Source organism: Punica granatum, chromosome 3 (assembly GCF_007655135.1).
Source record: "Punica granatum isolate Tunisia-2019 chromosome 3, ASM765513v2, whole genome shotgun sequence".
NCBI lineage: Eukaryota > Viridiplantae > Streptophyta > Magnoliopsida > Myrtales > Lythraceae > Punica > Punica granatum.
In genome coordinates this window covers 29,398,257-29,470,345 of record NC_045129.1, presented here as the reverse complement: position 1 = coordinate 29,470,345, position 72,089 = coordinate 29,398,257, and the positions used below count along the sequence as shown (strand labels likewise).

The following is a 72,089-nucleotide window of genomic DNA, read 5'->3' as shown; positions in this document are numbered from 1 at the left end:
CTGTTTGTGCACAATACCACATGTGGTCTGAAAATAAGTTCAAATAAATATATATATATATATATATATTCTTTTTTCATATGGATTAGATCGATCATGGGAACAGGGAGATCGTGAGAACCGTCTGATGAGGTATGCAGACATCGTATCATGCGTTTGGCAATGGCTCGAACATGGCCAATCAAATATGTCTGCCCCTCCGATTATTATCAACTCCAACAAACTCATGGCACACGTCCAGCTGTTGTTTTAACACACGAATAAACTTCTGTTAGATTAGATGTCCGCTATAATAACATTATTACAAAATCAGAGCAATGTAATCCTTATCCGGAATTGTTTATCACAAAATAAAATTACTAAGGGTGTGTTTGGATTGAGAGTTGAGTTGAGTTGAGTTTTGATTTTAATTGGTTTGTAATGATTATATTGTTGAATTATGAGAAAAAATGTGAAAAAATAATAAATAATTAAGAGAAAATAATGATTAAATAATGATTGTGTTGTTGAATTGTGAAAAAGTAATGAATAATTGAGAGAATTTAATATTAAAAATTGAATTGAATGGTTAAAAATATTTAAAAAATAAAAAAAGTAATGATTGTGATGTTGAATTGAAGATAAGTGAAATTGAGTTGAGTTGAGTTGAAAAATATTGTGAATCCAAACATACTCTAATATACTACCAACAAGGTTTTGTACGAGTGATTTTAGTATTTGTTTCCCTTAAATAAAATTTTAAATTCGAGTCTTGTGAATTGAGGAAATCCTTGACTTGGAGAGTTTTACACGTTAGTGAGCCCTACTCGAACTGGATTAGTCGGTCCCCGTTAAATTTTCAGATACTATGATACATACTGAAAAATTACTAATGTACTAACCATTAAGTTATGGAAAGTTAACAAGATAATTTGATAAATTCATTCTATTATCACAAAAAACCTTTCCAGCTTCCCCATTAGTTTCTCTCTCCCCTCTCCATCTATCGCCTCTCTCTACCCCTCACCGTTCCCTGCATCTTTTCTCTTCCCTCCAGTCAGATTCCGACGATTCGGGAGCTAGGGCCGCCAATCGGCGATCCCGACCCGACCATCGAGGTTGCCGGCACCCATAGAGGATGCTAACAGGTCACCACTTGATATCCGAATGTCCTACGAGCCCGATTAATTTAGGTTCGAGTAGGATCAATTCTTATTTTTTAAAAAGTTTATTTCACGCACGAGATCCCACCATGTTTTTTAATTTCATTTTTTATTTATTATTTAATGGAAGTATACAAATTTATTTTGAGCAACACCACCTAATATTTGAACGTCGAACGAATCCGATTAATGTAGGCTCGAGTGAGGTTGGTTCACTAAGGGAAAAATCCCTCCCTCATAACATCAAATCACCTAAAACCAATGCACGTAGGTAAGGCCTATTTAAATATATCACCAATTTAAGTGGTATCTTTTTATTATGACTTTAAAATATCTTTTTATCGGTTGACATAAGTTTACGCTAATATTTTGACCTAGACTAATTCTTGCTTGATTGACTTGATTATAACGAAGAGATGCTTTTACTGAATATCAAAATTCTATTACGGGTAAAGTTGGTCCACTTATTCATTAAAAAAAAAGTTAGTCCACTTAAAACTAGCGGGCTACTTGGGTCCAATTAAATTGTGGTCATGATTTCTAATTATATTATTGAAAATTTAAATTAAAAATTAAAGAAAAACTATTTGACCCGCACCATTGCAGCGGGACTGCTACATAACTAATAAATATATAAAGTTGAAGACAAAATAATAAATGGGGGTATTATAGATATAGACAACTCAAAAAGAAGAGAAAAAATAAAATGAAGATATAAAAATCTTTAATATTAACTCAGCAAAAATACATGTTGGTGTGTTTGATTTTATAATTGAGTTGAATTGAGTTTTGATTTTAATTGAGTTGTAATGATTGTATTGTTGAATTATGAGAAAAAATGTGAAAAAGTAATGAATAGTTGAGATAATTTAGTATTAAAAATTGAATTGAGTATAATAGAGTTGTATGTGAGTTTATATATGGGGCCCACTATCAGCACCCCGTTTTGGCCCACCCGATCAAAGAATGGCAAAATCGTCTTTTTGGGGAGAAAATAATTCTGGTCATTCGCATGAGCATTTTTAACTTCTAAATAATAGATTTTCTTCTCTAGTCCTATTTTATTTTAATTTTTCGCGAAAATGCACTCTATAGAGCATCATCGAGTCTCGTGCATAAAATTTTAATCCGGAACAAAACTCGAGTCAAAAATGCACTTTCATGCACGATATAAATCGTTGAATTTTTATAAACATAACGGTGGTCCCATATTATTTTTCGGATATCTATTTGAAGAGATGAAAATTTTGGGATTAAGTGCGCACGATGTTTGATTTCAATTGAATATTCCACAAGTCGTGTTATTTTTTTTCTCAATTTCAAAATTTTCATTTCGAAATCTCGAGGAATTTGAAAAAAATTGAATTTTCACCCGAGGACGGGCGTACGAGTTAAAAAATAATTAAATAATTAAATAATTAAATAATAAAAAAACAAGAAGAAAAAGTCAAATCAGCGTCAGATCGGTCAGACCGCTCTGACGCCGATCAGAATTTCGGACCATCTCATTTCGCCCCTTATTCTTTCTTTCTTTCCACTTTCCTCCCTTTTTTTTCTTCTTTTTATTTTCCGCCCGCCGCCTTCTGTTCTTCTCTTCTTCTCTTCTCTTCTCCCCCTCTTCTTCTCTTCTTCTTTCACCAGCGTCCCTCTGCCACCTCCGACACGCCGCGGTTGCCCACCCACCGCGATCGCCTGCCACCGCTGACACGCTTTTCCGTCACGGCACCGCTCGCTTCCCCTTCATGCTCCCTTGCCCGCAGTCCCTCTCTCTCCCTCGGGGTTTTCTTCTACCCCGAGTCGGCTCCCCCCCAGGGAAGCGGAAATCGACGCCCGATCTCTCTCTCACTCTGGTTTTTCCTCCCCAACCGACTCGCGACACTTCCCCGCACAAAACCCCTCCATTTCCTCCTCTTAATACCTCTGATTTCCAACGGTTAAACTCGAAAATCCCTCGCTAGAAAAAACTCGAAATCCAGCCGGAAAAACACTCGAATTCCACCCGATCCCGATTGTTCCGAGCCTCGTGATGCCTGTCCCAAGCACGGCACAGCCCAGTCGGTGCTCGCTGTCGTCTCCCGCGCCCTCTCGTGCCGTCGCTGCGGCGCCTAGAGGAGGGAACCACTGTTCGTGGCCGCCGGAGTCCTCCCCTCCGCTCGTCTTTTGTCTTCTTCGATCGTCCTCTCTCTCACGGGCTCGGCCCATCTTTTTTGGTTTGCGCAAGTCTAGCCCAGCCGATCCAGCCCAACCAGTTCGGTCTAGTCTAGTCCGGTCGAGACGATCTGATCCAGGCTAATACCCGACCCGTTCCGTCTTACCCAAAATTCAGCTCGGAAAGCGCGGCCCAGCTGCTCCCTTTTGTGGCCCAGCTCTCCTCCGCGGCCTAGCTCGCCTTCGTGGCCCAGCACCCACGCGCTCAGCCTAGCTTGCCGACCGAGCACCCATCCAAACGGTCTGCACTGTTTAGACCGTCTCCAACCCGATCCGACCATCCTATTTCCGGTTTAAACCGAGACTAGGTATATTATTCCGACTTAGTGGCATGCGTATGACTCAATTTATGAATAAATTCGATAATTGCGATGATAATTTGTGATTGTTATGTTGAAAAAAATTGAAAAAAAAAATTGAAAAATGATGAAAAGAGGAACCAAAAAATAATAAATATTTGTTGTTTTAATTAAACTGACGAAAGCTCGAATTGGAATATTTTTAATTATTCGACATTAAAACTGGTTATTTAAAGCGAGAACGAACTTACATGAATCAATTTCATGTTCACTCGGCTTTAAAGGGATTAAATCGATTAAATACATCAAAACTGGTTTAATTAATTACTTGGACTTAAAAATTGACAAATTAAATTTCGTCGTGATTAATTTTGCTTATATGTGTGCGCATGTGAACAATTGAATATGTTTTTTTGATCGAAACCCCGCACGAACCGGATAAATCAAGTAAAGTCGGTTTAAAATTAAAGTTAATCTGCAAACGATCACGAATTAAAATTTGTGCTAAATGGTCCACCAATGATTGGTCCGACAACATTAAAAATCTTAATTCCTAGGCATTTGGCAAAAATCCTAATTTAACTCAGTAATTCCACATACGACAAAGGACGTGCAACTTGGCTAAATAAACACTTGGTTTAAGTAATGGTATGTATCGACGAATAATCGGTAATCGTGTCGATGAATTAAGAATCAGCGACCTAGCCCTTTTTCAAAAATCAAACTTTTATAAGTTAGTGGAATGCATGGTCTGATGTAGCATGGATATCTTGAGAAAACTCGAGTGTCTTCACCAGTGCTCGCCTGATTTTAGGCGGCTTGGGTCAGGATATAGGAGTTCTCTTCGGATCACTTCCGGACAGATCGACCGTACCCTTGGTTCCCTTGGGGTTCTCACGTAGTCCTAGGGGACCCATGGGATCGGTTGACATCGGCTACAGGCCAAGGTGGCCCGCATCACGTAGTTTCACATTTTCTCAAAAATCATTTTTCAACACAAGGGCAATATTGTATGTTCTCAATTCACCTACAAACCCTAGGGTTAGAATAATAGAAACACTACGAGCAACGGGCGAAAGCGGGCAACCTGTTCAGGTGTAGGTTCATCTGCTTGGCTTGCTTCATCCGACCAAAGCATTTTTGTTATTCTAGCATAGCGTCGGGTATATAGGATGGGTTCATTTCCCGTAAAATACGAAATTAGACTAATCACGCACTTGGCATAATTCAAACCGGGAATTGGGCAAGAAGGGAAGATTTTGGGTCACTAGACACGTCTCTGTCAAATTTGCTAAAGCCGCATTGTCACATCCATAGAACGAATTAAAATGCACCCACACATTCTCTAGAACCACCCGTGAATAAACTTCCCCATTAGTCGGTTAGGAAATAGCTTACCAAAACAAACCTGGTTTGTAACTGGTTAATCACGTAAACACGGTATTAAAAGACACAACTTGCCTGCATTCCTACGTTTCCATCCGATCTCATTTACTTTGTTTATTTTCGTTGTTTTATCTGTTTTTCTGATTGTTTATTGCGGTTGGAGCTCAAATCCCTAGGATATGATACACACGGGGTCCAACACCCTTCCCTATTGATCATGGGGTCCAATGCCCTCACACCTAGCCCGTGCAACTCGAGTGCGGAATCGGGTGTTGTTTTGACTTACTGCTTTGCTCCTAGTAGTGTCTATATGGAAGACAACTCGGATCAAGTAAGTAAGTCGTGGCCGAACATGACCCAGGAGCTCGACCGATCCCACGGCTATTGAGAGAGACACGCGACTCTTCTACTATCCGTCGATTCGGTTGAACCCGACCCTCCGGCTCTCTGAGCCCGTGTTGCTTTGATTTTGATTTCGGTTGTTTGAAACACACGATGAGCATAAGCGGAATATTGGCCGAACATGAGTCGACCGAGATCCATTTTATTGTAATTCATATTTGTTATTTGAGAGTACACCGTGAGATATTTATTTGTACATTCATTTATGTAATAATCCCAGTCGACGAGCGTAGAGTCTGAGAGTCGGGATCGATCGACTCGGTTTATGAGTCCTTAGACGGGCGGAACCACACGATTCACAGGTCCGGTCCACACGGCGAGCCAAATATCATAATCTGGTTAGCCGAGATGTGAGGATGGTGGACCGATCCTTTGACTTGGAAATCCGCTTTTCTCTCGACCTCTTAAACTGGATCGATCACTTCTACGAATTTACGGTGTCGAAACGAGCAATATGAGTGAAACTTAAGTCAAGCGGTAAATGAATAAAAACGGCAAACCCTAGACAAACTAGAGTACCGATAGGGCATATAGGATATATGCCCACATGTAACAGAACCCCCGAATTCGGAACTTCGGACTCCGCAGACCATAAGCCTTAGCAATTAGGTGTACCCTGTACCTCTAGACCCAAGTAACTCACCTGCCCTCGACCTTCGGGTCGTAAACAGGTAGTGACGACTCTATCTCACGCGTGTCCGTCACGCATCCCCATGGGAAGGTGGACACTCCAAAGCCGTGCGCATGGGCGCGCGCATGCGGGCCCCGACGAGACGAAATTCGAGTCCGCACAGTTTGGCGACACCACTGGAGACATTTGGATGGTTCGGGCTCGTTTCCGTTTGTCTGTTTGCCTGTTTATTTATTTACCGCTTTCATATAATTCTCGTTCGTTTATTTCGCGCACATTTATTTTAAGCACACGTATCGCATATCATACTAGCTTTAGGTACCTTTGGGTCGCGTCCCACAACCGATAACAGGAAGCACATGTTAGATAGGAGTTCCGAGTAAGAGTACGTCGCACGGTTGGACCGTCAATTAGGCCCCCAAAGGTCCCTGCCTAATTTCAAAGAATTGACACCTTTGAGTCGGGGCCCCATCTTTAGGTAGCACGGTCTCTATAGCACTAAAACAATGCATTCTGCAGATGCTCCATGCAAGCCTCCACCTTGATTTTTGCAATAAGCTTTTGAGTCGGCCTACAAGCCATTTGAGTCTTTTCCTATTTCGAGAGACATGTACGTGTACCTTGTAATCTCAATTAAGCCGTGGGCATTTACATTTCAGCAAGCATGCATTATGTAAATTTTCAAAATTTGGATGTCGTTCGCATTGATAAGTCTTAAGTCGATCTTCCTTTCATCTTGGTAAGAGATGTCGCATTTAGTCTCTTGTTCGCGCCTCGAAAAGTCCGTCAGCACACGAGAATCCCACCGAGCCTCCGCAAACCAAGACCGACACACTTGGCAGGACATTCCCTACTTTAGGCACAACCATCATGGTCTTTCCACCAACAGTAGGATCGATCACCTTCGACGGTAAGCTGCTGAGAAAGATGAGGAACTCACTGACTAGCCGCAACTTCAGAGGGAGCTCTCTCGAACCCGCACCAAGTTACAGAGACACGATTAGGAGCTCGCTTGAGGGAACACTTCCTTAGAGAAGTCTAGGAAGAGGGCTCATGGAGGCCTTCACATGCACCTTAGGATAGGCACCTTCACCAAGCCCTCGCTTGGAACCAGTGCTTTCCACGGCGGTGTTTGCTCGCGCCCCGAGCGCGGTAGAAGATCGACTTAGGGCTTTTTTTTTCAAAATTGCATTGTATTTTGGAACTCTTTGAATCGATGCGAATGACGGTATTAGCTTTCAAAATCCATGCATCTCATACACCGCATCTCTCTATTTATTGTTCTGCACATTTATATAGTTAGCAGAACTTGCTCGCGTTGCAATTTACACACTTGTGAGATACAGGTAACCATAACTGACGCCGCATCGTTATCCCACTCGTCAACAATTGGGGATTGGCGCAAAATAACCAGTCCGTTAGTTCCGAGGAAAACACTCAATCGACGCCAATTTTTTCCCAACAGCCCATGGCTCACTCATCACCACCACCAACCCCTGTAGACGCACCCCCGGCACACTCGGGAGCAGTTCCACCACCAATCCCATCACCAGCGGCCCAAGCGCCATCCACCTCTACTGATGGTGCGGCCCGCATCGTCGCATTGAAATGTGACATTACTATACTGAAGGGTATGGTCAACCAGATGGCCGCTAACATGGTTGAGCTCATGGCCTTGCTACATGACTCAAACCGCCTCTGGGGTACGAGCCAACGGTCGACCCGAACCCTTAGGTCCCGCCGACCCATGCTCTGGAGGGTGGCGAAGGCAGTCCATCTGATCAAAATTCCTCCGCCACCAGCGACTCTCCCAACGACCGCTCCTCCTCCACCGTCGGATCCAACTATGCTTGCACCGCCGCCGGTGTCCATATCTTTTCTAGCTCCTGTCTATGCAGCTCCTCCGCCGATGGTCTTTCCAGAGCCGAACTCGCATGCTCCTGCTCACACGTCTGAGCCTTCCTCGTTTCAAGTTCCACCACCCCATATCAGCTTCTCCTACCCAGCTCCACCTCCCATAAATATCCCCACCTCTGAACCAGCCACCCCAACTTAGGCGGCCTTCATAGCTCGGCCAAAAAACTTTTTCCTAGAAACGGAGACCAAGTAGGAACATAGATTAAAGAAGATGGAAGAAAACATTGGAGCCTTACAATTAGGCGGCTCCCGCCTAGATGCCAGCAATGGCGACTGGAGCCTATTCCCGAGTATGCGGCTACCCTCGAAGATTAAGATTCCTGAATTCGAAATATACGATGGCACAACCGACCCTCGTCATCATCTCTGTCACTACAGAGGAAAGACGCTACAATACTAGGACTACGAGGAGTTTGTCATCCATACGTTCCAGGACAGTCTGACGGGAACGGTTCTCGATTAGTATAAGTCGTTGAAAGCCGCAGACATCCCTACGTGGGCGGACCTCACAAGCAAATTCATCGATCAGTATAGGTACTGTGCAGAGACATCCCCGAATCTTCTAGAGCTTAGTACAAAGGAAATGATCGAGGGCAAAAGCTTCAACGCCTATGCGGCGAAGTGGCGAGCTTTAGCGGCGAAACACGTCCTCCCGATCAGTGAAGCGCAACAGATCCAGTTATTTCACTCCACTCTCAAAGAGGCTTACTACTTGCACCTATTGGCCCACACTTCCTCATTCTCCAATCTGATCGACACTGGGAAGAAATTTGACATGGGCATCAAGTTTGGGAAGATAGAAGGACTAGCCGAAAAGGGGGGGCAGTCGTCAAAGAATGCTATTGCTACGCCATCACCAACGAGTAACAAAAAGGGTAGAGACGCGTTCGTTAATGTCGTTAGCCTTGGATGCCAAGCCCCCAAACCATACTCTATGAACTTGGCATCAATGCCGCCGATCGCTTAAATACACCTTCCGCCCCACATGCAGTACCAGCAGCAATACCCAGCCCTGCCGATTAACTACTCGGCCCCACCGGCTTATCCTCTGCCACGGGTCCTGCAACCATATGATCATAATTACACACCTACCCCTCATTGGGCATCTCCAAATAGGTCTCCAGCTTTTGGAGCTCCACCATCGACTCAACAAGCCCTAACCCTGCAACCTCGACAAGGGGGGCAGGCCAAGCCACGTCTGCAATACCCACCTTTGCCGGTTCCCCAGTCACAAGTCTATCACCAACTTCCGGTAGCTAAGGAAATCAGACTCGTGGCCCTTCATCCTTAGTTCAATCCCGCGAATCAATATCAGAATCTCCATTGTGAATATCGTATGGGTGCTCTGGAGCACACGACGGACAATTGTTACACCCTCTGGGGCAAGTTGCAGGAGATGATTGAGAAGAACCAACTCTCTTTCAATGAAATCAAGCCACCAATATCCAGGCCAATCCCCTCCCCGACCATGGATCAAGCTCTGTCGCGGCTATAACCTTGATCGATATTTGCCCTAGGGACAAAGACGAGGCCGAAAGGGAAAAGCTGGTTTCCCCATGAGGCTACCTACGTAAAATGTTCCCTGCATGCAGGCGAAACTATAAGCCGCACGGTAGAAGAGGGATTTTTGTTGTAACGCAAATGTCAATCTTAATGAAATACCTTCGCATGTTTTTGAAATTGTCGCGTCCGTACATTCTTTTTCCTCACTTATTTCAAGCACTTTCGCCTGCTGAAATGAATCATTTTTATTGCTAGGTTCTACTCAAACGCAACCAACCGACACAGTGACTTATATTATTCCGAGCCACGCTTTGGAGAGGGCCAACCCACCCACCGCGGCGGATACTAACCAACAATCGGAGCACCATGCGTCTTGCAAACACACATTCCTCCTTAAACTGCCTCTTTACATTTATCTTAAGGGATTCCCAAATGGACTCCTGGTCAGAAAGGGGGCATTATGACAGTTTTCAGGACGCTCTATTGGTTCTGTCGAGCCTGTTTGACTCGCATGTCTTTGTGGGACTCGGCTCCTCGAGTTTTCTCTAGGACGGCTGCGTCTGCCTACTCGCGCCTGAGAAAAGTACACTCACGCGACCCCCAGCCGCATTCTATCCACTCCAGTATGGCGATGACTAGATTCCCGGGAACGAATGTCCCCCACGCGTGGCACCCATGGGCCACGTGATGGACGAAGGGATTACCCATGGGCCCACTCCACATTTCTTACCACACATTCCACCGTATAATCGCCTAATAAATCACTTTCTTTGTCGTATTCCACAGGGACACGCTAGTCACGGGCGAAAAAATGATGCTCGGATTCACACCTCCCCGAGAACTCTTTTCGGGCTATTCCCTCATACTTCGACGAGGGAAATGTCCGACGATAAAGTACCCCCCTACGAAGCCGAAGACGGAGGCAATCAAGTGAATCACTCAGCATTCCAGCATCACCTCAGTCATCTCCTTCGAGATCGAAGGACCCCGGGTTCCCATTGACTTCAAGTGCGCATCCCTTCTAAGAGGCACCCCCTACGAGAGCAACAGGACACGGTCGGGACAAAGATCATGCAAGACGCCCACCACCGGCAACATCCACATGCACCGGGGTATCCCCGTCCAGCATTTATGTAGGGGCAATCCCGGTCACCCTTTCCCTATGGCACAATTTTGTAGACAATGGTGGAAAATCGTTTGTAAGATTTGCAAGGGAGGATAAATACTCGATTCGACTTTCAAATGCACAAGACAAGTTCCAAAAAATCGAGACTCACAAATGAGGCAGGGGCAAAAACACATCAAATCTCCATGAGACAAAGCACATCAAAGCAACCTTGGCGAAAAAAAAATAATCTCAATCAAGATATCCCGACAAAAGGGGAGCAACAATGGCAACCCCCCAATAGAGACAAAGTGCAAAACAATGCCAACACGGAAGTCGAATTCTCCAAGACCTTCGCCTTTGCAAACTCGAGAGAAAAAAAGAGACAATCGAGCCTGCTAGGTCGAAAACTCCATTAGGGCGACCTAGGCAAAAATTAGGGTAAAAGAGAGGCATGACCGAAAATCTCGAGGTGGGCGGTCACGGCAAAAGGAAAGCTCTTCCCTTTAAGTTGAGAGGTGCGGCTGAATCCTAAGGTGTGCAACCGCAGCAAAAGGAGAGAAACGAGAGAGAGATAAACCAAACGGACCCCCTAGACCGTTAAACGTCATATGGACTAGGGATTTCCCAAGGAAAATGACCGAGTTATCTACTCTAACGCGATCCTCGATCGGCTCTCCAACACAGGTCAACCCTCCAAGGTGGATTCTTCCTCGAGTATGGTGGGTGATCGAACACGCCATCCGAGAAGTTTGGCGCAGCCCACATCAAAAAAGGAAAAAAAAGGGGGTACATCTTGTTGCAGGCATGAACTCGTGTATCCTTTCAGTTTGGGGCAATGTGCTTCCTATACTTTCCCTTTTCTCTTAGTTAATTCATAACTTCAAACGGGTCACAGCCACCCTACAACTGGCTACTACTGAGCTAAAGTCTCAGACACTCCTCTCTGGGAATCTAGTCATAACACTCTGGAAATGACTAGACCGAGTTCTAACTAATTATGGATGAAAATCCTCCTGCGGGTTACAAATGCAGCCACCTTACGGCGCCTCATTGAAAAAGGTCCAAAGTCTACGGGCGCGTCGAATGACCGATAGAGCCGCTAGGGCATCGTTGAGGACTTCTTAATATACCCATGCATGGCCGACAGAAGCCCGTGGAGGCCTTGCATTGAGGCCGTCGAAATCAGGATCCATTCGTATTTGTCAAAGCAAACTTCTTCACGGGTAACCAAGGGGACCCAAAACTGAAGTATCGTGCGTCACAATGACATCATCGTCACAGTTACATCGTTAGTAACTCACTATGACTTGCTAATGATGTCAGGATCACAGGTACCAAGTGGCAATAACTATGACAGACTCTGATTCCTGATCTCATGGGATACATAGGCGCTCACTCTCAAAGCTCGAGTTCTTCATCACAAAACGAATTGTGATTCTAACAGCCAGTCCAACCCACAACACCATTACCCTACGGCCACACTTAGAAGCAACCGGGGCATACTCAACGAGCAGAACAATGGGTCCTCCCCGCTTCGTGAGAGGATCCCGCGTCATCCCTAGTGAAGGCTTGTCCCAACGCCAAACAAACCAAAATCATTTTTCTTCCGCGGCTAGCATAAATCCTCATCATCATTACTTTTCTGTAGGGCCGAGTCTCATCTTCACCTTTCTGCAGGGCCGAGTCCCATCTTTACTTTTCTGTAGGGCCAAGTCCCATCATCATTACTTTTATGCAGGGCTGAGTCCCCTCTTCACTTTTCTGCAAGGCCTAGTCCCATATTTACTCTTATGCAGGGCCGAGTCCCGTCTTCACTGTTCTGCAAGGCCGAGTCCCATATTTACTCTTATGCAGGGCCGAGTCCCGTCTTCACTCTTATGCAGGGCCGAGTCCCGTCTTCACTGTTCTACAGGGCCGAGTCCCGTCTCCACTGTTCTACAGGGCCGAGTCTCGTCTTTACTTTTCTGCAAGGCCGAGTCCCATCTATACTTTTCTGCAGGGGCGAGTCCCGTCCTCACTGTTCTGCAAGGCCGAGTCTCATTTTTACTTTTCTGCAGGGGCGAGTCCCGTCCTCACTGTTCTGCAGGGCCGAGTCCCATTTTTACTTTTCTGTAGGGCCGAGTCCCGTCCTCACTGTTCTACAGGGCCGAGTCCCATCTTTACTTTTATGCAGGGCTGGGTCCTCTCTTCATTTTTTTTTTCAGGGCCGAGTCCCATCTTAACTTTTCTGCAGGGTAGAGTCCTATATTCACTTTTCCTGTCAAGTCGAGTCCCACCTTTATTTTTCTGTCGGGCCGAGTCCCACCTTTGCATTACCGTCGAACTGAGTCCCATTTTACTACTCTTGGGTTTCACACCCATCATTCACAGCATTTAGTTTTCACACCCATCATTTTCCGCTTTCGAGTTTTGATACCCATTTACTGTTTCCGAATTTGGACGCTCATTTGCTGCTTTAGAGTTCTAATCCTTCCTCTTTACAATCGCACATACTTCACATTCCCTTTACATTTATTTATTTATTTTTTGCATGACGTTGAAGGCATCCTAACCCACGAGAAACGGCTCCGTCATTGACGGTCTTCCCTAAACAAGGTCCAAAGGCGAGGATAAATGGGGGCAAGAAAGATCAGTACAGCGATCGCCAAGGCCAAAACAGGGTACTTCTCAAAATCTTTGGTCACATCCTCTACTCGAGCACATAGCCAAAAAGGGGCGAGCTATCAGCACCCCGTTTTGGCCTACCCGATCAAAGAAGGGAAAAATCGTCTTTTTGGGGAGAAAAATAATTCCGGTCAATCGCATGAGCATTTTTAACTTCTAAATAATAGGTTTTCTTCTCTAGTTCTAAATTTTTTCAATTTTTCATGAAAATGCACTCTACCGAGCGTCATCGAGTCTCGTGCATCAAATTTTAATCCGGAACAAAACTCGGGTCCAAAATGCATTTTCATGCACAATATTAATCGTTGAATTTTTATAAACACAACGGTGGTCCCGGATTAATTTTCGGATATCTGTTTGAAGAGATGGAAATTTTGGGATTAAGCGCGCACAGTGTTCGATTTCAATTGAATATTCCACGAGTCGTGTTATTTTTTCTCAATTTCAAAATTTTCATTTCGAAAACTCGAGAAAATCAGAAAAAAAATTGAATTTTCACCCGAGGACACGCGTACGAGTTAAAAAATAAATAATAATAAAAAAAGAAAAGAAGAAAAAGTGAAATCAGCGTTAGACCGGTCAGATCGGCGTCTGACGCCGATCAGAATTTCTGACCATCTCATTTCACCCCTTATTCTTTCTTTCTTTCCACTTTCCTCCCCTTTTCTTTTCTTCTTTTTCCTTTCTGCCCCCGCCTTCTTTTCTTCTCTTCTCTCCTCCCCCCTCTTCTTCTCTTCTTCTTTGATCGGCATCCCTCCGCCACATTTGACATGTCGCGGTTGCCTACCCATCGCGATCGCCTGCCACCGCTGACACGCTCTTCCGTCATGGCACAGCTCGCTTCCCCTTCACGCTCCCGCGCCCGCTGTCCCTCGCTCTCCCTCGGGGTTTTCTTCTACCCCGAGCCAGCTCCTCCCCCAGGGAAGCAGAAATCGACACCCAATCTCTCTCTCTCTCACTCTGGTTATTCCTCCCCAACCGACTCGCGACACTTCCCTGCACAAAACCCCTCCATTTCCTCCTCTCAATTCCTCTGATTTCCAGTGGTTAAACTCGAAAATAACTCGCCGGAAAAAAATCGAAATCCTGCCGAAAAAAAATCGAAATCCGCCTGATCCCAACTGTCCTAAGCCTCGTGACGCCCGTCCCGAGCACGGCGCAGCCCAGCCGGTGCTCGCCGTCGTCTCCCGCGACCTCCCGCGCCTTCGCCACGGCGCGGCCGGAGTCCTTCCCTCCGCTCATCCTTCGTCTTCTCCGGTCGTCCTCTCTCTCAGGGGCTCGGCCCATCTTTTTCGGTTTGCACAGGTCCAGCCTAGATGATTTGGCCCAGCCCGTTCGGTCCAATCCAGTCTGGCCGAGACGATCCAATCTAGTCTGACACTGGACCCGTTCCGTCTCACTCGAGATTCGGCCCGGAGCGCGTCCCCAGTCTCTCCCTTCAACGGCCCACCCCTCTTCTGCGGCCCAGCTCGCCTCCGTGGCCCAGCTCGCCCCTGTGGCCCAGCACCCACGCGCCCGGCCCAGCTCGCCGGCCCGACGCCCGTCCAACCGATCTGCATTGTTTAGACCCCTTCCAGCCCAATTCGACTGCCCTATTTCCAGTTTAAACCGAGACTAGGTATATTATTCCGACTTAGTGGCATGCGTAGGACTCAATTTCTGAATAAATTCGATAATTGCGATGATAATTTGTGATTGTTGTGCTGAAAAAAATTGAAAAAAAAAATCTAAAAAATGATGAAAAGAAGAACCAAAAAATAATAAATAATTGTTTGTTTTCATTAAACCGACGAAAGCACGAATTAGAATATATTACTCGACATTAAAACGGTTATTTAAAGCGAGAACGAACTCACACGAATCAATTTCATGTTCACTCGGCTTTAAAGGGATTAAATCGATTAGATACATCAAAACTAGTTTAATTAATTACTCGGACTTAAAAATTGAAAAATTAAATTCCATCGTGATTAATGCTTATTCGTGTGCACATGTGAACAATTGAATATGTTTTTGATCGAAACCCCGCACGAACCGGATAAATAACGTTAAATCGGTTTAAAATTGAAGTTAATATGCAAATGATCACGAATTAAAATTTTTGCTAAACGGTTCACCGATGATCGGTCTTACAACATTAAAAATCTTAATTCCTAGGTATTTGGCAAAAATCCTAATTTAACTCAGTAATTCCACATACGACAAAGGACGTGCAACTCGGCTAAATAAACACTTGGTTTAAGTAATGGTATGAATCAACGAATAACTGGTAATCGTGTCGATGATTTAAGAATCGGCGACCTTGCCCTTTTTTAAAAATCAAACTTTTACAAGTTAGTGGAATACGTGGTCCGATGTAGCATGGATATCTTGAAAAACTCGCGTGTCTTGACCTATGCTCGCCTGATTTTAGGCGGCTCGAGTCGGGATACGAGAGTTCTCTTCCGACCACTTCCGGACAGATTGACCGTACCCTTGGTTCCCTTGGGGTTCTCACGTAGTCCCAGGGGACCCATGGGATTGGTTGACACCGGCTACAAGCTGAGGTGGCCCGCATCACATAGTTTCACATTTTCTCAAAAATAATTTTTCAACACAAGGGCAATATTGTATGTTCTCAATTCACCGACAAACCCTAGGGTTACAATAATCGAAACAGTCCGCACAACGGGCGAAAGCGGGCAACCTGCTCAGGTGCAGGTCCATCTGCTTGGCCTGCTTCATCCGACCGAAGCGTTTCCGTTATTCTAGCATAGCATCGAGTATATAGGATGGGTTCATTTATCATAGAATACGAAATTAGACTAATCACGCACTTGGTATAATTCAAACCGGGAATTAGGCAAGAAGGGTAGATTTTGGGTCACTAGACGCGTCTCTATCAAATTTGCTAAAGCCGCATTGTCACATCGACAGAACGAATTAAAATGCACCCACACATTCTCTAGAACCACCCGTGAATAAACTTCCCCGTTAGTCGGTTAGGAAATAGCTTACCAAAACAAACCTAGTCTGTAACCGGTTAATCACGTAAACACGGTATTAAAAGACACAACTTGCCTGCATTCCCACGTTTCCATCCGATCTCATTTACTTTGTTTATTTTCGCTTTTTTGTTTGTTTTTCTGATTGTTTATTGCGGTTAGAGCTCGAATCCCTAGGATGCGATATACACGGGGTCCAACACCCTCACACCTAGCTCGCACAACCCGAGTGCAGAATCGGGTCTTGTTTCGATTTACTGCTTCGCTCTTAGTAGTGTCTATTTGGAAGACAACTCGGATCAGGTAAGTAAGTCATGGCCGGACATGACTCGGGAGCTCGACCAATCCCACGGCTATCGAGAGAGTCACGCAACTCTTCTGCTATCTGTCGGTTTGATTGAACCCGACCCCCGGCTCTCTGAGCCTGCGTCGTTTTAATTACAATTTCAGTCGATTGAAACACACGGTGAGCATGAGCGGAATATTGGCCGAACGTGAGTCGACCGAGATCCATTTTATTGTAATTCATATTTGTTATTTGAGAGTACATTGTGAGGTATTTATTTGTACATTCATTTATGTAATAATCCCAGTCGACGAGTGTAGAGTCTGAGAGTCGGGATCGATCGACTCGGTTTATGAGTCCTTTAGACGAGCGGAACCACACGATTTACAGGTCCGGTCCACACGGCGAGCCAAACATCATAATTTGGTTAGCCGAGACATGAGAATGGTGGACCGATCCTTTGACTTGGAAATTCGCTTTTCTCTCGGCCTCTTAAACTGTATCGATCACTTCTACGAATTTATGGTGTCAAAACGAGCAAGATGAGTGAAACTTAAATCAAGCGGTAAATGAATAAAAATGGCAAACCCTAGACAAAGTAGAGTACCGATAGGGCGTGTGGAATATAGGCCCACACGTAACAGAACCCTCAAATTCGGAACCTCGGGCTCCGCAAACCATAAGCTTTAGCAATTAGGTGTACCCTGTACTCCTAAACTCGGGTAATTCACCGGCCCTCGACCTTCGGGTAGTAAATAGGTAGTGGCGATTTCTTCTCACGTGTGTCCGTCACGCGTCCCCATGGGAGGGTGGACACTTCCAAGCCGTGCACATGGGCGCGCGCATGCGGGCCCCGACGAGACGAAATTCGGGTCTGCACACACACATTTTTTACTTTGAAAAGTTGATTTTCGTTGTGTAATGAGTAGAGTTAAAGTTAGAATTAAAATCTTAAAATCCAATTGCGAAACCAGACGGAGTGTTAGTAAATTAGATGAAACCGACATTTCACCTTCGTATGCAGACAAATTGGAATTACTCAACGTAGTCCATAAATATTCTAGGCATATTGTTTTAAGACAAGACCACCAAGAACCGGTCAAGATAGATGGAATAACAAATATTGCAATTGTAATCTCAAGACGGAAAGAAAAGAATAATTTTGGAGTAACAACTAAAATGGTCTCTTATACCTTTGAAAAAGAAAAGTTTTCAGATCATTCGAACAAAATAATATGTTCCATTTTTTAAATCATTGAGTAAACTGCCAGTAAAAATATGTATTTTTAATTTTTTTTTAATTTGATACATAGTTTCCGAATGCTCTATAAAAGCTCAACATTTCGTACTTACTCTAAATCTAGTACGCCATTAATCTTTGTCAATTTTTTTCTCCTCAAATGCTAACGTGACATTTGCTTCTGACCAGTGTTATCAGAACCGGACCGGATGATGAACCGGAAGGGGTACGGGGTCATGGGTTTATGGGTCCAACCGGGGGTTCGATGGGTCGGACCGCTCGTTTATTTAAAATAAAATAAATATTCATATTATTAAAAAAATTATGATAATTAAGATAAAAATATGATGATTTTAAAGAAATATAACAATAGTATAAGAAAGTATCTATATTTAATATTTCTTACTTCAAAATAAATATTGTATTTTAATAAGTACTTAAAAGTAGAGTTAAAAGAACAAAAAAGTGGTGGTGGCTTGGTTGGTAGTATGCTAATATGAAAAGTAAGAGGTCATGAGTTCAAATCTTTACACAACCAACCAATTTTTACATTAAATAGGAAACCCATAAAAACCCATAGAACCGGCCGGTTTAATGAAATTTTGTTTAAAACCGGCCGATTCAATGGGTCCGGCGGTTCAAAGCTGCCATTTCGGTTTTTAGGCGAACCGGACCGGACTTGGTGCCGGGTCCCGATCCGACCGGTCGAACCGGCCGGTCCGGTCCGGTTCTGATAACAATGCTTCTGACACAAATTTAACTTTTTAAAATATCAGTAAGGAGAAAAAAGTAAAAGAGAAATAAAAAAATAGCACCAACCATTGACAACAGGTGGGTTCTTGTCAAGAGTGGTGGTCTCACCAGCAACTGCCTCTCCCAGAACGAGGTTGTAGGCGACATGTGGATCCGCCCACCATCTCATCCTGGGGGTTCGAAGACCTCGCGAGGCTCCCACTTCTAGAACTCCATCGGCATCTCTGGCATCTCCCCTGGCAAGCACACACCTCTAGCAAGGGCCATCATTGGTTGTTAGGCGTTTTTGCCAATTCTTTTACTAGTTTTTGTAAAAAATTTAATGATGTGATAATGTCACCTCAGCATTTGATGGGAAAAAAATCACTGAACCTGATTACATATTAGATTTCGAACAAATATGTAATATCGTAATTTTACATAATATTTTTAAAAATAAGTGTTAGATCTGGAAAGATTTTTCTTTTAAAAAGGATATGGGAAAAGTTAAAAAAAAAAGTTTTTAGGCCATTTGTCCTAAATTCTTTGAGTTCGTTTTAGACCCTAGAGTTTTTCAAAAACAAAATAGAATTCTAGAGCTTTCGAGCACAAGTGGCCCACTTGCTCTCTTTTTTGGGTTTTAGAGTTAAAATAAAAAATGTACACCACTCGACATTTATAGATACGATCCTTGAAATTTTTACTTTTTTATGACCGTGAAATCGATGAACCTAAAAACAAGATGAACGTTGCAACGGAAGAAGATATACATAGACTTTGTTATATTCATAGGATATTGTATAAGATGTTCCCTTATGAATTGTGGTTGAATTAGGAAATTAATCTTTGTAAGTAAGGCAATTGTTATAAAATTGTAATTAAAAAATAAAAATTAAAGGACTAACACCGTTAACATGAGGAGTTAGATGGGACACGTGGCGCGATTAGAGAAGCCGACGGTGAAGAGTTGATTTACACTGGCAGTGGACGATATAAAAATCCGTATATTAATTATATTGCAACAAACGTGTGAATGAAATTTAATCATTCAGTAATTACCATAAATATTATTAACTAGTAGCTCATGCGTAAATCGGATAAAAATTTAGAACTAAAATTGAATAGTGATGGGAAAATAAGAAGTTGCGGGCAACTTGAAAGATTTGCAACCATGTTGCTGGCGGAAATTAATGTCCGTTTGATTTCGTAATCTGATTTTAAGATTTTAACTCTAACCTTAACTCTACTCACTACATAACAAAAGTTAACAACACAATTATTACTTTTTTATTTTTCTTCAATTTTTTTAACCATTCAATTCAATTTTTAATAATAAATTTTCTCAACTATTCATTACTTTTTTTCAACTATTCATTACTTTTTCACACTTTTTCTCATAATTCAATATCACAATCATTACAAACCAATTAAAATCAAAACTCAACTTAACTCAACTCTAAAACCAAACACACTATTATCATCAAACTTCTACTCTGCTGTGATGTTCCCTCATTGCAAGAAATAAAAATGAGGGAACATCACAACAGAGTAGAAGTTTGATGATAAAAAAAATCCCAATTTGCTCTTGAATGACATCAAGAAACGGAGTTAAAAAAGAAGGTTTTTTTCCTTCTTAATACGTGTTAGATCTGGAAAAGTTAAAAATATATATGTTTTAGGCCGTTTGTCTTAAATTCTTTGTGTTAATTTTAGACCCAAGAGTTTTTTCTTTTTAGAATTCTAGAGTTTTTTAATAAAAATTACTTACTTTTTTTTTCAATTACAAGAGAAGTTCATGAACATAATATAAAAAATAGAATTCTAATATAACTAATAAAAGGACATAAGTAATCCCACGAGGGGAATTGAACATGCAACCTCTTTGTTGACAGAGGGCATATGTTACTGCACTAATACCCCTATCTCCACAAATGGCTTACTTGCTCAGTTAAATTAAGGAGAGATTTATGGTGATACTATCGCGTCAAATGACATGAAAAAAATTTAATTATATTGCAATGAACAGATGAATGAAACTTAAGGTAGCGTTTGGTAATGGAATGGAGTTTAACTCTGCTCCGTTCCAAATATTTATTTATATATTTAAGTGATTTGTAACGATGGTTAGAAAAAGGCATGTGTGAGATTTTATTATTAAATTGAAGAAGAAGATAAAAAAAGTAATAATTATATTGTTGAATTAAATGAAAAGTAATAAATAATTGAGAGAATTTAGTATCAAAAAATTAATTGCAATGGTAGTTAAGAAAAAGTATGTGAGAGAATTTATTATTATATAGAAGAAAAAGATAAAAAAAAAAGCATGATTGTGTCTTTGAATTGTAGAAAAAAGTAAAGTGAAGTTAAATTTTATTCCGTAACAAAATAGAATATTAATCACTCAAATAATAACCATAAATATTATTAGATAGTTATGTAACTTGTGCGTTGCGCGATTATTTGTACTTTATGTTCTTAATTAATATTTAACAAATGGAACTCTTGAAAATAAATAGGATAAAAATTTAGAATTAAAATTGAAGAGTGCTGGGAAATAACAATTCGCCCAACTAAAAAGATTTGCAGCGATGTTTCTCGTGGAAATATAAAAATATTCAATATTGCAAAAAATTAAAATGATGGAAATCATAGTACAGTAGAATTTAGTGGAGACAAAGAAGGATTTTCTCCTCTATTCTAATATATATATATATATATATATATATATATAAAGTGGAATACCAAGCAATAATAGGGAAATTATTGTAAATATATATACAATTAATTGACATCAATAAAATTCTTATAAAAAAGCAAAAAAAATCATCTCCATATATCCATATATTATATCTATATATAGTTGTCTACCATGAACCTCAGGGTTTACAAAGGGAAATGCCAAAATAATTTAGGATTAAAAGGGTAAATAAAAAGCCCACATGGACGGTAACGAGTGTAGAGCCCATGATTGCCACAAGGCGAGTGTCGGAGATTTAATGCCACATCAAAAATATGAGAAAATCCACACATTTATATGAAAATTGAGTCCAACAATTTAGCAACTTAAACTTTTGCATATCAACTCAAATCCGTGTAAGCCCAGTGAATTTTTTCCTTGAAAAGTGTTATCAAGCTAGGTGGTTACGATCCCATGTAAGGACTCACACCATGCCAGACGCAAGTGTAGAACTTGTGGCCTGTGAAGCCGAGTCTAACTGTGGAAGCCTGGCTCGCAATTCGTTGTCCCACCTCGCTCGAGAGTGGAAGAGGAAGCCCACCTCGTGTTAGTTAAGCCCGTAGGGATAGAAGCCCTCCTCATGTTAGTTAAGCTCGAGTAAGGAGAGATGAGAGCTCAACTCGAGGTCAGTTGTTAAGGAGATGAAAGAGTGTTGTTTGCCATCGTATTGTGTGCACATGTGGATTAAAAAGCTCACATGGATGGTAACGGGTGTAGAGCCCATGATTGCCACAAGCAAGTTTTGGAGCTTTAGTCCTACATCGAAAATATGAGAGGAAATCCACAAGTTTATGTGAGACTTGGTCCAACAACCGGCCTATCAATTTAAGCTTTTGGGTTTCATATGAGTTCGAGTCCATGTAAGTCCAACAAATTTTTTCCAATCAGGATTTAGTATAGTGGTAAAATTCGTAAATATCAAATCATGTGGTTCAACTCAAATCAATGTAAGTCCGGTGGGTTCTTTCCTAAAAAGTATTATCAGAGCTAGATGGTTACGAGCCTATGTGAGGACTCATACCACACCAGGCCCAAGTTTGGAACTCGTGGCCTGTGAAGCTGATTCTAAATGTGGAAGCCCGGCTCACACTTCATTGTCCCACCTCGCTAGAGAGTGGAAGAGGAAGCCCACCTCGTGTTAGTTAAGCTTGAGTTGGGATAAAAACCCACCTCATGTTAGTTAAGCTCAAGTAGGGAGAGAGAAGAGCTCGACTCGAGGTCAACTGTCGAGGGGATAAAAGAGTGTTGCTTGTCGTCGTATTAAAGGCACATGTGGATTAAAAAGCCCACATGGATGGTAACAGGTATAGAGCCCATGATTGCAAAGGCTACTTTTGGAGGTTTAATCCCACATCGAAAATATGGGAGGAAATTAACAAGTTTATATAAGATTTGAGTCCAACAACCTATCAATTTAAACTTTTAGGTTGCAAATGGGAGACAAAAGAGCTCGACTCAAGGTCAGTTGTTGAGAGGATGAAAGAGTGTTACTTGCTGTCGTATCGCGGGCACATGTGGATTAAAAAGCCCACATGGAAGGTAACGGGTGTAGAGCTCATGATTGCACAGGCCGGTTTTGGAGGTTTAATCCCACATCAAAAATATGGGAGGAAATCCACAAGTTTATATGATACTTGAATCCAACAACTTATTAACTTAAGCTTTTGAATTGTTAATGGGTTTAAGTCCGTGTAGGCCCAGTGAATTTTTTCCAATTAGGATTTAGTATAGTTGTACAAGTCGTAAATATCGAATCATGAGGTTCCGAGTTTTTTATCCTTAATTTTTCTTTATAATTGGAAAAAATTATATTTTTTACTTTTTGGTTTTCCTTTTACATACGGGCGTGCCACAACATGGAAAGCATTCAACCTCGATCAATATGGCAACGTCGTCCTGCCATAATGTAATCCCATCTTGATCGACAATGAGATGGCCTCTGCCTGTCGCTCAGGCCGACCTTCCCTGATGCCAAATTTGGCCTAGGAAAGGAGATTGTGTTTCTCATGTCAACTCTATATAACTAGAGGATCGATCTGTCGATGAGCCGTTTTCATGGAATAAGGCATATAAGTACCATAACTATTGGATAATTTGTAGACTAATGAATTCTTATAGGGCATTATAGAAATTCTGCTATATCGTTGACTTCCATTCGTTTATTCTATTTCACGTAAATTTTGTTTCTTCCTACCAATCAAGTTTTTAGAATCATTTGATCTTGTCTTCATTAGGGACTGAGATGTTTAAACCTCTCCAACAGAAGATCATTAATCAATTCATTATTCAGTTCGCCCATTTCATCTAGAAGTTTTTATTTTTCAAAATTTATGTTATTGAAATGGTCTTTTCAGAAAGTCGACACACCATTTTTTTTAGCTCGACTTTTCGCCACCTAATTAGCGAATGACAGAACTATTCCTGTATCTCTCGCAAGTACAACTGTGGATATAATAATCATTGTTCAAATTTAACTATATAAATTAGTTCAAGTGATTCGATATTTACTTACTTTAAGTATAACGATGGATTCAAATATTGCGAATGGAAAAAATTCATAATATTGGGAGAGCTACACCCTTTTAATGAGTCGATCCAGCTTGAATTTGAATAGATCGAAGTCTTTAGACTTCTGGATATCAAGCGGTCACACTGTGAAAAGAAAAATATTGATGTGTCATTAATATATAATCCATGTGCCACTTTCATATGATAAGATCTATTCGTAATCTTTTTTGTTTTCGGTGAACAGATCTATTTATAAACTTCGTCTCTACATTAATGATTAATGTATGAATTTTCATATCTTTCAAATTTTTTTCTTATTTAGCAAATAAATAAATAATAACTTTCTTGAAAATAGACTAAGTGTGTGTTGGTTTTAACTTGATTTTAAGTGCTGAATGTTTAAGTGATAAATGAAGTAAGTGCTTATATGATTAAGCCAATTTTGTTTAGTGGGTCAAGTGCTAAAATTTTGAAGTTATTTGTAATGTTATTCACTTTACCACCCTGTAATTTTTCCTTTTTTCAAATTTGACCCAATTCTTTGATTTTCTTTTTATTATTTCCGAAATTAAAAAAAATGAAATTTAAAATAAAAAAGGTCACTGTTTTAGATAGGAGGGGGAGGGGGCGCCGCGAAAAAGTTTAGTGGCGTCGCTTAAAATATAAGAAAATTGCCCCATAGCTGCGCAAATTAAGTAAAAAATAAGTAGAATTTTTTATTTAATTGATTCAGCCATCTTTCACAGCATTTTTTACTTAACTTAATCAATTAAGTCAACTTGATTTGCATTTACCAAACAAATTGAATCCAATTAAGTGTTGAAAATTTAATTTCAACATTTAATTTGCGTTATCAAACACATCCTAAGTTTTTTCAGAAATAAAAATGGGGTTTTTACCTAAAATGGCCTATGGTTTGTCCGTTTTGTCAAATCTATCATATGTTTTTTTTTGTCAAATCTATCCCATGGTTTACTTTTTGCATCAAATCTATCCCGGCGTTATCTTTTCCGTCAATATCTAATAGTCGTGCTGACGTGGCACGTGGAGAGATAGTGAGCCACACTTATCACGTAGGCGCCACGTCAGCACGGCCGTTAGATGTCGACGGAAAAGATAATGCCGGGATAGATTTGATGCAAAAAGTAAACCATGGGATAGATTTGACAAAAAAAAGTATATGATAGATTTGACAAAACGAGCAAATCATTGGCCATTTTAGGTAAATACCCCAATAAAAATTATTTTCTAATAGTATATGAAATGATGAAATGTACTTATCCCAAAAAAAAAAGTGTGAAATGCACTGGCATCAAAATATAAAACAAATACCATGAATGTACGAAATGTACTTAGCCAAATATAAAAATTTATGGAATGCACACTAGCATTATGAATCTCGAAATTCGGAAGGCACATTAAGATAATATCGTAAGACAAATCAATTACGAAGGAAAAAAAAAAGAAAAAAAAAGTCACATGCAGAGTTTCATTAAAAAGTAATTTTTACAATTTGATTGTGTCGAAATTGCATATCCCAAACTTCTATATAAGAATCTAACTCAAGAAGTTGATTTAATTAAGGGGAAGAGAGAGGAGAGCATCAGAAGCCTATCAAGCCATGGCGATTAATGCATTAATTGTCAACAAACTACTCAAACTTTGCATCTTCTTCCTTGCCATTTCGCTCCTGGTTCACCGGGCGCATGCCGTAGTACGCGAGGACTGTGTCGCCGAAAGCGGCTCATGCATCGACAAGTCGGAGGCCCAGCCGCTGAAGATCATCGCCATCGTGACGATCCTGGTGACGAGCATGATCGGGGTAAGCGCCCCGCTCTTCACCAAGGCCTTCCCAGCCCTGCATCCCGACCGGGACCTCTTTGTCATAGTAAAGGCCTTCGCTGCTGGGATCATTCTCGCCACCGGGTTCATGCACGTCCTCCCTGACTCGTTTGACATGCTCTCCTCCAGCTGCCTCTCTGAGAACCCGTGGCATAAGTTCCCGTTTACGGGCTTCGTGGCCATGCTATCCGCCATCTTGACCCTCATGGTTGATTCTCTTGCCACAAGCATATACAGCAAGAAAGGCCTAGCCGGAGTTATCCCAGCGCATCAGGGTGAGGGGGCATCACCTGAGCCAGACAGGGAGATGGGAGTCATTGCTGCGGGTCACTTCCATGGTCATCACCATGTCGCACCCAAGGGCGACCTTGTAACTTCCCAGCTTCTCCGATATCGGGTCGTCGCGATGGTTAGTTTTATACTTTTCATATTTATTTATTTATCCATCTATCGTGGGAGCTCCTGGAGTCTCTTGCAGTATCGGAGAACTGCCCCCAAGAACAGGAAGTTGACAAAACTCAAAGGAGCTCTATCTATTGCTTTCAAACAAAATTTCGCAATTTCAAACTAACCCTCACGCTTCGATATAATGTTTTCTATTTTTTTTTTTTTCATTTTGCTTATGACATTCACGGCTTCAAAGAGTGGAGACTCTAAGGCGGTGGGCGAGGCTGAGGAGAGAGGAAGGGGAGGTAGAGAGAGAGAGAGGAGAGAGTGCTAGGAGAGAGAAACTTGGGGCAGGTTTATAAAACTAAAGAAACTAAGGTCGGTTTTCAATTTTCAAAATAGATAGCTGTATATGTATGACTTTTTCGCTGAGTAGAATTGGGTCCTCATAACTCCGCTACCAGCCACATGGAAAATATAACGGATTATTAACCATGTGTCATATTTGAGACATAAATAAAAAGTTATAATTTTATGTAATAAAAATTAAAAGTTGTGTCAAAATTGTGACAAAAGTGAAAATTTGTGTTTTACTGTGTAATTTACCCAACTAATTAACAAGAAAAAGTTGTAGCTACAAAATTTGGGTTTTTTTATTTAGAGAAAAGTATAAAAATCCCTAATGTGGTTTAAGTGCGGGACAAATTGAACTCTGTGATTTTTCTAATGACAAATAACACATGTGGTTAATTTCATGAGAAATAATGGACCACCGTTACTTTTTTTGTCACTTTTACTTCTCAAACTTTTTTTTGTCATTATTACCCTCAAACTTTTTATTTTTTTGCAATTTGATCCTAAAATTCAGAGAAAAAAAAAAAGAAAGGGCTTGGGCCGCCTGTCAACAATCCCGACCCCACCACCGAGGTTGCCAACACCCACAGAGAACACCAAAAACCTCGAGGGTGGGATCGGGTCGCCGATTGGTGGGGCACCCCTCAAATCAATCGGGATCTCAAACTCGAGATCCCAGTCGATTTGAGGGCGGGGGTCGCAGACGCCACCTCCATGGTCGCCAGCATCTTTTGTGGGTGCATACGACCTAGGTGGTGGGGTCGGGATTGTCGACCAGCTGCCCCATCCTCTTCCCTTTTTTTTCCCTAATTTTTGGACCCAATTGAAAAAAAAAGAGTAAAAAATTTGAGAATAATAGTGATAAAAAGAAAAGTTTGAGAATCAAAAGTAATGAAAAAACTAATAGTAAGGTTTATTATGTCTCAAGAAATAAACCATAAAGTGTTATTTGTCCCTCGAAAAATCACAGGGTCCAATTTGTCCCAAACTCAAACCATAAACGAGATTTTTGTACTTTTTTTTCCTTTTATTTATTAAATTTAGATCAAGGAACCATTTAGTGACTAAATTACTATTTGTGGTGTGGGAACTTCAAAAGATTCTTCCGACAATTTACGAGCTAGTTAGCATTTTTTATGTACACCATGGTATTTAAAAGTTAAATGGGTTTCGACTAACTCACTTCGAACATAATCGATTTACTAAATTTAAAGTTCTCGCAATGTGAATTTTTTTTTATTTACAAAACTCGAACCGATATATTATTTACAGAAAACGAGCCTTGAACTGTTTGAATCGACTCATATCGGCGTCATTAGAAAGCTCTTAAATGGAAAATAACTAGACCTATAAATGATAGACATATTTAAGTGAATTTTATGGACCAAATATTTGTTCGATATAGTTGACCAAAATATTAATTAAGAATCCACAGTTCATTGAATTCATAGAACTCCTCCTAAATATTGACGAGTTAACCCTTTCATATTATTTCATTCTGGCATGGTTAAAACTTCAGAAAATTGTTTTTCGCTCAATTTTGTTATGAAAATTTATTTTTAATTTCGATTATCATTCCTATGAATCAAGTGACCCTACATAAATATATGAGTGTCCAATAGAGTGGTATTTCACTTAATTTTTTCATATTTCTTAACTTTAAAATTTGAGAATAATTATGGGAATTCAAATTCATGAACCCCCCAGTAAATTTGGTAATTTTAGTGTAACTTTTCATAACATTACATTCTTATACCGTTCCTTATCAAACTTTTTTCATTAATTTATACTTTTTTATCTGTAAATTTCAGTAATCATATGTCGCTATTAATTAGTGTGAGAGTGAGTAAAAGCTATTTATATTTACTTTTTCTGTAGATCTATTTATATTAACTGAAGATCAAACAAAATAAATTAAGTTATAATTAGATGAAATTATCACTATAAACATTACGATGTGTGTGCTATTTGACAATTCTATTCTTTCTATTTGTTTCGATGGGAGTCGTGTGTATATATGTACATGGATAAGTATACATCGTAATGGTGAAAATTAATGTGGGACTGGATATATATATATATATATATATATATGCAGGTACTGGAGTTGGGAATAGTGGTTCACTCCGTGGTGATAGGGCTTTCCATGGGAGCCTCAAACAATGTCTGCACCATCAAAGGTCTTGTGGCTGCTCTTTGTTTCCACCAAATGTTCGAGGGAATGGGCCTCGGCGGCTGCATCCTCCAGGTTTAATTAACTTTTCTTTGTCTACACATTGAAATTTGATACGACGAGCTACTATAGCTCACGTAATCGTGTATTGATTTATGACGATCTTCGTCATCCTACTCGTCCTTAGGCAGAATACAAGCTAATGAAGAAGCTGGTCATGGTGTTCTTCTTCTCCGTCACGACACCACTCGGGATCGCCATCGGTATGGGGCTGTCAAACACTTACCGGGAGAACAGCCCAACCGCCCTCATTACGGTTGGACTCCTCAATGCATCCTCGTCCGGTCTCTTGATCTACATGGCTCTGGTCGATCTTCTTGCCGCGGATTTTATGGGTGTGAAACTCCAAACCAGCGTTAAGCTCCAGATTAAATCGTACGCGGCTGTGCTCTTGGGCGCCGGTGGAATGTCAGTCATGGCCAAATGGGCGTAAATATCATATAGAGACCCGATAATTAGTACGACTGTTAATTAATTACTCTGTACCCTTTATGTCGTCCCACACCCCATGACCATGGCCACCTCTGCAATCTCCTTCAGTCGTTTCTTCTTGTTTCCCAGGTATTCGGGTTTCTGGGCACATCGTAAACACTTTTTTTTTCCTACTTGGTGAAGTGATTAGTTTCTTGTACACTCCCGTTGGCTTAGGGATGCAACTCCGGATGTAATACGACTCTTCTCTGTTTAGTTTTACAATCATGTTTATAAAATTTTAACTTTATTCACTACACAATAAAAATTAACAGCACAATTATTACTTTTTTTTAAAAAAAAATTTAACCATTCAATTCAATTTTTAATACTAAATTTTCTCTACTATCCATGATTTTTTTACAATTCAACAACACAATCATTACTTTTTTTCAACTATTCATTACTTTTTCACATTTTTTCTCATAATTCAACAATACAATCATTACAATTCAATTAAAATTAAAACTTAACTCTACTTAACTCTAAAATCAAACACATCGTATCCCAGATTGTGAGCTGACTATCTCATGTTCAGTGCAATTCCATAAATGTCTCCGTACAAACAGATGCCCTTGACTTGCCCAGAGAGGTGAATTAGTCGAGGTTTACCTTCCTCCCGTGGTTGGTCAAAGCAACAGTGACCCGAGATCAGTGTTTCTGAGATGAAATTTATATCCAAGTGTGACGGTCCAAACTCAGACTCCTTAGGCCCTTAATGAGTTTGTATAATTCAATAATGCAATTTCGATGCACTTCAAATACAAAAGTGACGAAAGCTCAATATCTGACAGCCCACAGCAGCAACAAATATATATAATCACATACCAGAATGCAACTTCCTCACTTGTTTCTACCGTCTCTTATCCTTATATTAGAAGTAACTCGAACATCGTAATAAGTACTAATTTTCCCATGTGACCAAGCAATAATCCTTGTCTTCCCCGAGCTTGTTCTCAAGCAGACCCAGTCATACTGACATGAGAGCTTGTGCGGTTCGCCTTGTGACTTGGAGGATCTGCAACAGCCTTGGTGAAGTACATGTAGTAATAGACGTTTAGGATCATCGTTGCAACAACAAAGACGGCCCCAGCGACAAAAACTCCCTTCCGCAATGTCTCACAGGACACATTTTGGGCGTAGATCATTCCTCTGTACTGCGTGTGGTAGGCGTTCTTGGCTGCTCCAGCAATAAGGCATGCTTCTGCCACAAGAAATGTTGCCCTGCAGAAGTATGTATCGAATAGCTGAGAAGATGATATGTTTAGCCAGGTTGATGAGACGCTTTCTCAATAGTACTTTCAGAGAATCTGCGTCTTTGTTATCTTCTATCTGAAAGACAAAATGGAATCAATCTTCCTCATATTATCGTGAGTTTGAGATTATAGTTCCAATTCTCTCCAAATTCCACTGTTCATGTAGATTTTTGAGAACTGAAAAAAGAACTATGCAACCCATGCTGAATGCCTGCCTGGTTTATGGCGAAGTTTTTCTAGTTTCTCAATAAAATTAAGAAAACAGATTCTGCTCGATTACACTTTACAGTGGTTCTTACAATTCAATGTAACTGCAAGGAACAGTCTAACAGGCTTAATCGTAAATTGCTAAAGTTGTAAAAACTCAAAAATTTCGAATGCCAGAAAAGTTGTTTCAGCATTCTGGGGTTGAATGGTCAGAGGTAAGGCAATAGGCATAAGAACTATAACATACGAGGAAAACACGCAAAAGTGAAATTTATCATGCGCAAGGAGAGATGAACCAATAGAGTGCGAGGTCCAGGGATTCTCACCATGATGAAACAAAATATATGATGGACCATGCTCGATTTCCACCGGGGGATAAAGGTCTCCCAAAGCACATGCACTTGGTGACGACCATTAATAGGGACTCACTTGACAGAAGGAACAAGAAACCTCCCACTCCATACCCAGTGGCAACGTCCGAGTCGTACACACAGTACGTAGCATTTCTTTGCACATCTTCACGAATTGTTCCCTGCAAAGGAGAATATATGTATGTATATATAAAGCACTGACATTTCATTCTGATGGGATCCAAAACCATTATATACATGCAAATATATATATATATATATATATATATAAAGCACTGACATTCCATTCTGATGGGATCCAACTGTAATTAGATATTGCAAGATCAACATTTCACGTGTCATACCTATCGAGACCAATAAAATGTTTGCGCTGATTGAGCAAGTAGTTAGACAGAGCGCTTATGCATGGTTTAGATAAATTAAATGGAATGAACCTATTTTGGACATTTCCCTTTAGGAGTGAAGCTTATACATCGATACATGTTCCATTCAGACAGACAGTTAAAACCAAGAGACGTATTCGGTTACAGTCAGTAAGTTTAACACAGGTAGCTTTTGCAAGTCACACTCAGTCCTTTGAATATGCATCAAACTGAACATCAGTTACGCACGCTGTCCTCCAAATTCCACACACTAACTATAGTCAATCTAGAATCCTAAAATTAGCATCCAATGTTCAAGAAAATGTTTGCACTGACAGATAAACCGTACCGAATGAGGTGGGCTGACCTTAAGAATCTATGATAAAGCAGGATCCTTTATCTAGTAACCACGAAGCGAACAAATTTTAGGTCCAATTACCAAAATTGCTTGCAGCACAACATAATGTATCTGATGGGGTATTGGAAACAGAGCACAACCTAACTCAATTTCATGTCTAGCGAGGCCATTGTTACAAAGGAAGCTAAAACCAAGTAAGCCTGCCGAAAATCATACACCAGACAAAATCTTCAGCTTTTATAATGAAGAGGTTCGGAACCCTTGAAGCCAAATCAAGCAAATCAGAAGATAATCTTATGTTTTAACAATGAAGCAGCGAATTTGAGGACACCCCAACAAGTTACTGTGCTCTCACACAGATTCCCCATTTCCAACAGGCATCAAAGAGAAAACCCACAAAACAAGAGAACAACACTGGGGTTTAAGAGGCAAATCAAGAGCCCAGAAAGCATTGGAGAGCAGCTGTTAATGTAGAGATCGACATTGTGAACGACAGAGAGAAAACTGGGTGGAATAAGAGACTCACAACGCTCCGGCGTCTCTCGGCAGCAACGGCGAACCCAAAGGCGACGAGGCTAAGAACCACGACTAAAATGTAGACCAGAGTGGAGGCCCTCGCTTCTCCCATCTCTTCAAACACAGAAGATGGAAGAAGAAAGAAGACGAAGCTGAAGCTGCTGCTGCTGCTGCTGTTGCTAGGACTGTGAATGGAGATGCGGTGGATTTGAGGGAAGTGAGGGTTTTAGGGGGAGAGCGAGGAGGGAGTGTGAGAGCCAGGAGGGAACTGCTGCAGTGAGAAAAGGGAAGTGAACCTTCACTTTACTTTCTACGCGGTGGTGAGGCGGAGCGGTTTACAAAGCCAAAAGCACTGAACTTTCTTTCTCCGTCTCTCTCTCTCTCCCCTGAGGACGAGAGAGATAGAGAGAGAGTTTGATTCATTTTGATTTGATCAGTGACCGTGTAGGGCGCGTTACCTACACGCTGCAAATATGGCGCCGTTTCGCTAGTGGATTACCATTTGTGCAGGTGGCTCACGCGCCGGACAAACGCTTGGACGTCTCTGCTTGTATGTGCTTTGAACAGTAGACTAATGTTTTCCTGTTCTTCGTGACCCTACCGCCTCATGGAGGATTGGGTGATTATAGAGCGGTACCCTATAAAATATTGGCCCAATCACGTTATGAAACGTGTCCGATTGCAATTTTAACCTGCAATCAGGCAACGGGCAAAACCCGATAATCCGAAATTCCATGCTTTTTGCAAACCCAATTTAATCTTCTTTTATCAACCCGGTTGGTTCGATTTTTCATTGTTTCACTTTATCGTTTTTGAATTCAATCAGCGTGTTGGTTTATCATCTCACCAATATCTTACCGGTAGTGCGGTAGTTGCGACGGGAAACTAGTTTCGACAAGGGCGCTCTGCATTAGAGTTTAACTGGAGAGGTGGCCAATTATCATAACATGGAAAACGCTAGCATCAGATTCTTCCGACAATCACATTAGCAAATTTCAATGGTCGTGAGAAAGAATTCGCTGAGAGTTCACCAAAGGCTGACCAAGCCGATCTTTCTTTCTTTCTTTTTTTATAGGGCTCCTACCATTTTTTTTGCAACAGTGATTTCCTTATTTTATTTCTCGAAATTGAAGGTTATTTTCTAATCTTACGTCATTCCAAGTTAGATTTTCTTTCTAAAACTGATTTGTTTTATTTGCTCATGCCTATTCTTATAATGTGCACGAGCTGAAACTAGATGATTAATCGATTGTATAATTTGCGTTGGCAGTTTTATTGATTAGCTTGGGCCAATATTTTATGTCTATGTCACGCTACTACAGTCGATTTTTTTTTTCTTTCCTACAATGTAACTTCCCAATCTTATTCCCTAAAATCAAGGGATATCTTCACGAAATATCTCACATGATATCATTGGTTTCTCATGATAATTTTTTTGGGTGAATCATTTTATTTTTTTAAGGATGATTTTCTTATTTTCTTCGGTAAAATTAAGGATATTTCCAACTTTATGTTGTTTCCTAAAACTGATTTGTCTTATTTGCTCAAACCTGTGCTTTTAATGTACACGAGCTAAAACTAGATGATGAGTAGATTAATCGAATATATCATTATCACCATATCATTGGGAATAGGTTTAAGGAACAAACTTTCTTTAGGCGGTATAATAACATTTAATTTAAAAAACTTCGACCAGATTTTGGTTACTTGAGTGATTGGCCAAGGTCGGCCTTCATATCACATTCATGTTTCTAATCCTAGTCGTTCATGAAAGCAACAGTGAAAATGACCCTGGTAAAAACTAATATTTGGAATAAATATGTAGTAAAAGCAATATTCATGTGTATTTATACATTGGCTTTAGCTGAAGTTAATGGATGCCAGAGCTAATTTATATTAGAAATAGGTTACAAATATAAATTTCTTTAGGAGGGAGAACAACTAATATTTCTCAAATGATAGTCTTGCCTCTATATATTTTCATTAGCTCGTGCTAGTATATGTTGGCTCTAGCTAATATTCTACTGTGCGGGTGATCTTTTATCTTCATTTTCTTTATTTGTAAAGGTGCAAAATATTGTATTCCTGTTTGCTGTCCCAGTTTTTCATGAAAGTAGTAGTAAAGATGATCCTGATGAAAATTAATATTTAGAATAAATGTGAAATTATTAAAAACAATATTTTTATGTAAATATACATTGGCTCAAGCTAAAGTTAATGTCTGCTCATGCAAATCTAACTGGAAATTGGTTTGGGAATATAACTTCTTTTAGGAAGGAGAACAACCTATAATTCTTAAATGGCGGTCTTTACAAAAATTATTGTAGTGTTTGGTTTTATAGTGTTATTTTAAAATTACAATTCTAACTTAATTCTACCCACTACAAAATAAAATAACACATCAAAAGTCAAAAAATGTGAGTCACATACATAAACATTTACATTACACCATTATAATGCAACTCCATTACAATTAATTCTCAACTCCCCCGTTCATGTCCATACTAATAGGCTCCTCCTCTTTCAGCGTGCCATATTTGATTTGCAATACGGTCACGTACTGCATCCATCTCCCTACTGCTCATGTCAATATCATTTCGGATTCCATTTTGTTGATGCGGATTGCGAAATTCATCGTAATATTGCCACGCATCACCATACTCCTCAAATAATCTGTCGTGATAATTATTGATCTGAATGAAATTGTGCAACATAAAGCAAGCAAGTGCAATTTGTCCTTGGCGGCACGGTCTGACGTTTGACATTACCGGCAGTATTCCAAATCTGTTCTTGACGACACCGAAGCACTATTCTATTAGATTACGAACTGATGCGTGTTATTGATTAAACAGCTCTTCCATCGTCGTTGGAGGATTATCATTATTAAAGTTACTGCAGTGATACCGTTGTCCTTTGTAAGGGGTTAAATAACCGAGAATATTTGGGAAGCTCGCATCAACTACATAATATTGTTCTGCGTGCAGACATGTACAAATAATGTATATATCTGTAGTTCCATATGTTTATCGAAATACATAAGAGCTTGACAAGAAAACATGGTATATGGAAAATAACAACTTACTACCTTGTGGTGCAGGGAATGTCGGTAATGTTGCTGCATCAGAAAGAATTCTGGAGTCGTGTGACGAACCTTCCCATCCGGTTATGACATAAGTGAAGATCATTTGATGGGAACAAACAGCAAGAACATTTTGCGTTATGTCACCATTTCGATCGCGATACGCACCTCTCACCGAAGCTGGCATAATAGCATCGACATGAGTCCCATCAATTGCCCCGATGCAATGCTGCAGTGATAATAAAAATCAATACGAATTAGAGTACATGTAATAAAAGAATAGAAGTTCATTTCGACAGTTGTACAATAATTACCCTAAAGAATGGGTACCATTGTCGGCACCCGCGAATTTCAGGCTGCTCCTCAACGTTCCTCGGTCTTGTGTACGTTGGCACTAACGAATGAAGTCCTTGAAGTATTAAATTGAATACCCGTGAGATTGTCTCCTTAGAATGCTGAAAGCGTTCGGCAACAACGGCATATCGAGTACTATGTGCAACTACCAATAAGAACATTCCAAGCATCTCCTCGACGGTCATACCTTTCCTTGTATTTCGAATACCACAGTTTACTCTTAACGTGTCGCACAAATTATGAAATACGTGAGGGTCCATCCTGAAATTCTCGTAACACCTTGTGTCATTTGAAAGCACTTCGTTAATGTACTCACTGCCTTGTAGTGCCGAAGTTCTACATGGACGTGCACGGGGGGCTTGTTGTGCAGACATTGCATCCGAGATCGCCAAAAGGACGGGCAAATCATCTACACTGCTGTCATCATCGTCGCTCCATGAATTATCATATCGCGGTGAGTTCACATGCCTTGGCATCCTCCTCTTTCGTTGAGGTTGACGAGCTGTATCGACAAATGTTAACATGATAGATTATCAACAGATAGCACGAAATGACGAAGGGAATTATGTTTCAAACACATATCCAATGCATTATCAAAGTCAATTAGGTTGAAACATAACAAATACAAAACAAGGGTTTGGTTAATGTCATAATAGAAAAACGGAAAAAAAAAAAACACATATGAGGAGAAACGTTCGGCCGTTCAAGGATGAACAAGGTTGTGCAACCATTCGCGCCTAGCTTCATCGTACATGCAAATGAACACCTGTCGCCATCGGTCATCCTCTGTAATACGTGTTGTACCGACGAGATACTCGCGTACGGAAATTGTTCCCTTCGGTTGATTGAGGACAACCATGGCTTCTACGATGCTGTCCCGTGCTAGTTTTTCGGGGCTCGTCACTGACTTGCTATTTTTTGACTCGGAGGGATAGAATTTTTCGCTTTCTCCTTCTTGGTCTTACTTTCCTTGTACAAGTCAATCAACTCCTGTAACTGCGACTTATTGTTCGAACCTCTCTTTCTCACTCGCCGCCTCGACCCTGTAACAACAAGTTCATCAGCTTCATGAGGTGGCTCATCACTGTCGACGGAGCCCTCTGCAAGATCAATAGGCTTTTTGTCACGATTTTTCTGTGATGCTAGAAATTCCTCTTCTATGAGTGCATAGGATCGGGGGCTCTGAGGTGGGTCGGTTGAAGAAATTCGTAGGCCCCCTGTTACTGTAGAGGTTTTGTACATCAGTTTTAAGGCCTCACAATGCTTGCATCCTTTCGAACAAAAAGTCATGAAGTTACTGTGCCTCTATATTTTATACACATGCAATACTTAGTAACAATGACTTTGCGTGAAATAGGCAAATTTTTAAAGAATAAGCGGTAAAGTACCTTGATAAACTTGTCCCAAATATCAGGACTCGCTTTCACGGTGTTGGTCAACCCATCCCAACCTACTCCAGTGTGCTGAATCAGCTCTGTGAACTGAGTGTACTGTGTCTTCAGCCTTTGTGCTTTTGTTTTCACCTTGTTGGCGCCAAGAATCATACTTGGAAATTTCTCTTCCAGTTCCCTACTTATCTGTTCCCAGTCCTTCAATTTCCAACTTGATGTATGCGTCCTTTGGAATTTATCGACCATGATGTCAATGAAAGCACTCTCAAGCTCGTCTGTCCACTCAACTATGCCCTCACCCTTGGGAGCCATCTCAGTTGCAGAGCAATACCGATAACTTATAATGCACATACAACATTAAAGGTTAACTAGGCAAATACACACTCATACAGGCAAGACATATACAATCAAGGAAGTCAAGCTTGATTTGGGACTACACACATTGATAGATAAATGCAAAGAAAGAATGCCAAAGCGAGGCCACATGCACACTATGTTCCAAGGCGGTACACATTAAAATGATTGACTTAATGGGAAACATCGTTCGGTGCGACCTCATGTTCTAGACAAGTTAGGTGAAATGCGCATGTATCGAAATTAATGTTATTTCGAGCACACAACATGGACGACGGTCTCAAAAAAATATTGAAAAAACTTCGAATATAACTGCTCGTAATCAATATAAACGGTGAGAGAAAACTCAATTAATTGAATCGCAACAACAACATATCGTTCAAAGGCACCATTGTAAAGACTAATATGCAGCTTAGCGTAACAAACAGAAGCGGCAGCCAGCGACCAACAAACAAAGGCACCAGCAATTTCACAAGCACAACCATTCCAGTTCTGTGAACTGTCCCAAATTTCTTGAAAAAAATCGACCAACACAAGGCCACCTCTACTCAGACAGCAATTTCACAAGCACAACCATTCCAGCTCTGTGAACTGTCCCAAATTTCTTGAAAAAAATTGACCAACACAGGGCCACCTCCACCCAGACAGTAATTTCACAAGCACAACCATTCCATCTCCCTACTGTCCCAAATTTCTTGCAAAAAATCGACCAACACAGGGTGACCTCTACTCACGGCAGACAAGTGAAATGCAACCCTAACCCTATCACAGATTATCAGATAGAATTGGAAGGATTCTGGAGTAAAATGTGGCGGAGAAATTACCTTGGATTTGGGTATGGAACCGTGAAACCGCAGTCGACCCTCTTAAGAAGAGATGACAGTGGTAGGGGCCCGGATTTTGCCGCCTGCCTTTGCTGCTCGAACTGACAGGGGAGGAGATGCAGGAGTTGGGGGAGGGGGCCGGATGCACGCGAAGTTGACGGGTGCGGAAATGGGATGAACAACAGCTCACCTCGAGAAAGATTTCGGCAAAGCTGTCGATCAGAGAAGGAAGATGGGGGGGGGGGGGAGGGGGGAAGGAGGGGGGCTGGCTAATGAATGATGCAGAGTGGGTCTGAAGGAATTAGGGGAGGAGTAGGGGGCCGGGTTAATAATGGCAGGGGTCAAATGTTGAACAGGGATTGCTGAAATTGCACGGTCCACAAAAAATCAACAAACGGTCAAAATTGAGCTGAATTTCAAAATCAAAATGTTATTTTAGAATGTTACTATAAAACCAAATAGGCCTGCCTCTATATAATTTCATTAGCTCGTGTAAGATCATATGCAGGCTTCAGCTAATGTTCTACTGTGCGGTGATCTTTTTTCTTCATTTTCTTTGCTTTTAATGGTGAAAAATATATTCCTTTATTAAAGGAATCTTGTTTCCTGATTTTTTTTTCTTAATTTATGTACTTTCTCTATTCCTTAATTTTAGGGATAATGATCACAATAAAAAAAAATCGATAATTTTAGGAGGTTAAATTAGGGGAGTTATTTTTCGGCAAAAATGAATATTAGAGTTTTTTTTTTTTTTTGCATACGACTACGAAAAATGGGTGGCGAATCTGATAGCCTCCATTGACTACAGTGGCCACAATGTTCTATCGTCCCATTGCAACATATCCAACTGCATAATAAAGACGAGCCAATGGCCGTCATTAGCATGTCAGAGCATGGTCGGACGTGAATTTAGATGATATTTTGCATAAGATGGCTATATTCCTTTGTTTGATCCATTGAATTATCCATTGTCTCTCACCAATGAAAACCTAAAATCATCGTTCTGTTCTCCGGTGTTGACTGACTGCCATGGCCGACAACGGTGTTTCAGTATAATGACTCGATGTTTAAATCGAGTGGTAGAATTAATCAGACCGATATATAGAACCGATTCAATTGTGACCGTCCTTGTATTAAGCCGGTCAATTTTAAAAATCGGTCGGTTGTAAACCCAACTTAGTGTTCATAGGGTCGGGTTTGAATTCGACAAGTGGATGTCTCTATGTGACTCATAATCAATCTAACAAATTTGATTGTTTTTTAATATGGCTCGATGATCTAGTAACGCGATTGAAACTTCTATGAATTGAAATGTGACTTTTAATACTTAACATAGCGTTTGGTAATGAAGTTAAGTTTGATTTAATTTAATGTAGTTTGATTTGAGAAGATAAAAATAAAAGTAGTTGGAAAAAGTATGTGAAATAATTTGAAGAATAAAATAAAAAAAATAACAAATTGTATTGTTGAAATTGAGGAAAAAGTATTGGATAATTAAGAAAATTTAATATTAAAAAATTAATTTAAATAATAGATAAAAAATTTGAAAATAATATATAAAAAAGTAATGATTGTATTGTTGAATTGAGAGAAAAGTTAAGTTAAGTTAAGTTTGATATTTTAAACAAATAAACTCTAAGAATGACTTAGAGTGCGTTTGGTTTCAGAGTTAAAGTAACTTTGATTTTAATTTTGATTTTGATTGTGGAAAATGACAAATGAGATGGTATTATAAATTTAACTTGGGAAACGTGTGTTTTTGTTGTGTAATGGGGATAATTAAAATCAAATTCTGAAACCAAACAAATGTAATACAAAACTAAACTTCCCATTATTCAACTTTTTCCGCTTCTCACTCCAGAATTTTTATTCAAAAAATGTTACGTCCTTCTCAAAAATAAAGAAATAAATAAAATTGTGCTTAATTATTCTGCTACTAATAATATTTAGGACAAATTCTATTAACCCCAATTATAGTTCCGTAAAATGTTATTAACACTCCGCCTTTTAAAATAAAACATCCAGCAGCCCTGCTTTTGCTGACAAAGTAGATGACAGAATGCCAAGGGTATAATAGTTGAAGTGGCACTTATAAATATTATTTTTACTTTTAGGAAACGAAGAAATTCTAAAATTGAAAAAAAGGTAGCAGGAGGCAGATCGCTAGTGTGCCTCCCGCCAACAATCCACACCCTAGATGAGGTCATTGGAGTCATCAAAAGTCTCCAAGGACCTCACCTGGTACGGTTGTTCATGGTGAGGTTCGTTTCAGCAAATTGAACTGTACCATTCCGAACTAGAAATGGGGGTACCGGTTCGAATGGTAAACATTTAAAGGCTACAGAACCAGACCAAATGAAACCGGTTATAACAATTCAATTAACCAGTTAACCATGTCATGAAAAATGACATTTTAATCAATAAATTTGGTTCGGTTCGGTTCGGTTTAAAATTTGTCAAACTGAACCATAAATTTTTTTAAAAAAACAACAATAACAACAACATCCCCAACAATTGTGCACCTGTATGCCGCAGAGACTCAGAGTGATGGAGACAGAGACAGAGATGAGAACGTCGAGAAGAACCAGACACTCAAAGTTACAAGGAAGATTCACCACCAACCGGTCAGCTCTGTCTGTGTTTGATTAAAAGTTGATCAGCTGGATTCTTGCTTGTTGTCGACGAGTGTTGATTCTGTCGCCTCTGTGTCCGATCGAAGATTTGAAGAGAAGAGAGAGACTGAGACTGACTAAGGGAGGGGAGGGTCGTTGCGTCGAAGTGGAGAGTTGAGCCGAATGGGTCGGGACTAGGGACGTCGCCGTCGACGAGGTAGGGTTTCTGATGCTCTCGCTTATGTATCCGATGATGAGGAGTCTTATGATTCCAACATATTTTAATTTCTATTGAAGACAATTAATGAAGAACTTTCATTCTCAAATTTTCCTCCATGTCAAAAATTATAGAAATGAGTTCTTTCTTTAGAACACAACATAGTCCTCATAATCAAATTTAATTTATTCATGATATAATTATAAATATAATTTCAAGTTTTATCGACTTCTAGACTTGAAGTGGTGGCACGATACTGCGACAATCGTCACAACAACGAGAGATGTGCTTCATCTTATGTGACGCATTTTGAAGCGTTGCTCCAGCTTTAATTAGTTTGTATGGATATATAGATTTTTTTTTTTTTGCTAAGGTGTAGATATATAGATATAAATAGATATGGATTTGACAAGAACTGTGATAACCACTTAGTGATGTCTTTTAGTATTGGGCTGTGATCTCATGGGCCAAGGCCATGGGCCATGCAAAGCTAATTAAAGAAATCCATCCTCAGTTCAAACTAGATGTTGCAACTCGCAAAGTGCAGAACTGAAATTGCAAGTAACAAATTGTTGGTCAATCGCGAATGAGCGAGTAGTTTCGGGCCTCGTGCACTGTCTATCATACTACACGAGCCTGAATGAGTTCTCATCTCCTATCTAGACTAATTATCGGTTATATGACGGTATCCGAAAACCCAACGGAGCCCGACTAATTCTACTTAGATTAATTTGATTTGCATATGAGAGTGCAAAACGTTCTTAAAGGCTATTTAGTACCGGAAGTCTAATTGTAGGTGCAACAACTTAACCCACAATATCCTATTAAATGTTAGTGGATCATTGCCGAAGTTTACGACTCATGTATTTGTTTAAAGACATTTTAAAATTGACTGAATGGCAAACGTATAGGGCCAAAAATATCTTTTTTTTCCATTTTCCGACAGAACTTATCTGGATGATTAAGAGACAAATAAGAGGTTTTAAACCGACTGACGGGACGTCTAGCTGCTTCTGCTGACTCTGTTTTCTGTTCAATCATTGTTATGATTTCTACGTCACCGACCCTGGTGAATTTTACACGGCGGGGGAATGCCATCATAATCTAAGTTAGCTCCAATGTTGCATTCGGTTCATTTCCATGTGTTGGCACAACAACATCATTCCGCATGACTTCGGCCTAATTTAATCGCGTCATCGTGCTATGGATAAATCATCAATGAGTAGAGACAAAAACAATATATGTTGTTCTAGATGATCAGTGAAGTCAGCTGGAAGCTTTCTGTTGCCTTTGCTTTGGACCACAGAGATACCTTTAGAATTTGGGTAATATGTATGTTCATCTCAAAGACAGCTTATCCATACGCAATTAAACACATCGTCAGTCAAAATGCTAGTTAATCTATTACAGAAAATCTATCATTTTTCTTCCTCTTGAAATGGTAAAAAACACAAAGTATATTCAAATTATGTTCTATGTTTTTTCCCTCATCTATGGAATTTCTTGTGGATTATTCATACTATTTATTTGCCCGTGCTTTGCATGGGTTGACAAAATGAAATTAATTTTATAAGCCAAATATTAAAAATTAATTTAGAATCTTCTTTCTTTTTTGAATAAATGAATCAAGGTTGTGATTATTGTACATGAATTTTTGAATAAGTTTTTAGCTAGAAAAAATTAAAAGGAAATTAGATTTGATATGTTTGGATTCAAAATTAAGTAATAATAATATTGTTTGCTTAGTAAGTTAATTAATATCCTACATGTATTAAAAAATTGGAAACGGTAACTTAGCGTAGCTAGCTATGATCATGATTGTTCATTGTTGTAAAATTAAATACGTATTTATCATTAAAAATCAATTAATTCAGACAAGAAGATAATTGAAATTAAATAAAAAATAAAGGATTTAATAATTATAAGAAAAAAGAGAACATAATAATTTTAGCAATAATTTTAGGATCTCTATCTCTTTTATGACAGAAGAGTTGGATACCTCTCATAAATCAAAGAGAACATTAAAAATATAAAGTAAAATAATATCTCACACTAATCATATTTATCCTTACTTAAATATTTCTTTACATATATGCAATTATTCGTATAATGCATGAATAATTCATAAAATTTTCCTTTACAAATATTTATTTTTTTGAAATTATTAAATATATTTGTATTAGTATCTCCAAATTGATATATATATATATATAGATATTATTAATTTGAACCTATTTATTAAAGTTTGGGTGAACTTTACTAATAGATAGATAGATAGATATGAATATATATATATATATATATATTATATAAACAAAATTATATCTATTTCAATATGTATACAATTAATTATAATATGTAAATTTTACCAACAAGTAGAATTATAAGTATCTACATAATTATTTAATACAATCATATTTTACATTAATAATTTAATATAATCATAATTACATTAATGATTTTCAATGTGATAAATAAATTCTATAGAACAAAAAATTACTTTTACATTCATATAAATATAATTATATATTTCAATATATGCAAAATTAATTATGAATGGGATAATTTTACAGGATAAGTACAATATATAGATTAATTAGTAAGCATATTAATTTTCAATATGATAAATAAATTCTTTCAAACAAAAATGAATACATAAATTAAATAAAAAATATTATTAAAAACCATTTAAAATAATACATATATCATATGCAAATTGAAAAGAAGTTTAGAAGGAGTTCGAAGAGAAGTTTGTTAATTGTTGGGATGGTTTCTCTCCCATATGGAGAATGGTGAGTGCGAGTGTTAGAAGTAATCGCACATAGAAAAGTTGAGAGGAAATCCATAAGTTTATTAGAAATAATGGTCTGGAAACTTATTGGCTTAAACTTTTGAATTGCGGATAGACCCGAGTCCGAAGTAGGCTTGTGAATTTTTCATAACAAGTGATATCAGAGCCTCGGGTCAGAGAAATTTGAGTTTTTCGGTGTTTTCAAAATGGATGAGTCTACGGGATCTATGTTCAAGTTGAATACAACCAACTACTATATATGGAAGTCTTGGATGGAGGATCTTCTATTTTGTAGGGACTTGTATGATCCCATTGAAAGGGATTTGGTGAAACCAAAAGATAAGGATGACAAGGCTTGGGAACGCACAAATCAAAAGACTATTGGTTTGATTCGGCAGAGGATAGACAATAGTATTTATCATCATGTTGCTCAGGAGACAAATGCGAAAGTTTTGTGGGATAAGTTGGAAAATCTCTACGCGAGGAAAACACCGCAAAATAAAGCCTTTCTCGTGAATAAGCTTGTTCATCTCCGTTACCAGGATGGAGGTGGTATGGCTGTGTACATGAGTAATTTTCAGGATATTGTTAACCAGTTGACGAACTTGGAGATAATATTACCCGATGAGTTACAAGCTTATCTACTTTTAAGGACTCTACCAAATAATTGGGACACACTTATGGTTGCATTGGGCAATTCTACACCAGATGGGAAGTTATCATTGGCCACGGTGACAGACAGTTTATTTAATGAGGAGACTAGAAGAAAAGGCCCTGGGATTTCCATTCAGTCTAAAGCTTTGGTTACTGAACAACGGGAGAGAAGTCAAAGCAGAAATTCATCTTCCAAGTATGGTAAATCACGTGACAAATCAAGGGGTAGATCAAATTTGAAGACAAGGAAAGGGGTCACTTGCTATCACTGTGGAAAAGAAGGACACTAAAAAATGGAGTGTAGAGCTCTGAAGATGAATCAGAATGGCAACGATGAGTGCAAGAAAGAAGACGGCACTACAGCAGTGACATCTGATGGAGAGACCTACATTGTTTGTGATGAAGTCTATGTGAATCTCATGCGTCAGGATTCTACCTAGGTTGTAGATACAGGTGCCTCATTTCATGTCACTCTTCATTGGGATTTCTTCTCATCTTACACTACCGGGGACTATGGTTATGTGAGAATGGGGAATTGATAGTCATGCAAAATTGTCGGTATTGGTGATGTCTATCTAGAGACCGAGCTTGATTGCAAGTTGCTTCTGAAGAAGGTAAGGCATGTTCTAGAAATTCGCCTTAACTTAATCTCGACGGGTCAGCTTGATGATGAAGACTACAGTAACGAATTTAGCAGTGGGAGATGGAAGCTCTCCAAGGGTTTGTTGATTGTAGCACGGGGTCAGAAGACCGACACTCTCTACAGGCTGTATGCCGGGCACAACTCTGGTCAGCTTAATGTTGCTGAGGATTATCCTATCGAGCTATGGCACAAGAGACTTTGGCATATCAGTGAGAAAAGTATTCAAATTCTTGCTAGAAAGCAGTCTTTGTCCGTTAAAGGTATACACTTGAGCACTTGTGATCAATGTTTAGCTGGTAAGCAGATGAGAGTTTCTTTTGTTAGAAGTCGTCCCTCTAGATGCGATCATATACTTGATCTTGTGCATACTGATATTTGTTTCATGTCGGATAGATCTCTTGGTGGTGCTTTCTATTTTGTGACCTTTATAGATGATCACTTCAGGAAGGTTTGGGCTTATTTTATGAGGACTAAAGATCAGGTGACTGAGATTTTCAAGAACTTCCATGTAGTAGTGGAAAGAGAAACGGGCATGAAGCTGAAATGTGTCAGAGCTGATAATAGTGGTGAGTACAGGGGTCCTTTCGAGAACTATTACAGAACTCGTGGGATCAAACTTGAGAAGACGGCATCGAAAACATCACAGCAGAATGGGCTTGTAGGGAGGATGAACCGCACAATTATTGAGAAGGTTCGTTGTATGCTTTCTCAGGCGAAACTCTCTAAGTCCTTTTGGGGCGAGGCAATGAGGACAGCGATTGATCTTATTAATCTTACACCGTCAATTGTACTTGATGGAGATGTACCCCAGCAAGTATGGACCGGCAATGAAGTGTCGTATAGGCATCTCCGAGTGTTTGGGTGCAGGGCATCTGTTCACATTCCTCGAGATGCTAAGGCAAAGCAATGCATCTTCTTGGGGTATGCACTTGAAGAGTTCGGGTACAGGTTTTGGGACCCTGATAGTAGGAAGATCATCAGGAGCAGGGATGTTGTGTTCTTTGAGGATTAGATAATCTAGGATTTGCAGAAGTTAGAGAAGGCCAGAATAAGCAGTCTTCACGAGATCTCTATTCTCGTACCGGTTGATGTAGAACATCAAGTGGAAGAGGTACCTGCCGAGTATGAAGAAACCATGACTGGAGGTGAGATTCCTCAAGTAGATGATGATGTGACCGAGGATGATACAGGCTCGCGGTTGTAGTTAGAGCCTACAGATAATCTACCTAGAAGATCTGACAAAGTAAGACAACATTCTACAAGATATCCGCCTCATGAGTATGTGTTACTGACTGACGGGGAAGAACCTGAGTGCTATAATGAAGCCGTGGCACATTAGTACAAGGAGCACTGGTTGAAGGCGATGAATGAGGAGATGAACTCCTTGTTTGAGAATCACACATATAACTTAGTGAAGCTATCACAAGGTAAGAGAACATTGAAGAACAAATGGGCCTACAGGTTGAAGACATAAAACTCACGGCCTCGATACAAAGCTCAAGTTTTTGAGTTGAAAGTTGAGTCCAAGCCCATGTAAGCCTAGTAGAATTTAAAATGATATCAGAGCCCAAGGTAACGATCTTAGAAAAGCGCACACACATATGTGTGGAAACCCACACGACACCAAGGCCTGAGTGTGGAACTCGTAGCTAGTGAAGGGCATAATAATTGGGTATCCTAGTCCGGAAGTGAAAGCTCGACTCGATGTTAGTCGAGTCTAGTGTGTTGCTTGCCGTCGTGTCACGAGGATTACGACGAAGTCCTCCACATAATCGAGAAGGGGGATAATTATTGGGATGGTTTCTCTCGTATATGGAGAATAGTGAGTGCGGGTATTAGAGGTAATCTCACATGGAAAAGTTGAGAGGAAATCCATAAATTTATTAGAGATAATGGTCTATCAACATATTAGATTAAGCTTTTGAATTGCGGATAGATCGAAATCTGAAGTAAGCCTGTGGATTTTTCCTAACATTCATGGACCTACAATTTATGTACATCAATTTTCAGCTTGCCATTTATATAATTTAAGTACAAAAAATTTTCACAAGTGAATGAATTCTTGTCACCTCTTAATATAACGACCAAGGGTGACGTACATGAATGGATATCTAAAAGTTCAAATTAATATGTTTATGATTTTATTTAAAATTAATTTCACAAACTAAGAATTTCATAAAGTAAAATTTAATCTTAGTTTCGTGCTTTTTATTTCATAATAAATTATAGAAATTATTTGTTAAAACTAATACCTACATTATTACCATATATAACTTCTCAAAAAATAATAAGGTATACTAATAAGCGGTAATAAAAATCCTATTAAAATCTTTCCATATATATAGATGATATGTACCACTAGTCTAATTTGCACATATACATCTATATTGACGTTCATGACTCAAGAACAAAATGGTGGTCCATCCTTTGGGATTTCCTACCAATCTATCTACGAAATGGAGAATCCGATAATATGAGAGAAAGGTCATATGATGAGCATTCTCATCATCAATGCAAAAGTGTTTTTCCTACTTTTTTTCTCTGAAAATCATGGATTTCGAATACTATTCATATGCACATGTAAGAACAGCTCTCTTTTTTTTTTGTGTTTGAATTTAGGTTTAAAGTAATGTACACACTATTCTGATTTTTTTGCTGTCTAGATATATATTTATATGTTGAACTTATGAACATCCGAAGTGCCTTTTAATGTATAATATCAAATTCAGTTACAATATTAGAAGTACGATATCGTAAATAAATCTCTTCTAAAGTATCCTTTTATCTATTTTGCCACTATTTATACGTTCAAAATTTTTGTATTCTCCTTTTTTTGCAAAGTTATTTAAGAGTAAGATATTTTGTCAAATTCTGAATCAATTATTATATGTAAATTGATGCCATAAGAAATAAAATTTCTTCTATATATAAATATTTGTTTCCCGTATTATCAAAATTAATCCTTAAATATAGGATAATCAAAATAAATCTAAAAGCTTTTATGAATTTGTTAGATTTTGTAGAAGAGTTCAAGCATATTTTGGAAAAACTGAAATATAAATTAGATATGAAATTGCTCCTATGAAACTACTTTATGAATTGGAAATGATATAACTTATAAATCACACTATAGAAACTTTAATGATTTGTTCTTTTTTATTTATATATTTTAGGAGTTTTTACCTAAAATTACTTATGATTTACGCGTTTTATCAAATCTATCATATGCTCTCTCTTTTTCTTCAGCTATATCTCATGGTTTACATTTTGCTTTAAATCTATCCCGGCGTTATCTTTTCCGTCGATATCTAACGGCTGTGCTGACGTGGCGCCCACGTGGCAAGTATGGCTCACTATCGCTCCACATGACACGTCAGTACGGCCGTTAGATATCGACGGAAAAGATAACGCCGGGATAAATTTGATGCAAAAAGTAAACCATGGGATATATCTGAAAAAAAAAACATATGATATATTTGACAAAATGGGTAAACCATGGGCCATTTTGGGTAAAAACTCCTATATTTTATTATAAATATTTTAAATATAATGTAGGAACGTACGGTTTAATCTTACTAAGAGTTTAAAGTTAGAAGTTATATAAATCTTTAGGTTTTCCTAGAAGAGTTTATGTTAGTGTCGAAAAGTGTAATGATATATGAAAGTATAAATTGGATAGAAAAACTCATGGAACTAAAAATATGAATTAACTCTTAATAATATTCAAATAAATTTATCATCACAATGACTAAATATTAGAATGATTAATGCTACATCTAAAGAATTATAACATATGGAAATGAATGATAAATATCATTGAATTTTGTAAACTTTGTCTACAATTTGTCAAAGGGGAAAATAGTCTACAATTTGTCAAAGGGGAAAATAGACAAAATATTTTATTTACAAAATATATGTAGTGTGTATATATATATATATATATATATTCATATCTATCTATCTATCTATCTATCTATGTATTAGTAAAGTTCACCCAAACTTTAATAAATAGGTCCAAATTTATATATATATATATATATGTGTGTATCAATTTGGAGATACTAATACAAAATATTTAGTAATTTCAAAAATAAAAATCTATGTAAAAGAAAAATTTATGAATTATTCATGCATTATAAGAACAATTTCATATATGCAAAGAAATACTTAAGCAAGGATAAATATGTTTAGTAAGAGATATTCTTTTATTTTTTTAATGTTCTGCTATGATTTATGAGAGATATCCAACTCTCCGTCATAATAGAGATAGAGATCCTAAAATTATTGCTAAAATTATTATGTCCCTTTTTTTTCTTATTTTTATTATATCCTTTATTTTTTGTTGAATTTTAACTATCATCTTTCTGAATTAATTGATTTTTAATGATAAATACGTTTTTTTAATTTTACAACAGTAAACAATCATGATCATGGCTACCTAAACTAAGTTGGCGTTTCCAAATTTTTAATACGTGTAAGATATTAATTAACTTACTAAGCAAAAAATATTATTATTAATTAATTTTTAATTCAAAATATCATACATAATTTCCTTCTAATTTTTTCTAGCTAAAAACCTATTCAGAAAATCATGTACAATAATCCCATTATTGATTCATTTATTTAAAAACGAATAAGAATGAATTCAAAATTTTATACAAATGTGTAAACATAAAATAATTATTTTAATCAAATTCAACACTTTGCCATGTGTATTTTTTTGTACTAAAATTATTGCAATCCTACCAATTCAACAGTTAAATTCAATTGAAATTATTTTTTATTAAAGTAATTTTTACGTTTAATTTTATATATAGATTTGCTTAGATAACTTTTAATCTTGTAATTAAGGAGATACTTGAACACACGACAACATGCGGTTAGTGGAATTCACATAGGAACTTACACACATGGCGGCACAAGGTGAAAACTAGAAAGGTCAAACATTACATGTGGCACAACCTGGTTAACTGTTCCAAGCATTATATATTATATATTGATCCTACCAATTTGAAAGTTAAATTCGATTGAAATTATTATTTTTATTAAAATAATATTTTTTTCGTTTGATTTTATATATAGATTTGATTGCATAATTTTTAATCTTGTAATTAAAGAGGCACTTGAACACATAGCAATACACAGTTGATAGAATCCACATGGAAACTTACTCACGTGGTGACACATGGCGAAAGCTGGAAAGGCCAAACACTACACGCGGCGTAACCGGATTAACTATTTTAGGCATTATATATTATATATTGATTTGAAGTTACCTATTTAAGTAGGAAGAATGGGCATTGCTTTGAGTGACCATTTTTATCCCAGTCAATTGATAAATGACACTTGACTTAATATGGTACATAGTTCATTAAATACATTAGGGTTTATTATATCATATAGCCTAACGTTGACATATATTCTTAGATCTATCCCAACATCTTTTTTTTTTTACTTGAAGTATTCAAACATTGTTATTTTTGTTTCACCAACAATCCCCTGTGGCTAGATGGTGACATCAAATTAGCAACGTTGGGATACCTCAGGCAAAAATCGACGTTAGGATAAATTTAAGAATATCTATCAACGTTAGGTTATATAGTGCAATATACCCAAGATCTAAAAGTTTATGTGAGACGAAAAAAGGATGTAGCACAGTAGCGAATGTGTTCGCTTGATAATCAAGAGGTCACGGGTTCAATACTCATTGTGGAACTAGTCGTGTCCTTTTATTAGTTATTAAGATTTTTATTTCATTGTAGGTCGATGGACCTCCTTTATGATGAAAAATATATGTGAGTTGCTTTTTTGTATTTACCATTATAAACGACAATCATGTAGAAATTTTATAGAAAATTTGAAAAAAAAGGGAAGAAGAATCAAACTATTATATTATTTGCATTTGGGTTCTTCTCTCTCTGTTTTTTTCCTTTTTTTTTTAATAAAGGTAAGTGGGGGCTCTTCTCTTTATGTTGCTTTTTCAAGAGAAGAAAGTTGATTAGCAATGAACGAGAAATTCGATAAGTTAAAGACTAACAAACATTTTTAATTTACAGTAATAAATTTCTTGACTAGCATATGCGCATAGCGCCTAGCGCCTAGCGTCTAGCATCTAGCGTCTAATATCTTAACAACGGCTTCAGGAGTTGAAGGAGTTATACCGAAAACCAACTCAATTCATCAAGGAATAGGGTAAGTTAAACTAGAGCTCGACCATTTTCAAAATATGACAAATTTGATACATACGGAATAGAAGGAAGAAGAGTTTACTAATACTTTGATCCTCCAATTTTTTAATTGTCAGCATTTGACTACCTGAATTTTCAAAATCGAGAATTTGGTACCTGAATTTTCAAAAATCACAACAAAATGGTCATTTTAGCCTTTTTTTGACCAACAGTTTGGTCCCTAAAAGAACCATTTTGTTATGATTTTTGAAAATTTAGGGACCAAATTCTCGATTTTGAAAATTCAGACAGTCAAGTGCTGACAATTGAAAAATTGAAGGACCAAAGTGTTAGTGGACTCAAGAAAGAAATAGGTTTTAAGTGGTGGCCCAATGTCAAACTCACAATGATAGAAAATCTTAACAAGGAAATCGAATGGATCTTATTAAGGTTTGGATTTTGTTTGGCCCGACACTTGATGGCCACAAGGGTTCTAGAGCCCAGTAATGGGCCCTATAATCGGTGTCATTAAGAAGTCGGGGATAGTATGAATAGAGTAGGGATGTGCGGGTTCGGGTATCCTTTTTTCATTATACCCGGTCCCTACTGTAAGAGACATATTATAAGATTTTGAAATCAGACTCTACCATGTTGAATCATGAAACTGGAATATACCCGGAACCTGTATTATACTACATATTTCATGTACCCTGTTAGAACTTGTAAATTTTTTTATCTCACTAAATAAAATCGAAAATGTCTCATCCATAATTAGTAATAATGCAAAACATAACGTCGATATAGATTTAGATTTTTAAAAAAAACTTAGTGACTATATTTTTTAAATATAAGAATATCTAAATATAACTATATATATATATATATAATGGAGAAAAATATTATTCGGTTCTGGATATCGATTCAGGTTCAGGTTCAAGTTCTGGATACCTTATATGTAAGAACCACAATCGAAACTGATTTTCACCGATTCCTTTTTATAATATCCGGACCCTACCCTATTTTCATTATGAGCTACTTGGACCCTACTAACGAATAAGTTCCAACCAGTTCCAAGTATACTCGATATCTGTGCACACTTATAGAATAGAGAAAGCCACAAAGACATAGGGTTAAGTCATGAAAACTTAGGGTGTGTTTGTTTTTTGAAAATTTTTTAACTCAACTCAACTCAACTGAACTCCACTTATTTTTAATTCAACATCACAATCATTACTTTTTTTCATTTTTAAAATTTTTTTAACCATTAAATTCAATTTTTAATATTAAATTCTCTCAACTATTCATTACTTTTTCACAATTCAACAACACAATCATTACTTTCTCTCAATTATTTATTACTTTTTCGCACTTTTTCTCATAATTCAACAGTATAATCATTACAAACCAATTAAAACGCACTCAGCTCAACTCTAAATCCAAACGCACTCTTAATATTTCACTGTACTTATATTTTTCTCTTGTGACACTTTTTGTTATTAATGTGTGTTTGGTTTTAGAGTTAAGTATAGTTGAGTTTTGATTTTAATTGAATTGTAATGATTGTGTTGTTGAATTATGAGAAAAAGTATGAAAAAGTAATGAATAGTTAAAAGAATTTTGTATTAAAAATTGAATTGAGTATAATGAAGTTATATGTGAGTTTATATATGGGGACCAACTTTTTGAATTGGAAGAGTTAATTTTTATTGTATAGTGAGTAGAGTTAAAGTTAGAATTAAAATTTTAAAATAAGATTGTAAAACCAAACGAGACGTTAATTTCACACTCTATCTAATGGGATTCTCTTTCTAAATTATTTCCGCTTTAAGTACAGGCTAAATTGAGGTACTAGAGGTCCAAATCGGAATCCTGACATAACCAGGACCGCTACCTCCGATTCGGCTTCTGTTTGTAATTTTAAACTGCTCGAGCTGCTCGGAAATCGTGGATGGGTCACCGGAGCTGATTTGGATCCATCCCACCGCATTATTCAGACCATGCGAGCAAGCTTGTGCAGTACATCTCTGTTAATCGCGTATGGTGCACTACCCTTTCTAAAAGTCTCTTCCCTTTTGCGATGCGCATGCACTTACTCTTTTGTTTTTTTTTTTTTTTTTTACTTGGTGGTTTTGCAATTTGCACTACATGACACCTCGACCTGATCACTCTCATGCCCCATTTTCAAATACTACAATCTCATCCTTCCGTCTCTCCGAAGAAAGTGTTATTCGTCCTCAATCATTAGCATATCGAAAGCCATTTATTTAATTGATCACCGAAAATAAAATAAAAAAGAACAATTCATTTAATCTAACTTAGAAGCTTCTGTCTCATTAGTTTTCCCATTGGCCATTGACGCGTGATACACGAGCGCCTTCTTTAATTGAATTAAGATTTGCCCAACCACAAGCCACGCAACCGAAGACAGCTAGATCTAAGGGGGAAAAAAATCGAGAATGGGAATGTAGTGCAATAACATGCGCTTTCATCTGTCAATTAACGAATTTGATTCTCATGTGAGATTACTTGTACCTGTCTATTAATTATTAAAATTTTTATTTAACTTCAGGAAACTCTTTCATAATTCGAAAAGAAAAAAATAATCTGATTCATTAAACAAAATAGAAACAAAGTAAAACTAAAGCATGATGCCAAGAGGGTTGAATATCAAGGAAATCAAATATGTACAATGTGTCATCTCGACCGCATTTCCTAAGATGAGATTTGACTATCTACCATTCATTTTGATTGATTAATTAATTCAAAGTAAAAACAAAGAGCGAGAAGAAAAATAGGGTAGGGGGACTTTTCAATTTCTTCTTCCCCCTCAGAAAAACAGGTAGGACCGGACTGCGTCGCAGCACCGAGTCACGGCCGAGCCGGGGCCGTTCCGAACCGACCCACCGCCAACGAGCTCGTCGTTAACCACAACGGCGTCCGCGTCCCACCACGTCTCCACGTCAGCCTCCGTTACGTTGTCCAACAGCGTGTTGACCTTCCTCAAATCCCCAACAGCCGCCAGCTTGCCGCCGCCGCTCAGGTACAGCTTCCGAACTCCCCCGCGGCCCACGGTGTCGGCGTTCCCGACGTGCGGGCCCCACTCCGCGAGTATGGCGGGCCTCATGCCACCGGCGCGCGAGTCCCAGAAACCCAGCCCAGCGGCGGAAGGCTTGCTCACGATCAAAGCCCGCGGCGACGCGGAAGATGAGGGCGGCGAGGATTGGTCAGCGTTCCATGAGATTGATGAATCGTCTCCATCGAGCTCGAAGCCGAACCCCAGCCCGAGGTTGTCCCACAGCTTGACGACGCTCTTCCCGCTCGCGAACTCCGAGAAGTGGTCCCCGATGCTGCGCCGCCGCCGCAGGCCGGAGGAGCTCCGGCTCAGCCATGGACTCTCAAGGAAATTAAAACCCGCGCAGCCCTTCACTTGGAATATCTCGTCGGTCCGCGGCCGCCCGTCCTCAGCTGGCGATCCCCGAATCAGCTCGCGGTCGTCGTTCTCGTCCTCGTCGTCCTCCTCGTAATAGTCCGAGGAAGACGAGGACTGTGAGCACGTGTCGCCCGATGAGTCGTCGTCGTCGAGAACTCTGAGGAGGGGTTCCTGGAGCGAAGCGGTGTCGTTTTTGAACTTGACGATGAGGACTTTGATTCTCTTAATTATGGCGCTGAAGGAGGCGAGGATTGCCAGGATCAAAGCGCCCCATTTCCAGAAGCTGTAAGCTTTCGAGATCCCTTCGACGCCCGAAAGAGAGAGGAGGGATTGGCTCTGCAACGAGTTTATACCCGACTCAAAATCGCTTATCCTGTTTAACACAGGAATCTCCATTTTCGGTGGACTTGTCCAGAAATCAATACCGAAATCAATACGAGATTATCGATACTTCTACTCGTCCTCACTCAATGGGGTTACAACGATCGAATGACCGGGGTTCCGGAAATGAATAAGCAGAGGAAGGAAGGAAGTGTTGTTTTGATATGTGCGGAGAGAGAGGTGATTAGGATTAGAGAAAGATGAAAGGAGGAAAGGAGAGGTTTGTGAAGGGGAGAGTATGGGTTTTATAGGCAAACATAGTAATTAACTTGAATAAATTTTGTTAATTATCTCCACAAAGAAAAAGACTCATACAGAAAACAAAAAAATAACAATATAAAAGAAAAGATAAACTTAATCACAAAATACATTATTAAACAATGCAAATTTGCTACACCAACCTTAAGGTAGAGGATGTAGCTTCATGGGTAAAAAACATTAAAAAAAATTTTCTTGATATAGCCTGTAAAAACAAGACACAATTGACATCTTATCTTGGTTCAAATCTTATCCAAGGCTAAATTCCATGGGTTATGTTCAGTCTATGGGATGCGGCGCTCTGACAAGCTCACACGACTTCGGGATGATATGCGACCATAAGAGATCAGACATAGACATCTCTTAATAATAAACTTATCCGAAAAGGGAGAAAAAATAAATGTTGAGATTAGAAAGCGCATAAGTAATAAGCAATAATAAGGAATAAGAAAGCCTGCTAAAAAAAAAGAAAGTGTTATGATAGATGACGTGGAGGATAATGATTAGTTCTCTAGTGAGGAAAATTAGGGTCCACGTCAGAAAAGGGCAGCGCTTTTATAAGAGTAGATAGATTGGGACGGCTGAGTCAGCAGTGGCTTCGATCAATAATTGTTATTAAGGGAAATTTTCTCTGTTTGTTTGTTATTTTTTTTTTTTTTCTGGTTTTGTGATGGAGGTGGAACGTGTCATCGGTGACTCTGTTCAGAGAAAAAGTGGGAGAAAATCTCGATCTTCTTTTTTGTTTATTATTAATATAAAAAAAATTTCGGATGTTTAACTTAATCTCGTTCAGGGGTCTCTTAACTATAGACACGAAATATTTTCAGAACGAATTTTCAAATTCTATATTCCCGATAAAATTTGTAATTCACTAAAAGCTCGAAATTCATTTTGTATGAGTCATATTCTGGTCGTGATTAATCACGATTGTTTTGGATTACGATGTCGTGTCCCGGGTGGATCCGCTTTGTGGCTTTCAATTCAGGGACAGGTTTTTTCTGGGACAAGAGCGAGGACAGGTTTCGTCCAGTCGGATGTTGACACGCGGTGGCAGCTAATTGATCGTCAGGCAGGACCTTGCGCTTTTTTAAGGAAAAAACTGGGGCATTTATTCACCGAAAAGAAAAATGTTGGGGTTTTTGGCCTTTTTGGTGGGCCCCACTACCAATATCTTGTGGTTGTTATTGGTCTTGATGATGCCCAGCTTCCGACCAAACCAACCTGTTCCGCATGCCTTAAATTTATTTTGCCTTCAAAAATTGGACTAATTACAAAAAATAATATGTATATATATATATATATATATTTAAATATAATACTATCTTTAAAAAATAGTACAAATATACGTGATTTTTATATTTTTAATATAATACGAATTTTTGATAGTAATATAGAAAGACAAAACACTTGCTATTTTTTTTATAAATATAGTAAGATTTTTAAAAAATAGCAAGACACGACCTTCAAGTTTAACTGCGATTCTGGCACAATGTCAATTATTCATCAAATGTAATGGTAACAGAAAACGGCACCTCGTAATATGATTGGACAAGTGGGTCATACATATTTTTATTTAATTAAAAAATATCTCTAAAATTTAAAGAAAATTAAAAAAGAACATTTTTTTTCTAAAAAAAAATAAAGAAGTAAATTATAGATTGCGAGGGACACAATCAGAGTCCCCACCTGTCGAAATGACAAAACCTCAATTTCGGGGCTCTATCGATTCCGATTGTGAGTGCCCCTATTATGGCCATCACCCATATAATTGGAGTCCCGCTGCAGTCGGCGAGCCCAATTGGGAGATAGTAGCCACCGATGTAACCACCACCGTTGGCCCTCTCCCCTTTCCTCTTATTAAGTTGAATCCCCCTTTCATTTCCTTTAATTTTCTTAATTTTTATAATTATTTTTAATTAAATAAAAACTTGTGGGATCTATTTGTCCAATCATGTTGTGTCACTTAGCATTGTTAGCTCCATATTAGCTGTTATTCTGACAGAATAATTGACGTCGTGCTAAATGCGCAACTAAACTTGAAGATCGTGTATTTCTGTGCTATTTTTCAAAAGTCTTATTATATTTAAAAAAATTGCAATGGTTGTGTCTTTTTGTGCTACTATCCAAAGGTCGTGATATATTTAGGAAAAAAATAGCAAAGGTCTTGATTTTCTATGCTATTTTCCAAACGTCGTACTATATTTAAAAAATTATAAAAGTTGTGTTTTTTTGGGTGATTAACCCAAAAAAAATTGATTTCATACAGAAGCACTAAATACTCATTTAGTAGGTTTTACTTTTTGTATATTAAATGTGACAATATTTTTCAAGTAATATCTTCATATTTTATGTATATAATTCTATCTTTTCATTATCATATTAACTTCTATAATATAAAACATACAACTATGCATAATTAATTATAAAATATCTAATACTTTAATCCCAATAAAAATATTAGTCCATTAGTGCAATTTTTACTTCATTATTATGCAGTAAGATTTTAAGAAAGTTGATCTACGATTTGTAAATTTTTATTAAAGTCTTTGTTCCTTATATTTATAAAAAAATACTATATATAGTAAACAAAAACCCAAAATAACGTGTTATTTTTTGGTAAAGAATAAAATTTCATGTAATTTATAAAAATAATCTTTTAAATTTTTTTTAAATCGTCAATATTAATTATAATATTTCATACCATAATCTTCTACACTAAGCACTATAATAATTATTATAACTTATATGTATAATATTGTACATGTCAACCGTAAATTTTTTTATATATATTTATTCATATATTCAAGTTAATTTTTATTTTTATTTCTATTTATGCACCTCATTAGATGCACCAATTCTCTTTTACTTATGGACATATATTAATGTTTAATTCACTCAAAATACTTATAGCTTTAATAATTATTTTTCCTCGGATATATAAAATGTTCATGAACTTACAAGGGATCAAGAAAGAGAATTAAAAAAGTACGGGGATCCAGTTCAATTTCCAATTGGACCGATTACGCGAGTACGAGCAAAGAAGTTTAAAGATAAATTCAACGACCTGATTCAAGAGGTTTTGGCTCAAGCAAATTCATGGAGGCCCATTGGATATGAACCACGTGATCAACAAAGATCCATCAACATGATTCAAGTTATAGAAGATTCCGAACAAGGCTAAATTCAGTAAGTGTTTGAGGAAGTTTCTAGAATTTGTTGAAGATCAAGAGAAGATATCATCAGATTTGTTTAAAGTTTAAATCTGATGGAGATATTCTAGGAATATTTAGATTTCATATCTTTATAGATGAAGTTATATCTCTATAGATACTTTAGATTTTATTTTCCTTCCTTTACAATGAGACATGGTCAGATTAGAAATTAGTTTTGGTCTATATATACTCATCTTGTCAATTTTTAAGAAAAAAGGAACATTCAGAAAATTGTGAGAGTATTCTCTTTGGTTCTTGAAGAACTAATTCGAATTTATCGTAAATTTTCGTGGCGTTCATCATCGACTTATCAAATGACTTTCCACCACCGTTTGTGGCTTCTTCCTATGCCGAGGTTCTTGTTTCGCAATAAACAACGAGTTAAGGTCAGTTATACCAATGTTCTTGTTTATGTTGTAAACAACGGGTCGAGGGTTTATCAATCAAATCTGATCATGGAACGATCTTGGGTTCCTTAAGTTGTTGGGTCTCGTCATTCTTGGCGGGAATCGCATTATTTGGTATCAAAGCATCAGGCTCCAAATCAGATTTATCCTATCTATTTCGTTTCAATTTGCTGAATTTCATTCCGTCTAGTTTGTCCTTTGTGGATTGTTAGCAGCAAAAAAAAAGTAAAAAATAATTCGACCAAAAAAAAAGAGCCGAAAAAAAAAACAAAAGAAAAGAAAACAGCTGTTGTTGTCAATTTGATCCAAATTCTTTGCATCAAACCATTCTAAAATTGTTATTTCCCTTTCTTTGTGATCTACATTGATTCTGTTCCCAGAATTACATATAACATTCTGATATATTTCATCCTTCATAGTAGTTGCCTTCTTTCTTGTTTCCTTTCTTCCTTAAATTTCCTTCGACTATTAATTTTCCTTGATAAGTTCTTGGTGAATTGCTGCTGGAAATTTTGGAGAATTGTTTGTTTAGTTTCAAAAGACCTGAAAGATAATTATCGAGTGGAAAAAGGCAGGAGTGGTGAGAACATTAAAGGGTTAAAAGCTACGTTTGTTTGAGTGAAAACACGAGTGTAAAGTGATTCACATTTTTGAGTGTAAACATGTAAGGGAGAGAATTGTGAAGTCCTTTCTTTCTAACTTTATTTTGCAGCAATAATGTCTCACAACAGTGCTAAGAATATTCCCGAAGGTGCTACGAAATTGGCTGATCCGAAAGTACTTATGGAGGCCATAATGAGTAAGATGAGGCGTGTGGTGAGGTTGGAGTTAGAGCAGGTTCATGAACGGATAGATCAAATAAAGAACACACCTGTGGAGCAGCCACGAAACGCTCTTAATGCACGTAAGAGGGAAAGAGTTCAACCGAGGGAAGCGAGGGTTGAAGATGAAAAGAATTATGGGGCTGGTTTTGATGAAGATTCCGACACTGATGACATGCCCCCATTGGAGGACGTTTCCGAGGATGAATATTTAGCCCCTGATGCATTGACATTGGTGGTAATGAGAGCATTGAACTTGCAAACAAAAGGAGTTGAAGAAGTGCAGCAGGAGAACATCTTTCACACTAGGTGCTACATCAAAGACAATGTATGTAGTGTGATTATTGATGGTGGTAGTTGTACTAATGTTGTAAGCACAACAATGGTGGAAAAATTGGGACTGTCCATGTTGAAGCATCCTAAGCCGTACAAGCTACAATGGTTAAATGATAGTGGTGAGATAAGGGTGAACAAATAGGTGTTAGTTGCATTTCAAATCGGTAAATACGAAGATGAAGTGTTGTGTGATGTAGTACCAATGCAAGCAGGACACTTGTTGCTAGAGCGTCCATGGCAGTTTGATAGGCATGCGAAGCATGATGGCTTTACGAACAAATATTCATTTGTACTTAATCAACGATCGATCACTTTTGTACCATTGACACCGCAGCAAGTATATGAGGATCAAGTGAGATTGCAAAAAGAGAGTGAACAAAAGAAAAAGAGTGAAAATCAGATAGAAGCCGAGAAAAATGAGAGAGAAAAAGAAAATCAAAATTCGGCCATTGAGAGAAAATCAGAGAGAAAACAAAAGAATTTCTATGCAAAAATGAGTGAAATTAAGCGAGCAATATTTTCAAATCAGCCGATGATTGTACTTTTGTACAAAAAGGCATTTTTCAATACTGACGAACTTGACCTCGCTCTGCCTAGTTCTGTGATTTCTCTTTTGCAGGAGTATGAAGATGTCTTTTCCGATGAAACACCACATGGATTACCTTCAATCTGAGGAATTGAACATCAAATTGATATTGTTCCCGGTGCGACAATTTCAAATCGACCAGCCTATAGGAGCAATCCTGAGGAGACAAAGGAGCTTCAACGGCAGGTAAGTGAGTTGTTGGAGAAAGGGTACGTGAGGGAGAGCATGAGCCCATGCGCCGTTCCAGTTATACTTGTACCTAAGAAGGATGGGACTTGGAGAATGTGCGTTGATTGCCGAGCAATCAACAACATAACGGTAAAGTATCGTCATCTTATTCCTCGCTTAGATGATATGTTAGATGAGCTACATTGTTCTTGTGTATTTTCTAAAATTGATTTAAAGAGTGGTTATCATTAGATTAGAATGAAAGAAGGAGATGAATGGAAAATTACCTTTAAAACAAAATATGGTTTGTATGAATGGTTAGTTATGCCTTTTGGTTTGACTAATACTCCGAGCACTTTTATGAGACTTATGAATCATGTTTTGCGTGCATTTATAGATAAATTTGTTGTTGTCTACTTTGATGATATACTTGTTTATAGCAAAAACTTGGATGATCATAAGGTACATTTGAAATATGTTTTAGACGTGCTTAGAAATAACTTTTTACTAATCTGAAGAAGTGTACTTTTTGCACCGATAAGCTTGTATTTTTGGGATTTGTTGTTTATGCACAAGGTATACAGGTTGATGAAGAGAAGGTACGTGCAATCCAAGAATGGCCGAGTCCCACAAGTGTAGGTAATGTTCGTAGTTTTCATGGACTTGCTAGTTTTTACCGGCGGTTCGTAAATGACTTTAGTAGCATAGCAGCACTACTTACTGAAGTGATAACAAAGAACGTCGGATTTAGATGGGGAGAAGAACAAGAGAAGGCGTTTCAGCTAATCAAAGAGAAGCTGACCAACGCTCATTTATTATCTTTACCTAACTTTTCAAAAACTTTTGAGATTGAATGTGATGTTTCAGGTATTGGTATAGGTGCAATTCTTACGCATGAAGGACGACAAATTGCTTACTTCAGCGAAAAACTAGGCGGGGCAGCCTTAAACTATCTAATTTATGACAATGAGTTACATGCATTGGTTCGGGCTTTAGAGACGCGGCAGCACTATTTATGGCCTAAGGAGTTTGTGATTCATACCGATCATGAGTCCTTAAAACACTTGAAGGGCCAACACAAGCTAAACAAAAGACATGTCCGATGGGTAGAGTTTATTGAGACGTTTCCATACGTCATTCGGTATAAGCAAGGTAAGGAGAATGTGATCGTTGATGCACTTTCTTGTAGGTATGCATTACTCTCTACACTTGATGTAAAATTGCTTAGTTTTGAGCACATTAAAAATTTATATGCTGATGATCATGAATTTTGTGAAGAATATTGGGCTTGTGAGAAAACTCCTTGTGGTAAGTACTTTAGGCATGATGGGTTCCTATTTCGAAAGAATAAGTTATGCGTGTCTAATTGTTTCTTAAGGGAGTTATTAGTGCATGAATCTCATGATGGGGATTAATGAGACATTTTAGAGTTGCAAAGACTTTAGCTATATTGCAAGAACATTTCTATTGGCCACATATGAAAAGAGATGTTGAGAGAATTTGTGGTAGATGTGTTACATGTAGGCAAACTAAATCCAGAGTGCAACCCAACAGTTTGTATACTCATTTATCTATTCCTAGTGAGCATTGGATTGATATTTCAATGTACTTTGTGTTAGGACTACCTAAGACTAAACGTGGAAGAGATTCAATTTTTGTGGTTGTGGATAGATTTTCTAAGATGACACGCTTTATTCTATGTCACAAAACGAATGATGCTTCGCATGTTGCTGATTTGTTCTTTAAGGAGATTGTGAGGTTACATGGCATGCCTAGAACAATTATTTCAGATAGAGATGCTAAGTTCTTGAGCTATTTTTGGAAGACTTTATAGTGTAAGTTAGATATTAAGCTATTATTTTCTACTACTTGTCACCCACAAATTGATGGACAAACAAAATTAGTAAATAAGACTTTGTCTACTTTGTTGAGGGCAATCATTAAAAAGAACATCAAAACATGGGAAGAGTGTTTACCACATGTTGAATTTGTTTATAATAGATCCGTTCATTCTGCTACTAAATTTTCACCATTTGAAATTGTTTATGCATTTAATCCATTAACTCCATTGGATTTATCTCATTTACCTTTGACTGAGCATGTTAATTTAGATGGTAAAAAAAAGGTGAATTTGTTAAGCAGATTCATGAGAAAGCAAGACTCAACATTGAGCGAAAAACAGAGCAGTATGCAAAACATGCCAACAAGGGGCGTCATAAGATGATTTTTGAACCCAAAGATTGGGTTTGGTTGCACATGAGGAAAGATAGATTTCCGGTGCAAAGACGTTCCAAATTGCATCCAAGAGGGGATGGTCCTTTTCAAGTCATAGAGCGCATCAATGACAACGCTTACAAATTAGACTTACCTGGTGAGTACAATGTAAGTGTTACTTTTAATGTTGCTGATTTGCTTCTTTTTGATGTATGTGATGATTTGAGGGCAAATCCTTTTCAAGAGGAGGGGAATGGTGCAAATCGTAGCACGACTTCAAGGGATCCAGTTCAAATTCCAATTGGACCGATTACGTGAGCACGAGCAAAGAAGTTTAAAGATGAACTCAACAGCCTGATTCAAGAGGTTTGGGCTCAAGCAAATTCATGGAGGCCCATTGGATATGAACCACGTGATCAACAAAGATCCATCAACATGATTCAAGTTATAGAAGACTCTGGACAAGGTTAAATTCAACAAGTGTTTGAGGAAGTTTCTAGAATTTTTTTAAGATCAAGAGAAGATATCATCAGATTTGTTTAAAGTTTAAATTTGATGGAGATATTATAGGAATATTTAGATTTCATATCTTTATAGATGAAGTTATATCTCTATAGATACTTTAGATTTTATTTTCCTTACTTTACGATGAGACATGGCTAGATTAGGAATTAGTTTTGGTCTATATATACTCATCTTGTCAATTTTTAAGAAAAAATGAACATTCAGAAAATTGTGAGAGTATTCTCTTTGGTTATTGAAGAACTAATTTGAACTTATCGTAAATTTCCGTGGCGTTCATCATCGACTTATCAAACGGTTTTTCACCACCGTTTGTGGCGTCTTCCTATACCGAAGTTCTTGTTTATGTTGTAAATAACGGGTCGAGGGTTTGTCAATTAAATTTGATCGTGGAACGATCTTGGGTTCCTTTAGTTGTCGAGTCTCGTCATTCTTGGCGGGAATCGCATCAGGGAGTCTTCCCGATAAAAATTGAACTCATAACCTCCTAATATCCGGTTGAGAGTGGCACTATTGCCACAACGTCTTATTTCTCTAGTACAACCATATATAATTTGAATATACTCTAGATCTTCCATTTATTTTCCTTTCTCTTGTCCTCTATCTGGGATAGACCGAGCTCTTTGGATTACATTGAGTTTTGTTAGAGATTAGAAAATTGGTCCGATTTATCAGGCTCGACTTACCATCACGGACCCACCTTGATACATTGAACAGGTAATAATATCTTGTGAATATATTTCTTCCACAATTATCTCTCATATATATCCTAATATCTTTGATATTATCTCTTAAATATTCTACTTATGTATATATCTTATCTAGAGATATTATTTCCTATCTTTTACATTAAATATGTCAAGTACATCCACTTCTTATTTGTTATCATTCTACACAGATTACAATATCCCGATACATATATCTCGAGACTCATATAGATACGTCTCCAATTACCTACAAGTGCCAAGATGATTTTGGGTAATTGCGGTCATTACCTTTGACTTAATTACATGAGCCTAGGGGTAATTCGATACAATTAGGGTGTCTTAGACTTTTAGGAAAGTCCATCAGACTTTGAGGGTGGGTCATTAGGACTCGAGGTTCCCTAAGCCGGATTAAAGTCAACCACTCGACTTAATTGGGTTAATCATTCGGTTTCTTGTGTGAAAATGAATAATCATGTATACTGACATGTGCCACAGGAATTAAGGGTAACCAACCCACTAATTGAGTCCTAAGATTTAAATTGAAGGTCAAAATGACCTTGGGAATTAAGATTGTTTCTTTTTTATATAGATTTTAGGGATTAATCGGCCGATTCACTTAAATATGACCATGTGAATGAAATAGGAAAACTGTGAATAAAATAAGTAGACATAGAAAATTAACTTCAAATTTTTCTAGGTTAGGAGCCCTAGGCCATTTTTCTCTTTTGGAGTTTAGGCCCACTAGGCCCGTTGTGTGAATGTCGGCTTGAATGTATGGCCAATGTATAAATGGCCCATAGGTATGGCCCTTTTCATTCTTTCTTGGCTCGAATGTGTGGCCATGTTGAGTCGGACGGTATGATTGTATAAGCACGTGTATCGTGTATCGTGTAGAGTCTGTAATTGATTTTTTTAATTTCCTTGTACATTCACAAGTGTAGACTCGACCCTAGGATTAAATAACTTGACTTTAACGAATAAAAAGTGTTAGAACTATTAGGAGTCCGGGAGGGTACCGAAAGTGCGAGTTATTGGTTTATGGGTATCTAATCTCGTAACAAAGCCAACATACTTATTTCAATGGTTAGAAAGACCGAGTCAAATTTAAATTCTTAGGCGGTTAGTATCTTGACCTCGTAGGTGTCTTTAGGTGGCTCACCGGCCAAATAAAATAGTGTAGTGACGACTTCAATTCCGATTGGGTCACAGGCCATGTGTCCAACAGAACATTCCGAAATCGGCGGTGGAAGCCTAAAAACCATGCCCACGCGATAATAACGCAATGTTTAACCCCTCTCATAACTAGGTCTTCGCTCATAATGTGATGCCTAAAAACCTCTCTTAACGAGGCTATCGCTTATAACACGATGCCTAAAGACTTCTCATAATGAGGCCATTCCCCATTATGCGATGAGAAACCTACTTGAAGTAAAGATGTCTCTTATAACGCGAAGGAAAATCTCTCAAGACAAGGCATTGCTTACAATGTGATAATAATGGCACGTGTCTTTGATCCGCTGCGACCTCTCGAGCTCACGGGAAGGGGCTATGTTAGGAACCAAAAAATTGGCCCAACCCATCCAGCTTGACTTACCATCACGAGACCACCTTGATACACCGAACTGATAATCATATTTTGATGATATATCTATTATATATCTCATGATATCTCATGATATCTTTGTATTATTTTTTGAATATTCTACTACTGTATATATATTATCTACGAGATATTATTTTATATCTCTAACGTTATATATGATAAGTACATCTACCTATTATTTATTACCAAATATTCTACAAAGATTACGATATCTCGATATAGATACATCGGGATTCCTATAAATATCTCTCCAGCGCCTAAACCCTAGGTTCAATTCTTCTACCTTTCTTCCATCCATTCTCATTTAAGTATCAGAGAAGAAAATTCAGATTACCTCCCGTTCATCCCCTTTTTGCAGGTCACTCAAGACTCGTGATGTGCAAGTGATTAAAGTCCGAAAACCGAGATCCTAACAATTTTTTAGGCTTATAATCATTTACAAGTAGCCATCGAGGCTCAGCAATACCAAAAACTCACGTATCTGAACTTATATGTTATAATATTCTTAGCGCTTCAACGTGGATCAATTGACTTAGTTTTGAGATCAGCATGATAGACCTGCGAGAATCTAGCAATTCGAACCAATTGTTCTTTTCTAAAACGTGCATTTACTTTATCTTGGTTCTAGTAGTGGGTCCAAAGCACTTCACTCGTATATAGTCGCATATTATCCAAAACCATTATACAACGCACCCGGTACATCTAAAATTAGGCTTCAATTGTATGCGGAGTAATTCTTTCAATTAGGAGCGGGAAAGTTCGTCACGATTCTTGTGATAGATTTTGATGTTAATTCTAGTCAAATTTTTGGTCCGATTGGATAGGGATTTGTGTTTCATGGTTTTCACGGACTGGGAATGGTGGTTGAGGTCCATCTCTGAATTGGGGCAATCGATGTCCAATTCAAAGTTATGTCGTCAATGTAACGCATGAGCCACATGTTTTTGTGGTCTGTCTGGAAGGAGCAGACGAAAAGGAAATTCAATGTACAGTGATAATTAACAATTTATAAATAATATATAAAAATTAAAGTGCGAGAGAAAAAGATCTATTTGCTAACCCTCAACTTGTGATTTAGTGTAAGTGAAAACTCTAATTGCTAACCCACGGTTAACAATTAACCATAAGTTTTGTACTCTAACGTTTCGTAAAACAGATTTCTGTCTTGCATTAAATAATTTTTTCTTTTTATCCAAAAATAAACTTGGCTGCACTATTCAAATCGTGGAATAAGACTTGCCCACATCCAGTTTAAGCGATCTTTTTAAATACTTTCGTAATAATCCATTTAATAAAAAAATTGTATCATATCATATCACATATCAATCGGACCATTTCACAAAGCCTAACTTTTTCACCCTGGCATTGAAATACAGTCTTGTCAGAAAGAGTGCTGTTTAATGTAACAAGTAACCCTCAATTTGAAATTCACGCTGGACCTGAAATAAAAAAAAATTACGAATTCTTTTCTCCACTCCCTGTCCAAGATATAATCATAGCATATAAATGCATACAGGTGGGATTTCTTAGTTTCGTCCATTTTTGTCATTATCATTGGCAATTCCCACCTCACTTAACCGACCAACTAGAATTGTGAAATCATCGTTTTTCAAGATACAATAAATATAAATATGTATAGATATATATTTACAGTTATAGTTGGCTTTGTGGCATAGTGCGCAATCATTTATGTATCCTGACCAATAATTTTGTGTACCGATCATTTAAATAATTTAATCAATTAGGTGAATTGTATAAGTAGTCCCATCATTATCGTCTAAACAATAATTTCTCGAAGAAACGAGCTTAACTAAACTATTTCTTAGTGGCCTTAATACTTCAATTAATTAGCAACAAATGATGGAGACAACCCTATAAATGACTTTAATGACCACAAGGAAATCAATTATAAACTAAAAAGGAAATTGAATTAGAATATATATATATATATATATGTATGTATGTATGATTCTCAAGCTATTTTAAGGACTAATAAGACGAAATATTCTTCTTATTTTCTTTTGTCGATCATAAAAGTTGTCTTTGATCAAAGAGAGTGCAGCATAGTGATATACGCATTCATTTGGTAATCAAGAGATTCAAGATTTGATTCTTGCTGTGAGATTACCTGTGCTCGTTGTGGGATTTTAGTATCCCTTATAACCGAAACAAAAAATAACTCTCTCTGTGAGCTTAGATCATTAAGTCGTTATGAAGTTTCTATTTTTGCCCAAATTAGTTAAACTTGGAATTGCCATGCAACCGTTCTCTCAGTTTCGACTGCATTTCACAAACCGATATCGAGAACACACAATTGTATCATACAATAGCATTGCCACAATATATAACTGATTTTAAAAGTGAGGTTGATCTGGCAATTTTTTTTTCTGGATGATGCCACCAAGGAAGCATTGTTTTCCGTTTTAGACAAAGCAACTAAGAGCAATAAGTTAGGACTTGAAATATGCACCTAACTTGCTCTTGGCATAGCAAGAAATCTCCCCATCCCTAAATCCAACAGAAATGCAAAAAAAAAAAAAAAACTCAACTTCTGGACAAACAAATAGATTCCGTTATTTCTCTAGTGCAATCATTTTTAATTTGAATAAATATACAATAAAGCTTCCATTTATCCCTTCTCTTATCCTTTATCTGGGATAGACCCAGCTCGTTGGATGGCATTGAGTTTCAAGGCTTTCAATCATTTACAAGTAGCCATCGAGGATCAGCAATGCCAAAAAATCTCGTATCTGAACTATGTTACTAGCTACATATTCTTAGCGCTTCAATGTTGATCAATCGACTTAGTTTGAGATCAACATGATAGACCAGCAAGAATCTAGCAATTCGAACCAATTGTTTTTATCTCAAACATGCATTTACTCGATCTTGGTTCTAGTAGTGGATCAATCAACTCGTGCGTGGATAATTGGTGGAGAACTCATAACGGCTGAATCCCCGAGCTGTGAAATCGTATGAGGTGCAATTTAATTTTGAAGATTTAAAACCTAGCCGCCATTCAATCCCGCGAACTTTCAAGGTCATGATACTACAGTTTGTATTGGTAGGGCCGGCTAGTGACACGTTAACTTCTTGGAACCGTTTCTTGGCACGCCTACAATCACCACATGCCTGGCCGAATTGATGTCTTGACGTTTTTGACGTGATCAACAATTTGGCGTGCCTGGTTGGACTCGCCTTTCCACCGAATAAGTGCTAGATATCAAGATGGCAACCTGTTCTCATAATGGTGTCAACGACCCTGTGCCGTCTGAGGAGAACATGCCTGAGTGGGTATTGAAGTTTATGAAGCAAATCAATGGCGAAATGAAAGGTTATATCCAACATCTTGATGAGAATTTAGATTGGGTTTTGGCTATGGAGCAAAGCCAAGAGGACACCCACGGGAAGGAGAAGAGGACTAACAGGGAGTTGTGTATGATCACTAACAAGGGCCTCGAGGTAGCTCCTTCTTCTAATCATGGAGTCTCGAACCTTACGGGATACTCAATCGGAACGTGATTCCCATCGTGGTATTCTTCATCCTTCAGGCCGTATGGTTCACTTAACCCAATGAGTAGAGCACCCACGACATTGGCTTATACCTTAGCCTAGACCGACGCCCCTACTACATCGGTACACTTTTTGATGCCACAAGTGGCAAATCGAGTGACGGCGCCAAAAATATCTTTCATACAACAACCACAAGGTGTGGAGGCACATGTTCGACAATCGCCACATGGGAAGACATCGCAGCCTCCAGTTCGAGTTCAGCCTCAACACATATAGCCGTTGCCAATGCAACAACTCGTGGCTTCCCATTATCAGCCACCCCAAGGGCAGGCCAATCTTACCTCAGCAGCATTACGTGAAGCCTCATTTTCAGCAGCTGTCTAGTTCATTCAAGTCAGCACCCTATACCACGAACCACAACTTATGTGGTACCCTATGCTGCAATTCAGCCTCCAGCACGGACTCAGCTTCCAGCATTGGCTCAACCTCCAATTCGAACTCAGCCTTAAATTCGAACTCAACCTTCGGCGCAAATTCAACCTCAGCCTCCGATGCGAGCTCCATCCACGCCATTATCACTATCGTCTTTACTAAAGGAAGAAGTCGATCAAGATTCTGACGGCATACACTCGGGGGTAGAGTGGATGAGCTAACTCAGCCCCTTGAAGTCGATTTACCAAATAAATTGGTTCCTCCACAACAAACCGATATAACCGAGGAACTTTTAGCTCAGCCTCCATGTGAGGGACATCCAATCAAATAGGAAACGGACGATCATAGACCGTCAATGCAAGACGAGATTGTTCCGCTAAGACCGATTTCACCGCAAGAGCCGAAAATGGCGAATTGTTCTCAACTCCTATTGTGAATTGATGCACTTGAGCCTCATAGTATTAATGAAACTAAAATGGAGTGTCAACTTGGGGAAGAGGCTAAGCAAAAATCGACTCAAGCCAATCTTAAAGAACAAGTTCATGGCGATATAGAAATCGGTGTAGCTAAATCAAGTCTCGATGATGAAAATTCTTTCACTCCATCAACGAAGTTTATCGGAGGCAGCAAAGAGAAGCCTATGAAAGATGATTCCGACCATTTTCCGATCACGGCTCCTATTTTAACCAGTTCGGCCAATTTGGGGTCTATCTTCCTATTTTGAAAAAGTTACTAGGCTGCTCCAGAAGCTAAATATGGAGAAAAGATTGTGTTTGACTTGCTCCAAGTCGGTGCTCCAAGAGAAATTGCGTTCATCGATTTCACCGAGGCCGAGATGGGGTAGCGAAGCACATCGAACCACAAGCCGCAACCATTGAAAAAACGGTTCCCTAAATGGACTTCACAAAGCAGCAGCACAAGTAGAAGTCGAGCAAGTGAAAAACCGCTTGAAGTTAAAAAAAGATTCGAGGCTAAACTACGAGAACTCTAAAGCTTGGTGGGTTGAGCGTAAGTTTAAGTCTCCACCCCGACATTCGAGATATAAAAACTCCAATTCTTGAGAAGCTGTGTGTGCGCTTGATTTCGGGTCCTCCAGCAAGGCTTAGGGGGTCGAATCTTTGCCTCAGCCTTTGTTCAAGGAGATGCAAAGCGTTTGCTCGAGCTCACTAAATGGTGCATTCAATTCCAGTATGGAGGCTCGAGAGCATAAAAAAGCAGTCCACAAAGCCAAAAATGGCGTTTTCGAGACTGAGCCTACATCTTCAAGCAAGGCTTGAGGGGTCGGGCGCGAGTCTAGCAGCTCATAAAGAGTAATTAGGGCTCCTCATGATGTTTACTCTAAAAATGAGCCCACAACCAGAACTGCAAATCACGGAGAAGTCCGTCCTTCCAAAGCCGAGATGCGACATCGAAGTTTAAGTGAAAGGCTGGTTCACTCAGGAAAGAGGCCAGATAGGTTTCAGAGCATTATTCAACGTGTCCCGGCTAGAGAAAGGCTCGTCGTACCACCTACAAACATCCCCGAGAATAGGTGGCAGAGGGTTCAACATCGTAAGGATGCTCACCCTCTTACTTGATAGCAAAAACGTCGTGAACAACGACAAATGGTGAGACTCGTGGTCAGCCAACAAGGTCGCCCCGAGCATGGAGAGCGCTAAGGAGAGAGGCTTCCCATGAAGAGCGAGCTAGATATACACTAGCAACCGACTAAGGAATAGGCATCCTCAGTTAGCAAGACTCCGCGGCTAAAGGTTCGAAAAAGGAAAAGGCCAAAGCTTTGTGTTCGACCGAGTGCCAAAGGTTTTGATCAACAATGGAGTTATGATGCCTAAGAGCGCCATGGCTAAGCTCTACCGCATGGACGAGTATCTCGTCAAGATGGAAGTGATGATCACAGACATTTAAAAAAGGTGTAACCAGCACTCGGGGGTTCTTTTGATCGGTGTTATCATAATCGGACCGGATGATGAACCAGAATGAGTATGTGTTCATGGGTTTGTGGGTCCAACGGAGGGTTCGATGGGTCGGACCGCACGTTTAATTAAAATAAAATAAATATTCATATTATTAAAAAAATTATGATAATTAAGATAGAAGTATGATGATTTCAAAGAAATATACTAATAGTGTAAGAAAATATCTATATTTAATATTTTTTACTCTAAAATAAATATTGAATTTTAATAAGTACTTAAAAGTAGAGTTTAAAGAACAAGAAAGTAGCGGTGACTTGGTTGGTAGTATGCTAGTATGGAAGCAAGAGGTCATGAGTTCAAATCCTTTCAATGAAATTTTGCTCAAAACCGACT

The 72,089-nt window shown here is 38.5% G+C and overlaps 6 protein-coding genes and 1 long non-coding RNA gene across 8 annotated transcripts; 3 read left to right on the top strand and 4 right to left on the bottom strand.

Annotated features, from left to right (window-relative positions):
- Window positions 1-7,536: 7,536 nt before the first annotated feature.
- LOC116200510 (pistil-specific extensin-like protein) lies at window positions 7,537-8,124 on the top strand. The gene has a single exon (XM_031531357.1). The coding sequence runs from the start codon at window positions 7,537-7,539 to the stop codon at window positions 8,122-8,124; it is 588 nt and encodes a 195-aa protein (XP_031387217.1).
- A 17,195-nt stretch (window positions 8,125-25,319) lies between these two features.
- Window positions 25,320-29,256, top strand: LOC116199049 (fe(2+) transport protein 1-like). The gene is made up of 3 exons (XM_031529338.1): window positions 25,320-25,998; window positions 28,429-28,578; window positions 28,691-29,256. The coding sequence occupies exons 1-3, from the start codon at window positions 25,369-25,371 to the stop codon at window positions 28,994-28,996; spliced, it is 1,086 nt and encodes a 361-aa protein (XP_031385198.1). The 5' UTR covers window positions 25,320-25,368; the 3' UTR covers window positions 28,997-29,256.
- A 439-nt stretch (window positions 29,257-29,695) lies between these two features.
- LOC116201929 lies at window positions 29,696-32,479 on the bottom strand. Its single transcript, XM_031533393.1, has 3 exons — window positions 32,115-32,479; window positions 30,824-31,029; window positions 29,696-30,258 (listed from the first exon to the last, which is right to left on the bottom strand). The coding sequence occupies exons 1-3, from the start codon at window positions 32,214-32,216 to the stop codon at window positions 29,991-29,993; spliced, it is 576 nt and encodes a 191-aa protein (XP_031389253.1). The 5' UTR covers window positions 32,217-32,479; the 3' UTR covers window positions 29,696-29,990.
- A 2,607-nt stretch (window positions 32,480-35,086) lies between these two features.
- LOC116201300 lies at window positions 35,087-36,037 on the bottom strand. The gene is made up of 2 exons (XM_031532485.1): window positions 35,498-36,037; window positions 35,087-35,412 (listed from the first exon to the last, which is right to left on the bottom strand). Exons 1-2 carry the CDS (start codon window positions 36,011-36,013, stop codon window positions 35,128-35,130), a joined length of 801 nt encoding a protein of 266 aa, XP_031388345.1. The 5' UTR covers window positions 36,014-36,037; the 3' UTR covers window positions 35,087-35,127.
- Window positions 36,038-36,052: 15 nt separating this feature from the next.
- Window positions 36,053-38,343, bottom strand: LOC116201301. Of its 2 annotated transcripts, XR_004155854.1 has the most exons (3): window positions 38,107-38,343; window positions 36,926-37,265; window positions 36,053-36,760 (listed from the first exon to the last, which is right to left on the bottom strand). XR_004155854.1 is itself a non-coding variant. In XM_031532486.1 (2 exons), the coding sequence occupies exons 1-2, from the start codon at window positions 37,277-37,279 to the stop codon at window positions 36,563-36,565; spliced, it is 372 nt and encodes a 123-aa protein (XP_031388346.1). In that variant the 5' UTR covers window positions 37,280-38,343; the 3' UTR covers window positions 36,059-36,562. The 2 variants fall into 2 exon arrangements, 1 of the variants encoding a protein (XP_031388346.1); XM_031532486.1 differs by having other exon boundaries at window positions 36,059-36,580; window positions 36,926-38,343.
- A 2,277-nt stretch (window positions 38,344-40,620) lies between these two features.
- Window positions 40,621-41,458, top strand: LOC116201160. The gene is made up of 2 exons (XR_004155814.1): window positions 40,621-40,935; window positions 41,171-41,458. It is a non-coding gene; the product is annotated as an uncharacterized LOC116201160 (long non-coding RNA).
- A 12,365-nt stretch (window positions 41,459-53,823) lies between these two features.
- LOC116198735 lies at window positions 53,824-55,247 on the bottom strand. Its single transcript, XM_031528956.1, has one exon. It carries the CDS (start codon window positions 55,014-55,016, stop codon window positions 54,018-54,020), a length of 999 nt encoding a protein of 332 aa, XP_031384816.1. The 5' UTR covers window positions 55,017-55,247; the 3' UTR covers window positions 53,824-54,017.
- Window positions 55,248-72,089: the final 16,842 nt, after the last annotated feature.

Excerpts from the sequence above, each read along its gene's own strand:
- LOC116200510 (XM_031531357.1), top strand. The coding sequence starts at position 7,537 with ATGGCTCACTCATCACCACCACCAACCCCTGTAGACGCACCCCCGGCA.
- LOC116201301 (XM_031532486.1), bottom strand. The coding sequence starts at position 37,279 with ATGTGCATTATAAGTTATCGGTATTGCTCTGCAACTGAGATGGCTCCC.
- LOC116201300 (XM_031532485.1), bottom strand. The coding sequence starts at position 36,013 with ATGCCAAGGCATGTGAACTCACCGCGATATGATAATTCATGGAGCGAC. Across the intron at positions 35,413-35,497 it reads AATGGTACCCATTCTTTAGG|CATTGCATCGGGGCAATTGA; the intron begins GTAATTATTGTA and ends TTATCACTGCAG.
- LOC116198735 (XM_031528956.1), bottom strand. The coding sequence starts at position 55,016 with ATGGAGATTCCTGTGTTAAACAGGATAAGCGATTTTGAGTCGGGTATA.
- LOC116199049 (XM_031529338.1), top strand. The coding sequence starts at position 25,369 with ATGGCGATTAATGCATTAATTGTCAACAAACTACTCAAACTTTGCATC. Across the intron at positions 25,999-28,428 it reads GATATCGGGTCGTCGCGATG|GTACTGGAGTTGGGAATAGT; the intron begins GTTAGTTTTATA and ends ATATATATGCAG. Across the intron at positions 28,579-28,690 it reads TCGGCGGCTGCATCCTCCAG|GCAGAATACAAGCTAATGAA; the intron begins GTTTAATTAACT and ends ACTCGTCCTTAG.
- LOC116201929 (XM_031533393.1), bottom strand. The coding sequence starts at position 32,216 with ATGGGAGAAGCGAGGGCCTCCACTCTGGTCTACATTTTAGTCGTGGTT. Across the intron at positions 31,030-32,114 it reads CCGAGAGACGCCGGAGCGTT|GGAACAATTCGTGAAGATGT; the intron begins GTGAGTCTCTTA and ends TCTCCTTTGCAG. Across the intron at positions 30,259-30,823 it reads ATATATTTTGTTTCATCATG|GGCAACATTTCTTGTGGCAG; the intron begins GTGAGAATCCCT and ends ATACTTCTGCAG.